Source organism: Vigna umbellata, chromosome 1 (assembly GCF_029865625.1).
Source record: "Vigna umbellata cultivar VRB3 chromosome 1, Vumbellata_1.0, whole genome shotgun sequence".
NCBI classification, from domain to species: domain Eukaryota; kingdom Viridiplantae; phylum Streptophyta; class Magnoliopsida; order Fabales; family Fabaceae; genus Vigna; species Vigna umbellata.
Window position 1 is genome coordinate 18,071,944 of NC_142165.1, and position 60,948 is coordinate 18,132,891.

Genomic DNA, 60,948 nt, shown 5'->3' on the forward strand with positions numbered 1-60,948 from the left:
TCGGTAATGAGCATACGATGGTATTTACCGAAGGGCGATAGCCTTCGGTAATGGCCATACGAGGGCATTTACCGAAGGGCAAAAGCCTTCGGTAAAATGCAGGGCAGGTTTCAGCAAAATTGTTTTTCTTGTGCAACCCAGACCTGTATAACAAATTTCAATTACAAACAGACCTGCATAACAGTTTTCAAACATATACAAACATGCATAATGTGCATCTCAAAGATCCAATCAATGATCAATATCCAATGCACATCAAATAATCTACAAGACATCCATCAATGTATAAATAATGTATGGGGTAGTTCAAATATAAAACAATGTAAGACAAGGATGTTGTAACATCCAAAGTTTGTAAGTACATCTAACATTGAAATGATATCAACTGAAAATATTCTAATATCCAAATGTTTGTCTAACAAGTAATAACAAAATGAAACCTAATAATGTACATAACTATCATCAGAATGATTTTCATCATCCTGCTCCTCTATTGATGGCTGGACTGGTGTGGGTTGGACTGATGAGGGTTGGACTGAAGTGGGCTGCTGAGTGGCAGCAGGTGATGAGGAGGCTCGTGGCTGGGTCAGAGGGAGATTTTGTACTTCCTGTGAGGTTTCAGGCAAGACTCTCATGATCAGGGCCTTGAAGTTCGTAAACTCTGTTCTGAGATCAGTGATCTCCTGGTCACGTTGATGGAGTTCCTGCCTCAGGCGAACAACCTCCTCAGGAGTAGTGGTGGAAGAAGAAGGCTGGTGCTTCAGAGTACCTCCTCTGGATGCCGTATAGTTTGCAGCAAGCTGTCCCGCACCATATACTCGTCCCTTTTTCTTCCCACCAACGATGTCGATCCAGCACTGTGTCCTACGGATGTCATCATCTGCATTACTGGCATCATCCGGTGTAGGAGCTGACTCATGTTCAGATCTAACCTGTGAAAGTCTCGTAGAAAAGTCTTCCTGTTGAAACATTAAAAGCAATGTCAGATAACGATAGTATAACAGAAATAAAAAATTAGTAATTATTTGCTTACATGAGTCTTCCGAGATCTTTCATCAACAAATTCATTAGTTCCCTTCCGAACATGAGTCTGTGCAAAGACCTCATCAACATGGACCGCCCGTCCTAGAGCCTGTGCCTGTAACATAATTAAGAATTACAAGCGTACATATGAAATACAATATACATAACTTGTGTATGAAGGAAAAAGTTATGTAATGAGATTATACCATACGAATGGCATGCTCATGAATGGTGATCGACCCACCAGTATGCAGGGTGCCACCCCTTTCAGACGCTCTGTTCCGCTGGGCTTTAGCACACTTATTGCGGAACTCTACTGTATTCCAATGGGCCAGTAAAGAGTTCCAAATGTGCTCACCCAGCCAGTTAGGGCGCTGTGCTGCATTCCGGGCATCCCTAAACATCTCTGACAGCCGATGAGATGCTTTCATGTGGAAATTTCTGTGTATCTGAGTTTCATGTTCAGGTTTCCACTGCACCTTCATCTGTAACATTAAAGAGAACAAACATTGATTAGGCAACATACTAAAATAAGAGCGACAATTAGTTTAGTGGATTGTTGACCTGAAAACGCTCCCAGAATGCCTTTCTGTCGTCGTCAGGTATTGCTCCCCAAGTAGGCCATGGACTTAAAAACTGTTGCTTTATTGAACGTGTGATGGCCTGGGAAGCAACCCTAGATGGAATAAACCTGCATAACAAAACTCATTTCAATTACAATATGGTTTAAACATGAAATGATATCAACAGATTATAAACTTACCCTTTACCATAGGGCTCAATCCATGGTCGATCATGGAGGGGCGGATCAAGATCTTCAGCATCACCACTTGAATCTGGATGACTAAGTGGTGTGACAGTCTCAGAAGGAGGTACAGAAGATGAGGAAGGTATAGAAGTAGGGTCAGAGAGAGGAGTGGGGGTAATAACAATAGGGGGAGGAGTGGGGGTTGTAGAAGGGTGTGCTGCAGGAGGAGGAGAAGGGTCTACTGCAGTGGTAGTAGAAGGGTGTACTGCAGGAGGAGGAGTAGGGGCTACTGCAGGAGGAGGAGTAGGGGCTACTGCAGGTGTAGGAGTCTGTATACTAGGGGTAGGAGAAGGCCCCACAGATGATGTAGTACCGGGAGCAGGGGTAGGTAGTCTAGCAGGCACCCTAAGTACATACTTTGGTGCCTGCCGTTGCCTCTTTGTAGGCCTTGCTACCCCTTTTCCTTTATCAGGACGCTCTGAACCTTGTCCTGTCATTACTGCACTCAAATGGTTACAAATAAAGCGAAAAAAATATAAACAAATAAAGGATGAATTGTTTTCAAAGTCAATGTATACGTAATTGCAAACAAGTTAAAGATGGTATTTTAGATAATGGTAATGAAATGATAGTCCAATTTGCTACAATAGATGTTCAACATTCAATCATCGTCATCATCATCATCATCTTCATCTTCATCTTCAGCATCGTCTTCTTCTTCTTGTTCTTCTTCTTCATCGTCATCATCACCATCATCTTCTTCTTCTTGTTCTTCTTCATCTTCTTCTTCTTCTTCTTCTTCTTCCTCTTGTTCTTCATCACCTTGTATTGTTGCTTCTAATTCATCTCCATCACCATCAGGGTCGACCAATGCGGTTATACGTTCAACTTCGATAATTTCTTGTGATTGTGACATTTGGTCAAGTTAGTAGGCTACATCTTCCTCAACTTCATTTGAGTCTATGCGACCTCTAGGCTTCGTTTGTATTGCTACGGCCCAACCACGCTTGTCAATATTGCGAAATGGTGGATATGGCACATAATAAACCTGTCTGACATTAGATGGTAGAATGAAAGGATCAAAAGGCCCATATCTTAATCTCTGGTTCAGTTCGACAATATTAAAGCGTGGATCGACTCTAGTACCAGCTCTAGAAGGATCAAACCATTCACAATAAAACAGTACCACTCTGTTTGGAGAAGTAGTGCTGTTGTACTCTAACTCATATATTTTATGAATGATGCCGTAGAAATCATCATAAGACCCCTCTGTTAGGCCCTTGACATACACACCACAATTTGATGTTTTCTTTCCTTTAGACCATTCATGTGTATGGAATTTGTAACCATTGATGAAGTAAGTGTGCCATTCTTTGACACATCTCATTGGCCAATTGGAGAGATGTCTTAACTCTTGAACCGTGGGAGTTAATGCCTGATTAAAAACCTACAAAGGTACTAACAAAATTAGTACCTACAACAGTCAAATTAACCTTGCTCTAAACGAAGGACAAAACTACGGACCTGATTTCTAAACCAATGGGGAAACTCAGAGTGTATTCTAGCAGAAGTATTTCCTTCTGTGACTTGCTCAGCCACAACAAATGAGCTGGTAGAAATGAAATTAATTAGTGTATAACAATTAAACCTTTTGATAGATTAGAGATGGATGATGACATACTCAAGGTACGGCTTGACTTCACTGCAATTGATCAAGACATGGACATGAGCGGAGTTGAATTCAGCATCAGTTAACCAATGAGTGAATTCTTTCCCTGCGTGACGGCCTGATTGTCGGAAAACTGATAATGCACCTTCACGTGGTTGAACTTGCCATTGCATTTCATTTCTGACATGAGTGGGAGACAACATGAAGTTCTTGAAATAATGTGAACAAAAATAAGTTGTCTCTCTGTGCAAGTAAGCTGCACCAATTGAGCCTTCCACTCTAGCTTTATTTTTAACTGACCGTTTGGATTCTCCCATAAACCTTTCAAAGGGATACATCCACCTGTACTGCACGGGTCCCCCAAGCCAAGCTTCATATGCAAGATGAATTGGAATGTGCTCCATTGAATCAAAGAATGCAGGAGGGAATATTCTTTCCAATTTGCAGAGAATAATCGGGATATTTTCATCCATCTTTTTAAGGGAATCTTCCTTTAGTGTCGTGCAACACAAATCTTTAAAGAAGTTACTGATTTCTATCAGTGGATGTAACACGTGTGTTGGCAAACAACTGAACGCAAGAGGGATGAAAGTCTCCATGAATACATGACAATCATGACTCTTCAACCCTTGAATAGTACCGTTCTGAACATTGGCACATCTGGACAAGTTAGAAGCATATCCATCTGGCATTCTAAGCTCCTTGATCCATGCACACACTATTCTTGTCTCGTCTTTTGACATGGTGTAATTTGCTTTTGGTTTAAATAATCGGCCGTTACCTTGTGCCTTCAACTCTAAGTCTTTTCGTCCACAATACAAAGGTAAATCTTTTCTTGCTTTCTCATTATCTTTTGTCTTACCTTTAACATCCATGACTGTGTTGAAGACATTGTCAAAGAAATTTTTTTCTGTGTGCATCACATCGATGTTGTGTCTTAGCAAGTTGTCCTTCCAATACGGAAGTTCCCAGAATATGCTTCTTTTAGTCCAATTATGCCATTCCCCAAACCCTTCTAGCCTATTCTGACCAGATTCAGTGACTTTTGGATAGTCTTTCACTCTTCTCCACACGTGTGATCCAGTCAACTTTGGCGGGGGCATATCCGTTTCAACTTTTCCTTTTCGAAATGCCTTTTTGTTTCTTCTAAAGGGGTGGTCAATGGGCAAGAACCGTCGATGGCAGTCAAACCAACTACTTTTCCGGCCATGACTCAATTGGAATGACTTTGTATGTTCCATGCAATGTGGACAAGCTAATCGACCATGTGTGCTCCAACCAGATAACATGCCGTACGCTGGGAAGTCGTTAATAGTCCACATCAAGGCTGCCCTCATAAGGAAATTTTGCCTCCTTGAAACGTCATACGTCCAAACACCATTCCATAACTTCTTCAAATCATCAATCAAAGGCTCCAAGTAAACATCAATCAATGATTTGGGATTAGATGGACCTGGTATTATACACGATAAAAACATGTAAGGCTTTGTCATGCACATCTCAGGTGGTAGATTGTATGGTGTAACTATCACGGGCCAACATGAATACGGTGATGCAGACGCCTGAATGTACGGGGTAAACCCATCAGAGCATAGACCAAGTCTGACGTTACGCGGTTCACTAGCAAAGGATGCATGTTTACGATTGAAGTGCTTCCAAGCTTCACCATCAGAAGGATGACGCAAAAGTCCCGGAGTTTTGTTACCATCATGCCATGTCATGTGTTCTGCTGTTTGCATTGAAGTAAACAATCTTTGTAATCTTGGAATTATAGGTAAGTAGAACATGGACTTTAATGGAATTGGTTTTTTTTTGCCTCCGTCCAGCATGCATTGTCTGATATCGAGGTGAGCCACAAAACTTGCATTCCACCAATGTGGCATCATTTTTGCCACTGTCATTGTCATAGAATAACATACATCCATTAACACAACAATCAATCTTCTTCACATCCAATCCCAACTTTGAAACACATTGTTTGGCTTGGTAATAATTCTTTGGCATCAAATTGTTTTGTGGTGTCAAATCTAACATCAGTTTTGTATAGAAGTCCACTGCTTGAATGGGAACGTTCCAATTAGATTTGCCAGCCATGAGTCTAATGCACACTGACAATTTTGACTCAGATGAACCTTCAAATACAGGTAGATTTGCCTCTGTCAGTAAATTGTAAAACCTCTGCGTCGTTTCATTGGGAGGCTCTTCATCATGACTATCGTCTGCTTCTGCAGCATGGTGACGAAGAGCATGGTCGACCATCTCTTGCATGTAGGCAAATTGATCTATCTCACATGTATGTACAACAGTATTCGAACCTGATGCAAGCCGTTTTTCAGCTGCAGTGGAGGTCGAAGGAATTTCTTCACCATGAAATGTCCAGACCGTGTAATTAGGCATGAACCCTTTTTGGTAAAGGTGAACTTTGACGACTTCATCTTTCAGAATGCTTGTACATTCGCACTTGATGCATGGACATCGAATCCCTCCATCAAGGGCATAATATTGATATCGTCGTGCCGTCTCCACGAACTCTTCAACTCCCATGACAAAAGATTCTTTCAAACCTCTCCTTCCACTATAACAACGGTCGTACATCCATCCATGATGGTTGGGAAAATGGGCCATGTTCTGTGACAAGCCAAACAAATATAAACTTAGCCAAAACAGCAACACTCCATGTGACATAAGTAATAAACCTATTACTACTGAAGTCGAACATGGAAGGCAATTTCAACACTATGGTCATAGGCATTCAATAAGGGCATGCAAAGACAAGTCCTCAGTATTGAAATGCATTAAACATCCTAAGGGGTTGTGTATTAAAGTTGGAGGAGACAACTTATTACACCTGAAGTTCTCTTGTCTAGAGTACTTCCACATATTTTGTACGTTCTAAGTGTTTATATTATTTTTACCCTTCTCATTTCATTGAGAAAGTTGGTAGTACCATAGGATTTTAAATGACTACTTAACTTAATCAAGTTGTAGCCTAATGAATGAAAGACAATATACATGAACATACAATATAAAGATGAACATAATTTAGGCAATCAAATATCTATAGAAGCATGGATATATAATACATATAAACATAATTGAGGCAATGAAATAGCTATTAAAAGTATGTACTGACAATCACATTAGTTAAAATACCCAAAGTATTTATGTTCTAAAAACTCAAAGTTTGAGTTTAAGGTAATTCTTTGCTTTTGACATGTTTCCTAGCTTCATTCCACTACTACTTTACACATGGTAGGATGTTCACATTACTTCAAATAAGTGTACATTAGGTGTGGTTGCAAATTCTCACCTTTTAAGCACACTTTTATACCTTCCAACTACTCAAAATTTTAGTTATACCTAATTCTTTGCTTTTAAATAGTTTCCTAGGTTTATTTCACTACTTTAGACATGTTAGGATGTTCACATTACTTAAATTTAGTCTACGTTAGTTGTATTTCCAATTGTTCACCCTTTGAACACACTTATTAGGTGCTAAATACTAAAACTTTTAGTTTTAGGTTATTATTTGTTTTTCAGTACTTTCCTACCTTGATTTCACTAAGTTATACTTGTTAGGATGTTTACATACCTTAGAATGAGTCTACATTAGGTGAAATGACAATTTCTCACCTTATAAGTACACTTTTATAGGTACTAAAAAATGAAACTTCTAGTGCTAATTTTGGTTTAAAAATGCTGCATAATTGGCTATAGCAGCAGTGACTTGAAGCATCTGCTCCTTTGTGTGCATTGTGAATGTTTGAAAAAGTTTATTTGACCATTTTAAACTTGTGTGCACTGTTCATTTGGTCACATTTTAGCCATCAAGGGCAAAATCAATTCCAAATCCGTTAATTTTGCTTAAATTTGGAAGTGAATTAGTGATTTTCGAGTTTACTATGATTCCTTGTTGTTTCAATGTTTAAACACCTTTAAATTGATGATATAAAGTTGCTATCATCATCACTTAAGCTTTACAAACACTGCCAATCATTTTTGGGTTTGAAAGCACACTTTTAAAGTCCATTTTCTGGTGCAGCATACATTCTTAGTGCTGTTTGATTTTGTATACTTTACCCCTTTCGAATTGTGCCCTCATATCTATCTTTCTTTTATGTTTTAAAACTTGTGTATATAGTTGTTTTACTGTTTTGGTTAATGCTTTAATATTATGACCACTTTTAGTGTATTCTACTAACTAGTTTTAGGTTCTAGGGTGTCATATTTTGAGTTCTAAGTTGTTTTTGTAGTGTGACTTTCTCATTACCATTGATTTACCATCCTAAACTTGTTAGGACAGTTTGTTTCAAGTTTCGTAGGCTAGTTTAGTGCAGGCATCAAAATTTGACCATTGTAGTGCATTTGTAGTAGCCTTTTTGAGGTTTTACTGGTGATTTCAAGATACTGTAATAGGAATCAGTTCTTCAGTCCATTCTTAGTCATTTCTAGGAGGTAACAACTTGTGTACAGACTTTTAGGCCTGTTTAACAGATTGCTCATCATCATTCTTACCAAATTTACCATGGTGTAGTGTAATTTTAGGTCACTAAATAGTCAAATCTTCTATTTCTTTGTGTTTTCGAATTGTCCACTCATTTCTATCTTTCTTTTATGTTTTAAAACTTGTGTACATAGTTCTTTTACTGTTTTGGTTACTACTTTAATACAGTTTGCATTATGACCACTTTTAGTGTATTCTACTAACTAGTTTTAGGTTCTAGGGTGTCATATTTTGAGTTCTAAGTTGTTTTTGTAGTGTGACTTTGTAATTAGCATTGATTTACCATCTTAAACTTGTTAGGACAGTTTGTGTGAAGTTTCTTAGGCTAGTATAGTGCAGAATAAACAATTCAAACAAGTTCAGCAAGGTGAAAAGGTACAATGAAATTCTGAAACAGTCAAATGGAAAGGATTTTGAGCAACCACAGTATGCAGATTGCATACTGTGCTTATTATGGTTGGCTACACCTTAAGCAACCTTCAACAACACTATAAAATGTTGTACAAAGGTTCAGAATCAGAGGACAATAACTGAAACAAATTTAACAATATGAAACCAGAATACAATTCAATTGTATTCACTTTCTTTGTCTTTTATATCCTTCACAGATCAAACATGATACAAAAAGGCCTCTATAATGTGCAGTCCAGTTTTATAAACATCCTCCAACTACGGTGGTGTTAGAATTATTGTTAGAATGATTAGTGTGAGTTGTGTGTGTGCTGTCAGTATGGGCTGTGTGTGTGAGTTGTGTTCCAGCCAAACTGAGTTGGAAAGGAAATGGGTAGTTACTTTATTTCCCTTATAAATGTAATGCTAATGTAAGAGGAGAAGCAAGCCTTCTCATTCAATAATATGTGTTCATGATTTCTGTGTTCATTCAATAGGTGGCATCTTAGGAAGTGGAGAAGGAGCACAAATTGTCAATTCATGGTGCAGCTTAATTAGGAACAAAAAACCACTTCAAGATTCCAGGAACAGATTCAAATTGGATGGGCTCTAGTATTCAATTTGTTTCTGTTTAGTTACTCTCATCAATAGGAATACTTTTGTGTACTGTTGTATGTGTCTCTGTTCTTGGGGACTAAAATAATGGCAATTCATGTACTTTTCCATCTTAGATAACATGAATTTGGATAAAATAAATGTATCATCTACTTTCTCCTTTATTGGTATCTCATATCTGATCTAAACAATTTCTCTGTTATCTCTTTTTTATTTTGGTAAATTACCAAGACAAATGAAACAGGCGACATTAGAATGGAAAAGTAGAAACTCTACTCTTCTTTTGTTGATAAAAGTAATTTGTATAACTAAACAAGGCATAATAGGAGGCTTATGTTCCATAATAGAACTCTTTTTTCTTTACTGACTTCTTTAATCTATATAGTTTATAACTATATCATGATTTTATACATAAATTAGGTATGTCTTATGATTTGGATTATGTAAACGTATATGGTCTTACTCAATTCATAGGGGCTGTCCAGCAACCAAGATTGTCAAAATTGACAACTCCTATAGTCAATTTTTGGGTTCTAGGTTCTAAGTCTAAATACTCTTACATATTGACAATCAAATTCAACAATACAAAACAAAGTTTCACAAAACTCAATGTATACAACATCGTAACCTCCATTCAACATAACTTAACATATCACATATAATCATGCAATTTCAGTTTAGGTGAGCATACCTTGGCCTTTGTTATCCTTTCCTGATCAAGTCTTCTTTCTACACTGTCTTCCTCCCCTTCTGCCCCCAAATCCTTTAAAAACTGACCTAAGACATCAAATAGAAGTGTACTTAAGGTTATCATACTTCACCATAATTCAACAAACCAAATTCTTTGATATTTGACAACTCAATATCCAAAGAAGTTAATCAAACAGTAGCATCAATTAATCTCTGCCAAAGCAATGAAACCAGACAAGTTGTTATCACTTCTCTTCCTCTGGTTGCATACATTTTTACTTATGAATACATATGTCTAGTTTCACTAAATCCAAATAAGAAAACAAAGTCCTTGACTGTGACAAGTTACAGTGTCTAGTGTTTAACTTAGATGTATATATAATGATATTTTGTAATTGAATTATCCTTACACTAACACAAAAAATTGTCTTTTACATCAAATGATCAAATTGGTACTATATATCTAACAATGGAATTCACACGGTACTCTTCTCTTAGAAATCAATCTCAACATTATAGCACCATAAAGAACATACAATTATTTTCATAACCAATTCACAAAAACACATACATATGAACTTAACTCAAATCAATAACCAATCCGAACATGTAAAGTTACTTCCACCATGAGGCATGGCGTTAAAATTTCATGATGACTTCACGAGCTTTGGAATCAGGCAGCAAAAGGTTATGAGTTAGAGCACTGAGTTTGGGAATTAAAATACCCCACACTGTTTAGACACTACTCCAGAAATCCAAAATTGGTCAGTGTCTCAGTACTACACCCACGGTAAACATTTACTGGTCCCCAACACAGCCCTTTGTTTTTTTTTATGCAGAAAAACCCATTAATGTTTAAATTTATTATGTTTTTTATGCAGAAACAACCATTAATATAGACAGTAACTGTTGTAAAAGATGAGATGTATCAAATGAGATAAAACATGTTATGAAGAAGGGATGCTAACTATTTATATCAGTAAAAAAAGTCAGATGTTAAACCAGAACAAGTTAATGGAAATTAGTAATATGTTAATCAAATGACATTAAATAATTCACTTTTGAACAAATTTTGAGCATATTATATGTATCCAACAACAGAACAAGGTGATTAATGTTGATGATTGTTAAATCCAGCATGCTGAATAATCCTTAAGGAAGAAAGATACATGGAGATAAAAATGCAAGCCAAGAACTCATATGTACGAAAACCTAAAGAAACAATAGCATTCAGGGTTTAAAATGAAACCAAAATATTTTGCAGTTTGATAGGAAAATAATGTCAGCAGAACCTGACATCATAATTTAAGAGGGCAGAGTGTCCATATCCAAGCAGGAATAGTGGGTTCATTTTTTGAATCCCAAGAAAACAAACTCTCATTATCCTTCCTGTCTCACCCTAGCTAGAAAGGGACACATCAACACAGTTGAACAAAAATGTCAAAAAAATGAATCAAACTTTTTTATGTTATTTTCTTCTGGGGTAAATTCTCCTCACTCTGTTCCTTCTTAGTCATTGTTGTACAGGCTATTCGGATATGGAATTGGAATTCACTTGCTTCAAGTAGAGGACCCCAGCAACATTCAAAGAAAGAAAGAAATTAATCCGAAAGATAATCACATACCATTCCAGGCAAGGTTTCAGTGTGAAATGAAATTTGTTTCATAGCATTACTTGAAATTAATTAGTGTTTGACAAAATGACTGAACAAAAGGAAACTGACATGGTTTGTTTGGTTTTTGTGATGAATGAAAACAGTGTGAAAGAATGGGAGCAGTGGAGAAGAAGCTTCAGGAAATGGAGATAACAGTTTCATAATCAACATACATTAGCAATCAAAATGACTACTTTGAACAATATTTTCTATAAAAATTCGTATTGCACACACTAATTCTGAGCATACATTGAACAAAGTCAGAACACATTCTTCTTAGCTTTCATAGTTCATCAATGAAAATGACAACTTACCTCGACAGTAGCCCCTTCAATAGCCTCTGAAGCGGTAGTGGAAGACCTTCTCACAGAGCGACACTCCCCTGGTTGCGCCGCCTCGTCTACGCCGCCTCCTCCAATATCTTCCCTCCACAATGGTAGCCTTCAACTGAACCACCCACCACCTTCCTCAGCTCAGAACACTGCAAAACGCTACAAGAAGAAAGGTTCCACCACTGACGCCTTCTCGAAAACAGTAACAGGGAAAGAAAATGAGATGGGAGAATGGGAGACTTCACCTATAATGGAGGACTGGGGAAGAATCGTATCCCAATGATGGTTAGGGTGGGAATCAGTCTGCACACGCGACACACTCAGTTCGTCGAGGGAGGAAGGGCACACAATCTCAATATTGGGGAAGAAGGGGTTTTCGCGAAATGAGGGGAGGGAAATATTTCACTTTCTAATTTCATATACATCATTCACTTACCGGCGGTCATTTACCTTCGGTAATCACTCCTGTGCATTACAGACGGCCATTACCCTTTGGAAAAGTGATACTACACAAGCCTTCGGAAAAGCCTTCGGTAAAATACATTTACCGAAGGCCACAAGGCCTTCGGTAATTACCCCTCGGAAATAATTATTTTTCCAGTAGTGGCCGAGCGTCCACTTTTGGTGCAAGGCGGAAGAGACGCTCGTCCAGGCAGAAGCGGACGCTCGTCCAGGCAGAATAGGACGCTCGTCCAGCCAGGCAGAAGAGGACGCTCGTCCAGCCAGGCAGAGAGAACGCTCGTCCAGAAAGCTAAGAGGACGTTCGTCCATCTAGCTAAGAGGACGCTCGTCGAGATGCGCTCACTGGACGCTCGGCAGGAGAAGTGGACGCTCGTCCATTTTCAGTGAACGCTCGTCCACATACAGATCGTCCGCGCCCGGGCGCGCGATTCTTTCAGAAAGTTTCAACACTCTGTAATCGATTACCAAATCAATGTAATCGATTACAGGATCCAGAAGTCGTTTTTGGGATGCACGACTTCAACACTGTACCTATGAACAGTGTGAAGTCGTGCAGGGGGGGCACGACTTCTTCTTTTGAAGTCGTTTTGGCCCCCCACGACTTCACTTTCGGTCAAATTTTGCCTATTTTGGTAATAAAGAAGGCATATTTGCCTACTTTGGTGCAAAAGCCAACAAACTTTTATGTGTAAATACTAAAGGACATGTTTGCTTTCGTGTTTACTCGGGGAGACATGTGTAAAAGGCAGTCTTTGGATGCGTGTTATGTTTTCTTTTTCAGTTATAAATTGTCATATTATCGGTTTTATTAATAATGGCAAGTTGAATTTATTATCATGATGTCAACAAAATGGTAAGTGAAAGTGGATTTGGAAGTAAAGTTTGTGAGAAATTGAGAATTAGTGTAGAATTTGATTGATGTGATAGATTAAAAAAATTTACTTCCAAATCTACTTTTACCTATCTTCAAAATACGTCAAATAAACAACAAAAAATTTACCTTCAAATTCTCTTAAATCCATTTAATCACTCTCCTCCAAATTTATTCAAGTGAACAAGGGTTAAGTGATTTATCTTGTTTCACTTGGTTGGTTTGATTTGGTGTCGTAAGAAATGATAGGTTAGGGTTTTCAATACTGTGATTTGTGTAAAAGCAGTATCTTTTAAATGTTTTACGTAAACAATGAATCTATGTTTTACACGGAATGAAAATATAAAAAATATATATAAAAATAAAGATTCATTAATTTATTATTTTAAAATTTTAATAAAAAATATTGTTAATATCTTATACGAGTGTGCTCAAGTCTCGTTAATATTCTTTTCTCCAATAAATATTCTCCCTGTAGTGAAAGTCATAAAAATGGTATTTGTTTTTCCAATATCCAAATCTTAGTGTTGTGTATGGGGACTTCAACCAAAATAATTTTCATTGAAATTGTAGTAGGGTAGGATAACTTCTGTTAAAATAATATAAGTAGAGAAATCGTATTTAAGTATAACGACTTTAGTTAAGAGTTCAAATAATTAATAAATAAGAAATCGTATTTACTTACGACAAAAAGCAAAATCATATTTCAAATTCATCTTTTATTATTATTAAAGTCCTGTAATTTTTTTTCCTTGAGGTTTTCTTTTTAGTTTATTTTTCAGAAGTCGTGATATTACTACACGACCCTTTTTTTTTTTACTTTTGAAATGAGCATGATTGCATTCTGTTTTATGTTTTCATTTATTTATTTTAATTTTTAGACTTTTTCTATTTTTCTTTCATCTATACGACTTTGTCTGTTTTTTTTTTTCAAATATTGTCCTTACCTTTTTTTTAATATTTACATCACCTTAATTAATAGAATTGAGAATCTATATTAACTAATTTAAAAATCTAACACAATAATTAAATGAAAAATAATCCTTATATAAATGATGAAAAATTCTACTTTAGAAAATAATGAAATCAACTTACTTTTATTATTATTTTTTTCTAATTGTAATTTTTTGATTTTTTTAATTAATTATTTATTTATTCTTTTATTAATTTTGTTTATTTTTATCTTCTTATTTTTATTGTAGTTGACTAAACGTATAGATTTTATTAGACTTAATTTGTTAAAAACTAATTTTGTGTGATTAGAAAATGATTTAAAATCAATTCTTACTTGACTATTACTTTAAATATATTAAAATTGTTATAAGTTAATACTTTTAATTTTATCACGTGAATGATAACGTTACCATATACTTCATAGATTGTTATTTATGGATTCTTTCTTGAATTGGATAAATATAAATGACATGATCTAATTATTTTGTTAATTTTGGATTAATCTTTTTTTCTTAAGTTTGATTATGATTTGCTAATTCAACTCTCTCATCGACATGAATTTATAAATTTGGATAAAAAACATGTCCGATTTAGATGATCGAGATTGATTTAGATGATGGATATGCATTTGAATAGATATAATGTGTATACTGACATGACCGACATGTATTCAATCGGTACAATCTACATATAACACAACATTGCTAACAAATATAAACACACCTTAAATCTTGTAACCATTGCACGAGGGAGTTAGATTCACCCTTGAATTCCCAACAGATATGACCAAATTATGGGACAAAAACACCCAAAATTCAACCGTTTCATATTCCTAGTACATGGATGAAAGAAGTGATGCACTTACAAAAACCCTTATATACTATTATCATAGTCACTGTTCGTCAGAGAGTGGTAGCAATTCTGTTTTCTGGCCGAGTACCTGAATCTTAGCTACACTTGCAGCACTGTTTATGATGTCGATGGGAATACAATAAAGCAAAACAATATTCTTATTTAGTACTTTTCTATCACTTTCCCTCTCTTTCAATCATTCAATCTTTTCACTCTTCTTCTTTTCTGCACATATATAATTTTGACAACTATACTACAGATGTTGGTTACCCTCTGCTATGTAAAAATACACTTCATTTAAAACTAAGGGTTTGTGTAATACGAGTGAATTGATTCTGCATGATTTATATTTTGAAAGATGCACTCAACCTGTAACATTGAAAAGTTGGAAAAGGTTTTGTCTTTATTATCAGTATCGATGAAAAGGCCAACATTTTTTTTAAAAATGTATGGTATTTTCATCAAAACGAAATAAGTGAAAGAAACAAAACGCGTTGGCTAGCAGTACTCAGTATCTCACGCTAGGAACCCCCGACACCACTCAGACAAGTATTTTCCATCATTTCATGGTGTCAAGTTAGAAGAGAAATTGGGCATCGATGCTTTAAAGAAAAAGAAAAAGAAAAAAGGAGAGACAAAACCGAAAAAGAACAAAAGAAAAAAGACACTGTGAAAATTACTGTATGTCCAAAAAATTTACATCTCCTGTATAGATTGCAATACAACATATGAGAAAACAAAGTACCGACTCAAGAAGAACAAGCTAAGATTGGCTTCGTTTTCAAGAGACAAAAACATTCCTTACCTAGCTTTCCATAAGAACTCCATCATATATATATATAGTTGACACAAGGCCTGCAAAAATTTGAATCTGCTTACAATACTTGTACACATTGAAACCAACCCGAAACCTGAATTTCAATGTGCTCGTTTTGCAACCTCGACTCTCTCAAGAAACATAAGCAAACAAGAGACGGTGACTCAGCGGTTGTGGAGAGGATCCGAAGCATTGGGAACCTTTCTCTTCTGTGGGAAGTAAACGCCAAAGGGGTATCGTGGACGGTGGTGTTGGTCGAGGTTTTGTTGGTTCTGAGGCATGGTGTGAGAGTGATGGAAGCGGTGATCAACGAGAAGTGAAGGGTGTTGGTTTTGAGCGGAGACTTGGAGGGTGAGGAGGAGGAAAACCATGAAGCTCTTGAACCCTCCAAGAAGAGAGCAGTGGTGAAAGAGCATGGTTTGGTGTGGTGGGTGGAGAAAAGATGCATAGATTACTGCATATATTGGGTGAAGCTGGAAAAAGGTTGGAGGAATGGAAGGAAGGTAAAGGACAGCCGATGATGATGATGATGAATGGTCTGAGATGAGAGAAAAAGGTAATAGGCTTTGTTTGAAGGGAAAAAGGTGGTGCAGTGTTTTCAGGAGAACATTATTTTCTTCACAACAGTTAATTCTTATTATAATGATTTTTCTTTGTTTATTAATAAACGTGGTAGAATGAGGTTGAGTTGAGACAGCCCTGTCCTGATAAAGACATGTAGGACTCAGAAGGAAAAACACAGCAAGACAAAAGTAACATAATTTTTATTTGTTTTCAAAAGGGTGTTTTATTAACGATGATACAGCGATGAAATTTGTAAGTAACAGAAACCCATATTTACAGTTGTGAGATTATTGTCTGGACACTGGGAGATGTGACATCTGAAGTGTAAATTATTGTTGAAGTTTGTTAGATTAAAAATAGATTACTGCATAGGTTTTGATAATGGTGAGAGTGGAAAGAAGGAGGCACATGTTACGAGGGACTTTTGCTTTAAGATATTCTGTGTGCTTCACGAGGAGTCTTTTTCTCTAACGTTGCTTTGCTGCTTCTGATTTTCTTTCTGGCTTTGAGTCCCCAAAATAAGGTCAGTTCTCCAAAGTGCAATTTCTATGGCCCATGCATCTCATGGATTGAAATTTTGGCTCTTGTGCTTTTCTTTACTTCCTTGTCACTTCTGCTATGGGCAGGACCCAGTAATCCACTCTTTCCAACCTAATACACCTACTTCTTCTCTTCAACTTTCGGGTCCCTTTTGCCCTACCTTTTTCATCTTCCAAAAAACCTTACACTTTGAAATTTCATTTCTTTTTTTTCAGTATAGTACATATATAGTACCGACATCATTCCGGCTTACTGCATAGGAATCATACTGAATTAAGCCAACCATTATCATGACCTGTATTTAAGAATACTAATATCTCAATGTAATATGTTATGATGCAAACTTTATTATAGTGAATAGAGATATATTTCTAAAATAGACACATCAGTTAACGTGATAGTCCAAGTAATTAGATATATAAAAGGATGAGTAATAAAAGGATGAGTAATGGTAACATAGTACCACAACACACTTTTCATTTGATATATAATATAAAGATAAAATAATTGTAAAAATGTAATTTTTTGTATTTTGAAAAAAAATAAAAGAATAATATTAAATGAATATATAAGTTTTATGTGTATCAAAATATTATTTTTCTAAAAAAATTGCTTATTAACTCAGTTGGGCGTGTTTAAAATAAATTATTTAAAATATAGTAAAAATATTGAAATAATTTAAAAAGTTTTACCGTGTTATTTTTTAATTTAATGTTTGGTTTCTTTTATATGAATAATAATAGCTGATTATTGTCTAAATTTATTATATTTATTACGAGAGATACTTCTTTGATATTGTGATTTGTATATCTTCATAATAACAATGATTTAAATGTTTTAGTAACAGAATTAATCATTTAAATAGACGCAAACGTTCTATAAATTTAGTTCAATTCGATTTATTACGTGAAAATAACATTGACCAACTCGAATTTCTAGTAAGTTATAACACTAGAAAATATTTTTTAAGATTTTTTGTTATGGTTAATTTTGTCACTGAACCACGATCATTGCTACGATACAAAACATCGGTGATGAGGTTATTTATTATTCTTTAAGAACAGTAATATATTTATAAAGTATAATAATGTATAATTTAATAATACAACTTTTTAAGGACTAACAGTACAACTTTATTTAACGTAAAAGCTACACTGTGTGGCATATGGGGAAGGGGTTCTGGTCTGGTCTCTGAAGATGGCTCAAAAACCAACATAATCGTTTTTATATTCAAAATTACTTTCTCCACCTGATGCTTTTGGTCTATCCATCTACTGATTATGTCTTTCTGTGTTAGAGAAAAAGAAAGAAAAAAAATACAAAAAGAATTGTTTTAATTGAAATCGTATTCACCCAACTTACTATAGTTCTATTTTAATTGAATCCCGTAAAGTAGATAAGGTGAAGGGTGAAAAAAAAAAGGAAAAAACATCTTTAATTTTTTATCAGGTTTAAATTTTATTTTAATTAAAATCCCATTAGTTGATAATGATAGGTGGTGGTGTCTAAATTATCTGGATTTTAATGGCTCTAGTTTTTAATTAGATTGTATTCACAGTACATGTAATAAGGTAGAATTTTAATTATATTAAATTTTAATTAGGTTAGAAATTAAAAGGTGAATTTTAATTAAATTAATTTTTAATTAGGTAGTATTGGACTGAGTTAAATTTTTCATTACATTAATTTTAAATAGATTTAGATTGAATCATTCACTTTTTCATTTACTCTATTTTATGATTTTGTTTGATTATCTTAGTAATTTCACTATATCACAATTATAGATTAAATTTGAATCAAAATAGAATATAAAATTTAATTTAAATAATAAATTTAACTGTGATTATGAGTATCGATCTTATCATTAATCAAATTGATTGGAATACTAATCCTACCGTTGAATCATTCATTATTCGGTTTATATTAAAAAATAAAAATATAGCATATAAGTTAAACACAAACATAAAAATGTACCAGTTGTGCCCGATTTATTCTATGGATAGTCGTGTGTGTGCTTTCAGTTTGTGGAATTAATCTATCTTCTTGAGATTGTTGGAGGTCATGATATATGGAAAACAACCAAAAAATTTAACAAGTGAACACTATACGGATATTATAACGTTCAAGATATCGTGATTTTGGAGTCTAAAATTCATAGTTGAATCTCAATAACGTTCTAAGATATCGTGATTTTGGAGTCTAAAATTCGAAACGGTATTGTAATAAAAGAATTAATACATAAAATAAAAGTCTCATTGAGCAGAAAAAGATACATAAAAAAAGTTAACATCATCGAGTAACATATGGTGAAATGTAAAAAATAAAATTTAGACTGGGTTAAGTTTGAATATAAAATAAGTTTTCATTGCATGGGTTATTGGCAATGACATGCAAAGGCAATTACTGGAAGTTGCAGAGTATTTTGAAAGTAAGGATTTGTTTAGAATGAAAAGAATTAATGAATGTAAGTGATGTTTGGTAAAAAGTTGTAGAGGTTTTGAGTGGTCATGTCATGCGCGAAAGACCAATGAAGAAAGAGGGTTCAGCAAAATGCCTGAATGAGTGGCTTGATTTTGGATATTAAAACCCAAAGGATATTCCTGTGTTAGACACTTTGATTTTCTGTTTTTGTTTTCTCTTCCCAAAGCAATGTTTCTCGGCTAAACAATTATTGTGCAAATAAATTCACAGCAACCTTACAAAGTTACCACTCTTTTGCTTCTCTGTCTCCCTCTCTTCTGTCTTAATCGCAGGTTTTGGATCTATTCTCATCCTGTGTCTACCCTATTACCACTCACTATGTTTTTTTTTATTCTACGCTGTTGGGCGGACCCACCATTTAAGAAAATTGGTATATGAATTAGTCACTTGGTTGCTTCTAATTGTAGCATTTTTTAAGTATTGGTGTTATATTGGGACAGGTACTCTTGTTGTGATCAATTCTGTCACATATGTTGTTCTTTTAAATCATGCATTTGTTTTCATTTGTATCATGTAATCCTGTTGGATCTTGGTTAAGTTTGGTTTGTTGCAATTTTTATTTTATTTTGCCTGTGAATAAGTTTTAATTCTTTAAATCATGCATTTCTTTCGTTTCTGAATTTTCATTCCTTTTAAATTAAATGGCACTAAGAAATATTAGGTTTATCCCTTCCTAAAATTAAAATCTTGCTTGCACATTTTGTTAGAGTCTTGATTGAGAAATTAAAAATACTATAGAAATGATTATAGGATCCATTAACATAAATATATAATAGTGTTATTTAATGCATCTTCAACTTTTGATTTGTTGTTACAAGTGTCTGGAATTTAGGTTTGTGCTCTATTAACAATATTTACATGTCATTAACCTGTAACATAATTGAATTTGTTCATCTGTTCAATCATTTTAATCATGAAATAAAATATTGAAAAACTGACCGGTCAACTTGTCAGTCACCTAATGACGAAAATCGAAACTTCTCATATAATTGATGTTTTTCAAGAGAAAATCATCGTAAAAATGCAACACCATTAAAATAAGTCTAACTTACACGTAAGAAATTGATATAATCTGACTTAAAATCTTGTTGAAAAGTCATTACTCGAAAGATATTAATGAGGTGCAAAAAGAAATATTATTGAAAAGTCGGATAAAAGCCATTTTTGACATACACTATTTTACAAGATATTATGGAAAACAATGCTTGATAAATTACACATTTTTTTTATCTACTATAATAATTAACCTAAGAAGTCAAAGTAATCAGAATCCACATGTGGGCCAACAAAATATTTAGTCTCAATAGGGTGAATTGCATTTTTCTCTTTCGCCTTTTTAATTTACTTAAAGACTTTTCTCACTCCTGTTAGGGAGCAAGTTCAATAATTTTTAGTACACACAAATATCTGAATCAAACTCTTGTTACATTTTTTTTCCTTTGTTTCATGTGTTTCTGTGTAAGGACATCAGAATTTAATTTGTCAAGGCTGCATGGTAAACAAATTAGAATAAAATATATCTTAGTTGATTTTACTCCCCACGTTTTAAGAATGTTAATTTTGATCATTATATTTTGTTTGTGTGAATGATTTCATTCATGCTCAATTCATAATGAAAAGCAAGAAAGTAAGAATTGATAATCAGAGAGGCCAAGACTTAAATTTCAAGAAAGTAAGAATGTGGCTCTGAAATGTAAGAAATAATAACTTATTTCTATTAAACTGTCGCAAAATTATAAGATAAATAAACAACATTTTAAGAAAAATATAAGGTATACCAAATAGTCAAATGTACTAAGACTTGGAAAGTCACTTACTAATACCATTAGTGCAAGTCGTGTTCAGACACGTTATCGCAAGAGTAATGAAAACAATGATGCTCCAATGCAAATCAATGGTTTTCGCATTGGCACAATTTGCAGCAGATCCTCTTCCAAAATACCCGCTCCAGATATTTTATGATGACACACTACACTGCACAACCTTTGTTATAATGGAATCTTTTCTGGTTGTGCAATCGAGGCAATCAACTAGTAGAGGTAACACAATTGCGGCCACCATGGCCACACTTATCTACTACACAACCACCTCCAAAAAGAGGGAGCCTCGGTTTCACTAACCACGATGCTAGAGAAAAAAATTAAGATAGAATAAAAGAGAAAAGGTTAAGCACAAACCACCAGTTATATTCTATCACAGATGTTTGATTCAGACAGCACAGACAATCAGAAAAAATGGCTCATGTGAGTACGGATGAAAAATTGATTTCTGAACATCATAGATTGCACATCTGATAGTGGAACTACAATGAAAACGTATAGAAATTTCCTATACATAGAATCTGCAAATCATTCAATGACCTCTTACAAAGAATTTCAATTGGCAAAAATAGAACCTAATTCTGAACTAATGGGGTTATCACATTTCATACAAGCTCGATCAGAGTCAGTGAGGCCAGCATAGATACATTGTCAATGCATTTACGAAAAGCACCTTCCTAAGCATATCAGCAAGTGCCACAGAAAGGGTGAACACCTTCCTGCCAACAGTTGAAAAGAAAGTCGGAGCAAGAATAGCCAAGTCTCAAATGCCTAACAATCTGATCCTGAAAATTCAAAAAAAGAAAGGGGTATCTCGGGAGGAGATGGTGTTGTTGCCACACATTTGAACTGTACAAAAACACCAAATGCAACGGGAATCAGCGTATTTATCCAACATGACAGGTAGACTGAAATTGACATTTAAGGTAAAAAATAGCTACTGAAAAATAGTGTAAAATAGTACCTTATGCTGTTTGTATTTCTCTCTCACAGCTTGCAAAGAAGGCCCCCTCCTACTGAGGTATAAATCATGTATGTTTAGAACACATTCCTTGAAGTCAGCGGGTTTATATCTAGTGAGCTGATGGAGTGCCGAATTCTGTTAAAAAAACAATTCAGTAACATCCCCTACAATCAACATTGGATTTGAAATACACATTTAAAAAGGATTACCCAAGGATGTGTCTTTGATCTTAACATAAATCTTGCTAAGAATACAACAGATGCTGCCACCAAAGATGGCACAAACTTTACACAATTATAATCCAATAAACTGAGCTCAGCAAGGTAGCAGCTAAGGAAATCAAACTGGAGATCAGAAGTCTGCACAATGGAACAAGCTTATTAGCCAAATGATGAAAGCAATGTTATTAGAGCAAACTAGTCATAGAGTTAGTCAAGGAACTAGGTCAATGCTGATCTGGAAAGTCATGGATTGACTGCATAAAAAAAAAATATTAAATTTAAAAAAATTATATTTATATTAAAGATATACATTATATAATATTAAGTACTAAATTTCCGAGAGCTGTATTAGTTGAGAAAATTTTGAACTTCTAATGTGGAATAACAGTTGTTATGACGATACAGAGACAACAGTGTTCATTTTTATGCAAGCCTAAGTGAGTAGGTTGTTTAGTACACCAAAAATGGAACTCAATAGTCAAGACAACACAGGTGCCTGGAAGGAGATGTTCCACAATGGAATCAATGCAGAAAAGGTCTGTTGCTGAGTAAAACACAAGCGGACCAGCCAAGTGAAATAACCAATTGTACTGGTTTAAGACAGGTCAGTTTGGTTTTAATAACACTAAATGAAAGTCCACATTTTTCACTCAAGGAATTAGAATGTGTCAGTGTTATGTTATCAATCGCACATTGCAGCAAATGGTTGATAGAAATATTTGCAATATTATACAGGAGAGAGCATCACTGGCATACATGAGAAGTCACGTATAGCAGTTTAAAATCAAGTTACCAAATAGAGATCAAAAACCATGTATTGTAAAGCTAATTCTTGAACCCTAAATAATAATTCATGTTCAATCACAAAATTCAAAAAAGCAATGAAAAATAAAATAACAAAATAAAAAAATTAAGTAAAGATATGATCACAAGTGTTTTTTCAAATCTTTTCCATTTTACAATTTAAGTTAATAATTCCATGAGAATTGATGAAACAAATGTAGAAAAAGTCAAAATAAATTTTTCAAATTGATTAATTCACATATTGCAAGATACAGAGTCATTTGATATTCTTCGTATATGAATCCTTATACGTGGTTAAATTATATATACAAGCAATATTTAAATCACAAATATATTAAATAACAATTATCAAGTGTAAAAAAATTAAAATGTATGCAAATAAAAAGAAAATCCATAAAATAGACATAAAATTAACTAAAATGTTTAACTGGCCAAAGACTCCCTAAAAATGTGAAGAGAACGAACTTGTTCTACAATCACAACAAGCATTGAGGCTGCAATTGCGGACAGAGTCATAATCACAAATCTACAAATTTACCAAAACAAATAGCACTTATGGCCTACTGAACTGAGTAACTGAGTCTTTTCTTGGCAATTCACCAAATAGAGTTAATTGATTCTTATAAAACTACTTCCATGTTCATGAATAAGCTTTAACAAACGGCTCAAAATAAGAGTTAACTTACATCAATGCCCTCTTGACCAACTCTACAGAACCTCCTGCAACCACGACAAAGAGTAAAGAGTGAACCAAAAAGCCAAGATAAAACAACTAAAACAAGATAAACCAATGCAACAACATCATATAACCAGCAAAGAAAAACACACCTCAAGAATGTCTTCACTGTTGGACCACCCAATTCAAACCTCAAAGCTTTCAATATTTCGGCTTCCATATTCACAACCTTCACCAAAAAATTGCAAAAATCAGTGCAATCCAAACCTAAAACATGCAGTAATACAAGCAACAAACGAAACACAATAACCACCTCTTCCTTAGAGTATGTATTATCCGTAATGTAACAAAAGTCCTCCACCTCAGGTGGTTTAATCTCTTCATATTTCCTATTTTCAAAAACAATAAAAAAAACAAAAATTAACTGACAAATAACACAAAACAGTGAACAAAGTACATGTATAAGAATGGGGGGAAACTCACGATGCGATAAGCATTGCAGCAACCCCAAGTAACTGCAATCTCTGTCTGGACAATACATTCAATGATAAAAACCTATCTATATAAGCCACGCAAAAATATAACGTGTCTGAAACCAATTTATACTCTTCCGCAACCTCAACCAACCAATCCACCAGAACCCCACGCATGTTAGCATTCACGTCCTTCTGAACTTTCTGAATATAATCCGGCAACGGTCTCTTACTAGGAAGAACCTGAGCCAGAGTCACAAAAAATAAAAATAAAACCCTCACTCACACCATTCCCAAAACGACACAGTTTCAACAACCAGAAAAGGGAAAACAATAAAACCCTAGTACCTCCATTCCACAAAGGTACTCGTATATATCCGAAACATACGGCCCACAAAGTTGCGGGTCACTCCTCTCCTCGACTTTCTCCGGTGTGGCAACCGTCGGCACCGGTTTCTGGAGTTTGATTTTTTTCCGTGGTTGAGTATCTGAAACAGCAACTGCGGCGGCGTCTGAGACATTAGTGAGGTCTCCCAAAACGACGCGCTTCTTCTTGGCGTTTCCCTGCATTTGGCATATGGCAGCTGCGGCTCTCTTCTTGGCCTCGCGCTGAGGGCGCGTGGTGCTGGTGTTGTTCTCTGAGGCTGTTGCCATTGGAGATTAGAAGAAGAAGAGAACAAAGAAGGAGAGGAATGAAAAGGGCTTTTTAAGAAGTGAAATTAGCAGTGTTGTTGGAATTGGCGTTGGGTTAGTTTGAAATTTTTGCTGTAGGTTTTGTTCCCGCTGTTCATTTTGGGATTTTTTTCAGAAACCGTGCCCAATTGCTACATTTCGCACTCTCTCATTGCGGGATTCTGCTTCTTGGATTCTTTCTTTCTTCATTCTCCTTTTAAATTATTAATTATTTTTTCTCTTTCTCTTTTTCTTTAATTTTTCTTTTCCCTCTCTTTTTTATCTTTATTTTTCACACTTTTTCAACTTTGAACACCCGGGCTGTTCCTGTGCGGTTAAATATTTAACCAAATTTCAAACTTATTACCACTGTAAAAGGAAAATATTAAAAAAATAAAGAAATGACAATAAATTAAAAAAAATCAACAATTTAATGTCTCTTTATGATTTAGGTAAAACTTAAATGTTAGCGCCATTGAAGATGAATGTGACTCTTAAATTCAATATAAATAAAATAAAAATTAACAATAATAATTTAATATTTCCTTATTTGTGTTATAGGAATAAATATTTTGATGTTGTTCAAGATTTATTAAAATTATCAATTGATGATGATAGATAAAATAAAATAAGACACAAAATCAACCATTGAATATTTTTTTAACTTCAAATATTTTAAAGTTGTAAAAGATTTAGTTAAAATTCATTATTTTGTTTCTTATTTTAAAAAACTGTGGAGAGAAACTGTAAATTATAAACTGTTGTTAAGCTTTTTACTATTGCGTACTTGTCTAATATAGGAATTCCTGACATTTTATGAAACAAAGTTATATTAATTAGATTTTTTTTATTTAATTTTTGAAACAAAAACATTGGGAACAATCAAATTTTAATTATAAAGAGATGATTCCAACAAGAAATATTTTTCTACTTCTTTAGTGTGTAGAAACATTAATAAATATGAGAACTAAATCAAGTGTTTAACTTTTTCTATTTAATAAATATCTCAATTCTTATCTTTCCTAGTGTCATTGAAAGTTCTAAAATGTAATTTGTTTTTAAGAAACAAATAATATAAGAATTCAAAGGTTCAACTTATTTTTAGCTATTAAGATATATTCATCCATTCTTCTATAATGTATATTCTACGATGTACATTTTGTTTCTTTTTCCGAGAAACATGAATAAATATAAAATTGAATGATGAGTTAATTTTTTTTTTCACTTACAACGGATCTTTGTTTACTCGGTTGTTTTTTGTTTGATTTTTTTTATATTTGTATTAAAAAATTAATATCATTATTATTATTTTAAAATAAATAATTTATATAAATAATTATAATTAAAGGTTATAATTAAGTATAGTTAAAAATATTATATTTGAATAAAAAATGTAATAACTTGAAAAGATTAAATAACTAATCAGGGATATTTTTTATAAAAACATTAATAAAATAAATAATATTATTTTAATATTAATTTTTTATGTTAAAATAATAGATTATAGAAAATAAAACTAATAATAATAATAAATTATACTAATATAATATAATATCAATACTAATAATAGAAACAATAACACAAATAACCATAATAACCTTATATATTTGTTTATATTATATTGTAATGTAAGATAAAAAGATAAATTAATAATAAAAAAAATAGAAAATAATTGCAAGTAATTGTATAATGATCTTATAGAAAATAAAAGAAAAATGTATGTATAAAATAAAAGTAAAAAGTATGTCTATTGTGAAATATGAATAATCCGTAAAAAAAACGTGAAAAAATATATTAGATGACATCCTCTACCTTTTTTATATGGGAAAACTTCTTTTTATAAATCTTTTTAGTAAACTATTATAGCCTGTGTATTTTATAAAATGTTGGATTGTAGTTTCATCAAAAGTTCATGATTTAATGTTGGCATATTTTTGTTGTTGTAGTATGAAGGGATGTGTAAGTCAGTATTTATCTCTTTCTTGTATTTTTTTTTCTTACTCAAAATATTATATTGAGAATATATATATATATATATATATATATATATATATATATATATATATATATATATATATATATATATATATTATATATATATATATATATATATATGTGTGTGTAATATTATATATATATATATATATATATATATATATATATATAATACATTGATAAATAGTACATGAGTATATTCTTTGTGAATATTATATTTGTAAAATGATATTGCATTTATATATTTTTACTAACTTTCAGAATTTGATCTTTGTTTTTTTATCAAAAAAAATAATTATAATAAAATAAAAAGACAAAAAAAAATGTATATGCTTTTACAAAGGAAAAAACATAAGAGTGATAATGTTTTTTTACATACTGTGATATAAATATTAAATAATTTATAAGATTTGTCTCTTGTAAATCTTACAAAATTTCGTGTAGGTACTCTCTCACTCGTTCAAAATGGTTGATTGATTGTTCCAAGAATGTCTCAAGACAACTTCTTAATTTGTTTTTGTGTTCTTGTTTCACTTTTTGTCAGAAAGATGCAAAGTACTTTGTAATGGAAACAAGTTAGATCATTCAAAATCTTGATGTTCTTAATCGATTAGGTTATTTCTTTAATCGATTAGACCTAACTCTCTGACTTAATCGATTAGGTTATTTCCTTAATCAATTAGGTTATTTCCTTAATCGATTAAAATAAACAGTGCAGCCCTGTTATGCTTTTATCATGCTTTAATTGATTATAAGCATTACTTAATCGATTAATACAACTAGATTTATGCACATTTGATCTTCTAGCAATGAAGACTATTCCATACATGAATTATACATCTAAGACTCTATGCTATATGATTTTAATTTTATTCTAACAATTTTATCACTTAAGAAAAAACATTTTACATAGTTTATCATCAAAAATACTTTTACCATACACAAGAAAGCTCATCCTCTCAACAATTTAAATACTTTATTTCAGTTTAGTTTGGTTTAGGGCGGTTCTAAAGTGCTAAACTTATTGATAAGTATGAAAAATACATGTTTTCAGACTTATTAATTAACTCAAAATTTGTATTTATTCATGAAATAAATACAAAGTGGAGTGCTATCAAAGTGGAGTGAATTCCTCGTTGAAAAGTTGTAATTAGAAGTAGGAAAGTGTGTAGTAAATTGTACAGGAATTTATACATCAAAGTGGAGTGCTATCAGATGTTTCACGCTAAGCCAGCATTAAATCGCTCAGCTAAATAGAGTTTTATTCGCTCAGCGCACCAGCACATCTCGCTGAGCGAATAAAGGACAATTAAAGATATGCTGTAGTTGAATATTCGCTTGGCGCATAAAGAGTTGCGCTTAGCGAATTAGTTATTTTTTCAATTGGCTTTTAAAGTGGGAAATAGAAAGAAAGGAGAGAAGTTTCGGACAGAGGAAAGAAACGAAAATATCTTAGGAACTTCAGGAGACTACTTCAAGGCATCAAAACACCATTATTGCAAGGGATTGCTTCGAATGTGTACGTTCTAGATGACTAGGAGTAGTTAAAATTTTCTTTCGTTGGAATTGGATGTAATGAACTCACTCTTATGTAATTGTCCTATTCAATATATAGTTGTTCTTTCATATGTTCTCTCTTGAATTTACTATCTTTGTATGGAAATATAATGTTATTTGAATGTTTCTGATTACTCGAAAGTAACTTTGAACATGGACATAGATAGAGTACCTAAGTGATTTGGGATCTAGGGATAGACTCAATAACTTGTCATTCTTAGCATCAGACTTAATGCAAATTGTATGTTAAATTGACTAAGGAGTTAACAGTTTGATATATTAATTTAGAACTAGTTGCTAAAGGATTAGGACTAGTATGCCTTGATGTGAATGTTTGAATGAAATAATGACATATTGTACAGAGTTTTATCTTCATATGATTCATGAACCCAATTCCAACAAAGTTTCTTTTAAATATAATTCCTTACACACCAACTGTTTGATAAAATACCAAAAAGAGTTTCTTGTGTTGTTTTGTGCATTTTGATGTCTAATTGAGCTATAAAAGGAAGAATTGTCATGTGTTGCACAAGTCCTTTCGGAGAAAGATACTTTTACTTATTCACTGTATTACTTGGAACGATTTGGTATACTTGTAAAAAAGTTATCACTTATACCTTTTATGCTAGTTATTGAGGGCTTAGACACACCTTTCGTTTAGATATAAAAGCGACGTGTTTCTTTTTTTTTATCTCATGACCTTGTTCTCTTTTTGTGTATATAGGTCTATGAAATAATTTGATAGCATTTGTGAATAGCACTTTACTAAGCATTTTATCATATAAGATTACATCATCTAACATTTGAAAATGATTATCTTAATAAGACTCTGTAGTCAAAAGTTTTTATTCTAAAAACAAGAGAAATGATTTATTTATCTTACTTTTAGATATTTCAATTGATGGTTTTAAATTTATCTATCAAGCTATTAAGCTTGATGTTTAGTTGCTTATTTTGTACATGATTTTTTTAATGAATCCACAAATTCAAGTTTTTTTTTTAATTTGCTAAAGAAAATGTTGTTTTCTCTTTGACTTTGGATAACCTTTCAAAGAATATAGAATTGGTTAAACATAATTTTTATGTTTTCATTTTCTTCTGCAATGGACAATTCATATTGGTAAGTAAGTTGAGTTTTATCTTTTCATCTCAGAGAAACCTTTATAGATAATGATGAAAGTATTTGGTGTTTACGTGATTCATTTAAAAGCACAGACTTTCAAATATTCTTCTTCTAAAAGGAAACATAAGAGAATATTATGAACTCTAAAGTTTAGTGAGTAATTTTGCTATTGGTATATAATTAGTTTTTTCATGATGTTCATCATGTTCATATAACAGGACTCAAAAAGGGCATCATATGTTGATTCCAATTTGAATTTCTTTTTTCTATGCAAAGGAGGTATGTTCATGACTTGTCTTTCATTTTTCATTGTGCTCAATATTTACCATCTTAGTTTTGCAATGAACTAACCATAAGAAGTTAGGTACGATACTAACTAAAAGAACATGTAGTTTTAGAAAGGGAATATTTGAATAAACTTATAAAAAACAATTGAAAAACTTTTAGTAAGATAGCCTGTTAGACACTATATCTGACTTGTCTAATGATTTTTCGAAAAGATATTCACAAATTTGTATAAAAGTTTTTTTAAAATGAGAAAGTCAAAAAGTAAATCAAACATATGATAAAAGATAATAACGAAAATCAATTTTTATATTGGTACAACCCAAACTTAGGCTACATTTGATATTCCCTTGGAAACGTTAAAAGGTTACACTAATAAACAATATTACAAGTATTATCACAATCACTTTAACTTACACAAATACATAAAAATCATGACTATCTAAGTATACAACATCTCTATAGGCTAAGTACACTAAGTATTTTCAAACTATATGCTCATATATCCTTAAGACCAAATATATAATGTCTCTTCAAGTCAAATACACAATCTATTTATACAATATAAGTTGTTTTGAAAACAATATTCACTTTCAACATATAACTTGTTATAGAGACTTAAATTTATTTAAGTGAAAGATATACAAAGATAAAGGATATCTCTTTATATGTTGCTTAAGAGATTAATTAGATCCAAGCACTTGAAGTCTTTTTGTTGTTCATGTAAATGTCACTCGTTGTATACATAATCCTTAGTCTTTTTCTACACATGAAAACTTTATTGATAGATATTCAAACAATATTTAACTCGCATGCTTTATAAGATCTTATGTCATTTTTATCAAGAGCCCATAGTTTATTGTAGAACAAAGAGATCCATAAATCACTCTCTTTATCTTTGTCATGTTTATGTTTTTGTTAAAAAACCCTATCGAGAAAACTATTGATAAATGGTACTTTAGTCAGAATCTTCTATGAGAAGCATTCTTGGTCAATTTTATAATCATTAAATGACATTACATCTTAAAGGTATGTCTTGTGTTGAGTACTTGAAAATTATGTCTAATCTACATGTCTCACATTTAAATTTTCATCCATGTGTAGTACTTAGTCTTCATCTTAGAGACTATTATTATATGACACTTAAACTTCCTTTAACAATTTTAAATTCTTTTAGTTTCATAACATTTTGTCCAATGTTACTTGTATATTTTCGATGCTGGTATATTTTGCTTTTGAGACTCATTTGATCTTTGTAGCACTAACATTTTGTGATTTATTTTCATTTGATACTTTGTCAGATGTGTCTTCATCAAATTCATAAATGAATTTGGTGACTTGGGCTTTTTGTCAAAACAAATGAGTTTATGTATAGTTTAATGTGTGATGTGTCTATGTACATGTAGGTGAGTTTGTCTAATTAATTGCATCTGGATGTGGTGTTCTAAGCAAGTTTTGTATCACATAAGCATGTCTTTTAAGCTTTTTGTTCATTGTTTGCAATACATATTTCACGTTAAATAGTTTTGTTTATTATGATCAAAATAAAAGCATCATTAATATGAATATTAGACTAAAAATTTATATTTACCATCGTTAAACTTGTTTATTCCTAAAAAATGTGGACAAAGTTTAGTAATCTTAAAAGAGATAATATTAGCTCTAATTATAATTTTCCTGAATTTATATAATTTGTTTAATGAACATTTTAGTGGTTAAAATAATAAAAAAAACATAAAAATATAAAAAATCAAGCATAAATTTTAAAAAATAAGAGAAGGAAGGAAAAAATAAGAAGATTTATCTCATAGAAAAATCATAATAAGTAAAACTAAAAACAAAAAAAATTAATTAAAAACGTTTAAGTAAATGTGTAACAGAATAAAAATAAAAAATATTTAAAATATCCATAATATACTAATATGTAGTTGAATAATCAACACCAAACTTATTCAAAATATAATTGTTAATAACCCAACCCATCAAAGAGATATCACTAATAATAGCAATTTTTTATGTTATTTCTTCACATAATTAAGAAAGTTGTTCTTTTGGTAAATAGAAATTTATCATTTCAGAAAGAGGATTGCTCTTTTTATTTAATTTTATTCTCGGATTGATTTCTTCAATTGAATACTGAAATAAACTTGTTATGAGGAAGACTTTAACCTACAAATTAAGAAGCATGTATTATTATTACTTTCTTTCTGATTTCATTAAATTGAAGAATCACATAATATTGTTGGTGAGGAATGTTTTAAACTTATCCAAAGCATTGATCCAATGATGAAGTTGGACTTCATTGATAAATTCCATTACAGAGACTTCTCCCTGCACCTCCAAAATGTTTCTCCATACACCTCCAAACTTTCTTTTAATGTCAAAACTACCCTTCGGACAAGGGTAAAATTTTTAATTACGTAGTAACACCCTTCCATTACGTGGTAACAACCTTCACTCCACAACTACAATTTTTTGCATTACTTTGTACACCCAACAAGTAATTTATCGTAGCTTCAAAATTTCAACATGGAATATTCAAAAGAATAAAGAAAGCATTGATCCAAAGTACACATTCCGAAAAGTAATAAAACCGTCTCCAAAGCTTGCAATTTGAATTTTTTTTTTATCACTCCAAAGTTAATGTTTTAAATTCTTTTATTTTTGTTGTTTTGAAGTAGACAATCAGGAAGTACTTTTTTTTAATTATTTTAAATTGAGTATTCTTACATTCTTGTAATAATATTTACCAATTTTGGATAACGCGTTCAAGAATAGGAGAATGCATTTTAAAATCTTTCTTCCATAATATCCCTTTTCTTATAATGCCAAAAGATTTTGTGAAGAGATGCATAAACAAATTATACACTTTCAAAAATCGATTGCCCAAATTATGATCTCAATCTCCAATTATCCACCGATTTCTTCTGTATTAGAAGAAATAAGTTATTATGGTTTTATTTTTCTATAATGATTAGGAGAAATCAGGACTTATTGTGCCCTCATTTTTGTACAGAATATTATGGAGAAATCAAAAATTCCTTTGCTTTAACTTTTTAATTTCTATAATAATTTGACTAGGTTACATGATACACAAAATTAGAATAAAATGCTGAAACCAAGTTCAAAACATAAAACCAAGTTTAATTACCCTGTTCCAACCTGTAATATATTCTAAAAGAAAACTTCCTGTCAAAGCCACAGATTTTTCATGATCACTGTACTTGCACAACTGAGTGTCACAACATCTCTCTACTGCGGTGATGTCTGTAATTCCACCATGGCATTCAAGACATGACTAATTCAGCAAACACTCTTTTAATATACAAACATTTGTTATAATGGAATCTTTAATGGTTGTGCAATTGAGGGAACCAACTAGTACGAGTAACAAATTTGTGGACACCATGGCCAAACCTTTATCTAGAGCACAGCCACCTCCGAACAGTGGCAGCCTCAGTTTCACCACCCCACTGCCATAGCGTGCTATTAACATAGACAGAAGGTTAAGCACAAATGACCGGTTATATTCTATCACAGATCCTTGGTGCAGACAACACAGACAATCTCAGAAAATGACTGATAAAAGAGAAGTAGAAATCCATCACCTGTTTACTGATGAAAAATTGATTTCTGAATGTCAAGAATTGTACATCTTAGAATGGAACTACAGTGAGCACGCATAGAACTTCCCTATACTTAGAAATAGCAAATCCTTCAAGGAATCTTACAAAGAACTTCTAATAGCCGAAAACACTAATTCCCAACATATGGGGTTTATCACCTTTTTATACAAGGTTGATAACAAAAAGCACCTCCCTAAACATAAGCAAGTGCAACTGAAATTGTGAAACTCTTGTCGTTAGTGTTAGTGTTAGGAAATACGCTTCTGCCAAATCACAATTGTCTACGAATCTACCCTTGAAAACTCAAAAAAAGACAGGGGTATATCGGGAGGAGATGGTGCTGTTGCCACACATTTGAACTGTACCAAAACATCCAATGCAACTCGAATCAGCATATTTCTCCAATGTGACAAAGAGAATGAAAATTAAGAGTTAAAAAAAATGACTTCAAAAATATTACATCCTTTAAATAATGTGGTAGCGGGAAAAGTGTAAAACATTACCTTATGTTGTTTGTATTTCTCTCTCACACCTTGCAAAGAAGGCCCCCTCCTTCTGAGGTACAAGTCATGTAACTTTAGAATACATTCCTTCAAGTCAGCGGGTTTATATGTAGTCAGTTGGTGGAGGGCCGAATTCTGTAAAGAAATAATTTAGCAACAGCCTCCACAATCCATAGGGATTTCAAATACACATTTTAAAAAAAAAAATACTCAGCAAAAAATTACCCAGGGATGTGTCTTTGTGCTTAGCATAAATCTTGCTAAGAATACAACAGATGCTGCCACCAAAGATGGTAAAAACTTTACACAGTAATAATCCAACAAACTGAGTTCTGCAAGGTAGCAGCTAAGGAACTCAAACTGGAGAGCAGAAGTCTGCACAGCGACATAAGCTTAATAACTAAATGATGAATGTAGCTGATCTGTTAAGTCATTGGTTGGAAAATATTAACCACTAAATGTTAAATTCATAAATTTTTTATTAATTTGAAACATACACGTATATAATATGTTATGTACTTATGTTCAAAAAGTTGCATTAGTTGAGCAATTTTCAACCTCCGAGACAGCAGTGCAGGTTTAATGTTTTAACAAAATAAAATTAAAACGAAAAGTTACAGTTTTAACAAAATCAAATTATATAAATTAATAGAATAGCAGCAGCTGTCAGGTTGTCAGGAGGCTGTTGATCACAGTAAAATACGAGCAGATCAGCCAGGTGAAATAACCAATTCTAATGGTTGATCGATTTTTTACTGTACCAACTACATAACCAATACAACTGGTCAACCAGGCCGGCTATAGTTCCCGTTTCGGGTTAGACACGGCCCGGTTTAAATGGAACATTTTTCACAGACAATAAATCAAAATGTTTCTGTGCCAGTCTTATCAATAGCAGCAAGTGGTAGAAAGCAATAATTTGCTCCACCGAAGAGCAGAGTGGGTCACAGGCAAATAACATAAGTCATATGCATAGCAGTATATGAAATCAGGTTCCGAAATCAAGATTCAATCAGTGAATTGTAAAGCTAATTTTTCAATCATCAATCATAATTTGTATTCATTTAGATTGTATATAGCATTAAATGCAATAAATTTCAAATAGAAGTAAATAAAGCAACTTAACAAACAATCACTTTTATTAAAGAAAATTATTATTTATACCAAAGTGGGGAAGCTGCTTTTTTCCAGAAGAATAGAAGTGAAGCAATAAAATATCCAAATAGAATGAATGCATGAATGAGTTGGTAACAAAATAAATTAGCAGAGTAATCAACTCAAATAGTATATGTTCAAAAGAGTTTTTTCAAATCTTTTTTCGTTTAACAATTTAAAGTTTATACAACTTTTCAAACTTCTACAAGAGAATTGATGAAACAAAAAAAAAATGATTTAAGAAATTACAATTTGTTTAGTAGTGTATAATATCAATAATACTCCATTCACACATTGCAAGATACAAAAGTGATTTAATATTCTTATTATCATATGAATCTTGATTGACACTTAAATTATACATGCGTAAAAGCAAAAATTTAAATCATGAATATAAAACAATTATATTTGTAAAAAATAAAAATATCATAAAATAGGCATAATACTAACTAATTTAATTGGTCAAAGACTAGCTGTGGAATACAAGAGAATGAAGAACTCGTTCTGCAACCACAACACCATTGCGTACATTACAGATAAAATCTAAGAAAATGATTTCCAAAATTCTATTGAATTGAGCAACTGAGAAAAATTCTTTTCTTGGCAATTCACCTAATATAGAGTCAGTTGCTGCTAATAAAATCACTTTTAAGCCTGTGAGTAAGCTTTAACAAATGGGTAGAAACAAGAGCTAACTTACATCAACACCCTCTTGACCAACTCCACAGAATCTCCTGCAACAACCGCAAAGCATACAGACTGAACCAAAAAGCCAGGAAAAAACAACAAAAACAACACCATTGAATGCAACGAAGCCATAGGATCATCAAAGAAACACACCTCAAGAATGTCCCCACGGTAGGAGCACCCAATTCAAATTTCAACGCCGTCAATATATCGGCTTCCATATTCAAAACCTTCATCACCAAAAAATAGAAAAAATCAGCAAAACCCAGAGTCAAAGAGAGCAGTAACACCAACAACAAATGAAACACAAGAACCACCTCTTCCTTAGAGTATGTATTATCCGTAATGTAACAAAAGTCCTCCACCTCGGGTGGCTTAACCTCTTCATATTTCCTATTTGCAAAAGTAACAAAAACAAAATGACTGAAAAACTCATCAACCACAACACAAAACTCACATCCAGATTTCATGTACTGGAGAAACTCACGAAGCAACGAGCATTGCAGCAACCCCAAGCAACTGCAATCTCTGTCTGGACAGTACCTTCAACGATAAAAACCTATCTATATAAGCCACACAAAAGTATAACGTATCCGAAACCAGCCCATACTCTTCTGCCACCTCAATCAACCAATCCACCAGAACACCGCGCATGTTACCATCCACGTCGTTCTGAACCTTCTGAACATAATCCGGGATCGGTCTCAAACGAGGAGCAACCTGAGCCAGAAAAAGAAACCCTCACGTCATTCCCAAAACGACACAGTTTCAAATATCAGAAAAACTAAATACGAATAGCCCTAGTAGTACCTCCAATGCGCAAAGGTACTGGTATATGTCAGAACTGTATGGGCCACAGAGTTGAGGGTCGCTTCTTTCATCGACATTCTTGAGTTTAACCTTTTTCCGTTTCGGAGATTCCGAAACGACAACGGCGCTTGAGACATTCGTGAGGTCTCCCAAAACGACGCGCTTATTCTTGGCATTACCGAGCAACTGGCATATGGCAGCTGCGGCTCTCTTCTTCGCCTTGCTCTGGGGACGCGTGGTGTTGGTGTTGGTGTTCTTCTCTGTGGGCGATGCCATTCTGAGACAGAGACAAAGAAAACGTTTTTCTTTTTCAACCTTTTTCTTTAATTTTTGAGGAATAATTCAAGATTTCACCAAAATTATGAATTAATATCACTGGTGATTTTTTTTTAAATCTATATCCTTGTTATAAAATGATAATTTTTTTAGTAATTAATTTGATGGTATTTCATAACTAAACATTTGAAGAAAAATAAAGAACTAAAAGCATGTACTCGTTTAAATAAATTTCATTTTCCTAAATAGTAATGAATAAATTAATATAAAATTTAATTCTAAGTTATAACATCAATGTTGCTTGAAATCATCGTAAACAGAGGAGATTTTTACTTTCAATCTTTCTTTCTGGTGTAAATAGTACACAAAACCTAAAATCATATACCATAATTTGAAAACTTCAAATATCCTACTTGACAGAGTATTGAAATTTGAGCATGTTCTGGATTTTCTGTTATGGTTGAAAAAATTATGGATTTGTAAATAATCTCCTGATTTCTTTAATTATGTTTTTTAATCATGATTGAGATTATGTCTTTCACAATGACATAATCTCAATCTTGTTTCGTACGCTATTACTTTTTTAATGATAATTAACTCGATAGATCATGAACAATTTTTCCTGATAATTGATTTACAAGTTATTGTTGTTAATTTCAAAATTAGTTATTATTTGAATCAAGTTAATGAATTTATTTACAAATATTGAAATTAGTAAGTATTAAATATAAACCTATTAGATATGTACTTAGTAGGGAATTTTTGTGTGTTACCTACAAATTTTAACTATATGCAATTCTTCATTTTGTTGTGAAATAATTTTTTTAAACGAAATATTTTGAAATGTCTATCACTATTTATGTATTCAAATTCCTTGTTAACAAAATAAAATTATAAATCCTGCTCTATAGTTTATTAATTATATCCTTTAATAATTTTGTGTTTAGACATCAATCTTCTTTTTCATATGATAATTATGAATTACAATTTTTTATTTCCATATTACGGATGATGTTTAATAAAATTAGTTATACACTAAACTTTGTAAATTAATAAAAAAAACATATTTCAATTATTACAAGAAAATCACGTATTATTAACAGTCAATTATTTGTTGGTAATAACAAAAATCTATTGATAAATTATGTTTATTGATGACTTATTGACAAGTAGAAATCTTATTATAGGAGATTATTCTTTATCTCCGTTACGCCATCCCAAGAGACAATGACAATCGAGACATGCATTTTGGCCAACATGCCCAAGCAGATAATAAACTTTTTTGCATATGGGCAGGTGTATCTCACGGAGGATCAATCTCCATCACCAATCTCTTCATTACAATCCGACAATATGTGACATCAAGCAACTGAGTCACAGATCTACCATGTCCACTATTTCTTTATCTGAAGCTCGTCATACCTGAAAACACAATATTAGTAAATTATATATGATGAAAAAAAGCAAATTATTTTTATAAAGATAGAATAAACAAAATGAAGAAATTGTAAAAGTGGAAAAAATAATAAAAAAACACTTATTAAGAAATTGTTTTATCTCATATGTCTTCGTTGTGATAACTTTGACTTGCATGAATTTCATCGGCTACATCACTGACCTTATTTTTAGTGGTTCTTGATGAGAAAGATGTCTTAAGTATATCTAGAGAGTTTTCATCATCATTTACATGCACGGTTCTTTCTTCCAATACCACTGATCATTTATGATGCGTTGGATCAATGACATGGAGTATTTGTCTTGCTTGACTAACCACATAATAAATGGTTCATCCGTATAACTCATCTTGTTAAAATCCACCAAAGTGAACCCGAGGTCGTTTGTCACCACACCAAAATTGCTATCAACCTATTTACACTTGAAAACTGGAACTCTAAAATTAACATAGTCAACTTCCCAAATCTCTTGTATTATTTTGAAATAACTCATAGATCTTATAATAACTAGCAAGGTATACTTATAATTGGATTTTTATTCTTAGAACTAGCTAGTCTCAATAAACTTTTAGCAGTATTTCGAGTCGCGTAAACCTTTTTCTTAAGTCAACTTAAGAAAGTTTTGTTGTGTTCATGAAGTGACCATTTTTCACTCATTCGTGGGTGTCATACTTTATTTCATCAATGTCTTACAAAATGTAAGGAATAACATTGTCTGTGTTGTTTAAGAGGTACAAATGAACTTGATTAACTTATTTTCTACTAACACTTTCAATCTTCAATCCTCGAACACCCTTACATTCACATTTACTTATATATTCGCCTTTGGAAGCTCACTAGTTTAAAACTTGACAGATAATTTAACCAGATTTCAATGATTTCTTCTATAATATAGCGCTTAAAAATTGGTTATTGTTAGAGAATAACCAATTTTTATAAAAGAATAATAAGTTATTCAAATATTTAACTAGTTAGGAATGTCAATATTATCAAAAATTACTCATTTGAGTTAGTAAGGAGTAGGGATGGCAACGGGTCGGGTCGGGCACGGATAGTGCCTACCCGCAACCCGACCCGACAAAAAAAATTCACCCGCTACCCGCACGGATACCCGTTTAAAAATATCTGCGGGTATTTTAAAACCTGCGATACCCGCAAATATTTAAAAAATATATATTTTAATAAATTATTAAAATAAAATTTAAATAGAATTACAAAAAATATATATAATATAATATAAATTAAATTAAATATAAATATAAATTCAATTTTAATTAAATTTAATCTTGTAAAATATAAATTAATGTTAATTTTAATTAAATTTAACTTAATAAAATATAAATTAATTTTTTTTTTGCGGGTAGCGGGTATCCGCGGGTACGGATAGTATAATATCCGTACCCGACCCGTTTATAAGCGGGTATTAAAATATCCGCTACCCGCGGGTTGCGGGTAGTAAATATTCGCGGGTATCAACTATCCGTCACGGATTTTATCCGCGGATATCCGTGGGCGCGGATTTTTTTGTCATCCCTAGTCAGGAGTGACTATATATGATTTAAAAGAATAAAACAACGATAATTTGCATAATAAAACTTAATGTATTAATTAACAACTAAACTTAATTTGTGTGTTGTTAAACAAATCAATATAAAAACATCTTTATCTCCTTTCTGATCTTGTTACATGGTATATAATTGTTACATTAATTTAAGAAAGAAAAGTTTTTGAACTATTTAAAAAAAAATTATCTATACTCACTAAAATCTATCATGCACATGTTAGAACGATACTAATTTTTTCACACTATCTCTATTAGAGTAGCTTATCCTAAGTTTAGTAACATTGATATAATGTTGTATTTCTGGTAAAATAAAGTTTAACGATATTTAATGTTTTATCCAAACCAAAATATTAATTCAAAATTACTTTTCTTTTTCAGGAGTGAATTTGACTGGTATATCATTAGTTGATATGAAAGTATTCTTGAATAGACTCGAATTGCTATTTTTGTTTTATCCATTAATTAAAAAAAACATCTCTATATAATATAAATGGAGGTTATTAAAAAAAATAACAATTTATATAAAAAACGAATTTATGTTTCTCACAATTAATTAAACCAAAGAATTAAAAAGTCAAAATCTATATAAAAACACATAAAAAAGTTAAAGATACTCTGTGCATTTTCCTTGAAATTGAATTAAAATATTTTTGATACGGTAGAGTGTAAAAGACGAAGTTTTAACTAAAGTAGAGTATAATTAATTCAGTAATGAAAACATCACTTCTCACTGATTAGAAGGTGAATTTTCAAAATTTACAAACAAATAAAATAACAATAATTCATTTTTATTGAGACAGACAAAACTGACTTAGGACAAAGTGGACCGACCCTTTTATTCAGACTCTCATCATGCACACACTCCCATACAACTCTGTCTGTATATATTACACAAACACACAAAGAACCAAAACCTAATCAACCGAGAAAAGCAGGGTCCGAGGTGTACTCATATCTCATAAGATGGAGTTACATGCACGAGGTAAAAGGTTTGAAGGTTGATGCATGGTAAATACATAAATTAAGGGCACTTTCCCTTGCCCTTGGAGTTCTTAAGGTCCCTGTAACAAGGGCACTCATGTTTGTGGCCATAAGTCCCAGAGGGCACACACTTACACTTGCTGCAGCAGATTCCGCAGAACTTCATGCACCTGTCCTTCATCCCTGCCTTTGCGCACCTCTTCGCGCACTTTGGGTAGCAGAAACCTGATTTCATGGTTAAGTAGAGGGACATTTCAACATAGAATTAGGTTTAAATATAGGCTAATCTAGTTATAACTGTTATGTCATAATCTTGCAGGGAAAAATATTGTTACTTTTTATATTAAAGATGTTTTAATTAATTGATAAGGAACAAATTATATTACTAAACCAACTTTAAATTTGGATTTAATCGAGAGTAGAAGTACAGAGTTTTAAATTTATGTTTTTTGAAGATAAATTTTTCTCTTTAATTTATCAATAAAAATAACACATTATAATACTCTCTTTTTTTGTACTCATTCAAACATGAAAACTACAATAACATACTTCTTTTTCACCATTTTTTTTTCAAAAAATTACAAATTTTAATGAGTTTGCTTAGTCTTAATTTGTATCAAAAGTGCATTATTCTAAACTCAGATATCTTGTGAAGTTATAAAAGATTGGCTTGCCAGTAACAGTGGAAGGAGAGTATTAGTCAGTTTTAGTCTTTTGTTAAAAGAATCTAAAATAATAATAGTAATTAACACGGTAAAAAAACTAAAAAAATCTAGAATTTAGTTTTAGAATATAATAACCTAGGTTTAAATTGTAGAGATTCGTACGAAGTTCCAAAAGAAATTCAAGGATTTATTTTTTCAGCTTCAAAATATAATAAAAAGATATATTTTAAGGAAATAAACTCATCATTTCTAAATTTTAATTGATGATGAAAACTTAAAAGATAATTAGATGCACTAATTAATTGAGATTAAGGCGGCATACCAGAACCGGCAGATGAGAGTTCGAAGAAGGAGAAGCTTAGGAGAAGGCACAGAAGCAGCATAGCAGCAAATGATACCTTCATCTTGGTTTCACAGTGTGGAAGAATGAGAGGGAGAAGAAGAAGAATGTGTAATAATTGATGAAAATGGCACACACTACAGAGTGAGGTACTGAGTGGGGCTATTTATAGTAAGAAAAGTTAAGGGTAGGTGAAAAGTATTACAACAAGAATTTATTAGTTATTACTACCCTGATCCAGCTGAATCACTAGGCTTCAAAATACACAGCTGGCTAGGTTTTGGTGCATATTGTATGGAATCTGCGTACCCTTTGGCTTTATTAACCTCAAACATTAAAATGGTTACTTGTCTCCTATATATGTGTGATGGACATGGACATGGACATGGACGTAGCATTGCATGTTGATATTGGCAATTTGCCACATTCATTGCATTCTATGAGCTGTTCTTTCTTCAAGGAAACAGCACTGTGCCTTTGTTTACGTGGCTACACTTTGGTCCTCCACTCTCTGTCTTCTCTTGAGCAATGATAATATGACATACTTTTACATTCATTTATATAAGTTATAAGGATAAAATAGTTAAAAAAGTGTAAATATTTGTATTATTTCAAGAAAAAAAATAAAAAATAAGTAAAAATAGTATCAAATGAGTGTAAAATATTTAGGCATGTGAAATAATTTTTATTCTTTTCTTGTTCTAAAAATCTTTAAGCTCGTAGCATTAGGTGGGGCTTGTCCTATTTCACCGTCAGATTTTCACTGTCAGATTGTGGCAGTAAATGCTTCCAGAACTTTATTCAAACAGTTCATCTACAAAATTTCTCAAACTATCAAATTTGAAAACCGCTGATTTCAGTTAATCATCACTAGTCAATGGATAAATAAAGCACATGGTAATGATAATGCTATACCAGTTACTGCTTTTTGTTAAATAGTTTTGGGAATTGGTTCTCACACTTTTGACTTTTGACTTTGAGGAAGAAGATAAAATATGGAAAAATAAACAGATGTGATATTTGATTACAGAAAAAGATGAGGAAAAATGTAATTAAACGTAACATGGATATAAAAAAAGTAGGGTAAACTGAATAGAATGTGCATCATCATGTATTCTCTTTCCCAAGATGAAAGAGATGATGCAAACAAAGTATCATCTTTTAAGAGGATGACTTGTTGTATAAGAAATATTATTTACATTGGATAATTTATATGAAAATGTATGAAAAGTTTGTGGATTTCAGTTCTCAAAGTTTTTACACTTAAACTCTTATATCTGATTGGAAAGACACCTCAATTGGTAAATTTTTATGTTGTATTTCTTACTAATAGGTGATTTACGTGTTAATATTATTCTTTGAGACCATGATTCTTCTTAATTATGGTTAAAAAGGCGTGAATCCGTTTTAGCAAGGATCTTAATCTTTAGTTTTTTTTTTCCTTTTATTAAAGTTTCTGTTTTGTAATAATTGTTCCTTGGAGCAACCATTTATGTTTTAGGGTTTTCTGTTTTAGTGTTTACAGTTTTCTGTTGGGGATAATTAATTATCCCTGTATTTTCTTGTTCTCACCGGAACTTATTTAAGTAGGATTCCAATATTTTCTAGTGTAAGAAAACTGAGAAGTTGCAGTAACAATACATTCAGAAATAACAAAAAGATTACAACTTTCTCTTACCTTTGGTGTTGTGTTCTTCTCTCTCTAGCCTCTGCCATCTCTTTTTCGTCCAACCACCGTCGTTGAGTTGCTCACCGGACCAACACCTTGGAGATATCCTCTTCGCTTTTCTCTTTCTCGCGTTTTCTCATGAAGTATGATCTGAAAGGGCTTCTCAGTGAGGAAGCTTCTAGCGAGACCTATTGTCTCTGCTTCTTGGGCTAAAAGGCTTTAAGGCCTCAAACTATTGCTGTGGGCCAGCAATTTAATATGGTACCAGAGCAGGTCTTGGACCTGTTCTACCTCTGCTTCCGCTTAAATTTCTTGCTTTCTTGGTGCTAATCTTTTCTTTCAATCTTTCTTGGTATTATGAAAAACATGGATCAACTCAACAATCCTTCCAGCCCCTTTTACCTTCATCCAGGAGAAAACCCAGACATCTCCCTTATTTCTCAGATTCTTAACGAGTCCAATTACACCTCTTGGAGCAAGAATATGAGGAGAGCCCTTCTCTCCAAGAACAAACTGAAGTTTATAGACGGAGGGATCAAGAAACCTCAAAGAGATGATCCCCTTTTTGATTCTTGGGAGAAGAGCAATATGATGGTGCTATCTTGGATCATAAAGACTCTTTCATCCCAGATAGCAAAAAACGTCATATACGTTGAAGATACTCAAGAACTATGGGAAGAATTGAGAGAAAGGTTTTCCAAGGGAGATTATTTTAAATAATCTGACTTGCTTCAAGAAATACACTCTATTAAACAGGGAAAAAGGAGTGTAAGTCAGTATTTCACTGATATGAAAATTCTATGGGAAGAATTGGAATTTCTCAAACCTTGCAGCTGTGATCTGTCCAAGGTTTCGCATAAATACAGGGAGATAGAACATGTTATCTGCTTCCTAAAAGGCCTAAATGAGTGTTATAATATTGTGAGAACACATATATTATTAATGGAACCTTTGCCTAACATTAATCGTGTGTTTTCACTGATTATACAACAAGAAAGACAAGAAAAACATGATTCTGGACTCACAAATCAGAATGATATCAAAATTCTTGCCAGCACCAATGAAAGACAGGGGCAGTGGAGAAATGACCATAATTGGAAGACCCATGGACGCGGATCTGCCCCCTAGAGTCAAGGTAGAGGAAGGGGAAGAAATCCCAACCATGGGAAACAATGTTCTCACTGCCATAAAATGAATCACACTGTTGATGAATGTTATTCTAAGCATGGATATCCACCATGGTACAAAAAGAATGACAGTAACAACACAAAATAATTTGGGACAGAATGAATGGGGATCCGCAAATGCTTGTTCTACCACCACTATAGCACAAACCAGTCAACAAAGTAGTTTAGTCCTATCCAGAGTTCTTTCACTCCTGAACATATGCAAAAAATTCTGCAAATGCTTGAAAAAGCTGACAGCTCTTCACATAGCATCAGCCAAATACACAAAAATATTACAGAAGACAGAAAATGTATGTTCTCTTGGATTATAGATACATGGGCCACTTACCATGTGACCCATGATAAAAACCAATTCATGACATTCAATAAGATTAAACCTATAACTGTCAAACTACCAAATAATTCCATTGTACCAGCCCATTATGTAGGAACTGTGCAATTTTCTAAAGAATTCATAATTTTTAATGTTTTGTACATACCTGATTTTTCCTTCAACCTTATATCTGTCCAAAGCCTAACTAAAGATATAGACTGCATATTAACTTTTATTCAGGACAGATCTACATTGAAGATGATTGGATGTGCTAATGCGTACAAAGGATTTTATTACCTGCAACCTTTTGAAAGGAATCTAGCACCTAGTTTTGCTTTCTCCTATGAACATGTAAATGTAAATCTGTGGCACTATAGGCTAGGCCATCGTCGCTGAGTTGCTCACCGGAGCAACACCTTGGAGATCTCCTCTTCGCTTTTCTCTCTCTCGCGTTTTCTCATGAAGTTTGATATGAAAGGGCTTCTCACGTGAGGAAGCTTCTAGCGAGACCTATTGTCTCTGCTTCTTAGGCTAAAAGGCTTTAAGGCCTCAAACTGTTGTTGTGGGCCAGCAATTTAATATCTTTCTTAAAATTGTTTTAAAAGAGAGTATAATCTTTAAGTGTTATTTCTTTCTTTCTTAATCTTATGAAACACTGTTGTAAACTTATCAATTCAGTTTTAAAAAAAGAAAAGTATCACTAGAATGTAACAAATGTTTGAGAGAAAACTATAACATGATAACCTTTTATAGTGAATCTTGAACACCTATTTTATAAACAAAACACGATTTATAACCTAAGAAAACTATTTATTTGAAGTTCAATTAGTTTTTTCTTATTACAAGAAATTTGTGTATTATCGATACACATAATTACTCAGTAATTTGAGTTTAATGAGGGATTATCAACAACAATATATTTGTCAACAAATTTTATCGATGAATTCAAAAATTTGTTAGTATTCACTAATGTTTATCAATCTATTAGTAAATTCATATTAGTAACGAATTCTAGTTATCAGTAAAATTAGTCAGGAAAATTCACAATTGGGTTCTCCTTTTTCTCTTTTTTTTTCCTTTTCTTTCTTTTTCATCTTCTCCTTATTATGTACCGTTGTCGTGTTCATTGTCATATTGTTGTCTTTTACTCATCCCTCTTTTATTTTTCTTCCTCCTCCACTAACACTAGTTGTCACCCCAATCGTGTCTCTGCGTCACTTCCATATTGTTGTTATGTCTCCACATAATTATCACACTTTCATTGTTGCCACCGTCACTTATTTCAACTTTTCCTTCTTTTCTTCTTCCTCTTCCTCATTATTTCTTTTTCTTCTCACTCATATTTTCTTAATATATTAAAAATATCATAAAAAATAATACGAAATTTGTTGTTTAATTTATTGAAGAAAAAATTTCTTAATAAGAATTACAAATGATTGACAAAGTTAAACATCAAATAAATTATTAATAAAAATATTTATCAATAATATATATGGTAAATTATCAATAGATTTTGTTTTCGAATTTCATTAACAGATTCATTGATAATATCTATTGATAATTTAAATTTTAAAATTGGTTAATAAATTTAAATTTATCGATTTGTCAATAAAAATCCATAAGTAAAAATAAAAATTCTTGTAATGTTTTAAGAAATATTGAATGATATTCTTATGAAGAAATTTAAAAGTTTTTGTTTTTAAAAGTAAATTGAAGGAGTTGTCATATATTATATTTAAATATAATTAATTATTATTTTGAATCTAATATAATAGATTATTATTAATTATAATTGATTATTTCTAAAATTTTAGTTTTTCATATTATTTAACATAATTGATTATTTTAAAATTGTGAAAATCCTTTTTTTTACTAGGGTAATCACTTATGAACTTATGATAATTAACCATTATATTTAGAAAAATACAAATAAATTCATTTTTTAATGTAAGTTTGTTCAAGATTAATTGATTCATGCTTTATATTCTGGTCATATTAAGATAATAAATAATTTAGAGAGAAACCACCAACGAACATCATCAAAATTATACCCTCTAGTTGTTTTGCTAACAGTTATTGTAGACAAATATTTAACTAAAATTTTTCTTCTCATTCAAATAAGATATCTTTGACTTTATTTGTGTTTCATTTTCTTTCTCTACTCATTTACTTCCACCCTTTGATGGAAACAAATAATAAGTATTTGATTTTGGGAGTTTTAATATTTTTATTACTTTCGTTTTCTTTAACACTTTATCTTTTTACAACATAATAATCATATTCAAATCAATAATAGATCATATTATAAGTCATAAAAGTATAAAAAAAAAATAGATTATTAGATTGATCCAACTTGAATGTAAATCACATATTACCACATTCTAAGCGAGATTGAGTCATTTTTATTTCACATAAATTTATACACATTTCATTAAAAAAAAGGTAGGTAGCATAAGATGAGTAGTAGCTTTTAAGCTTGCATTACACTAGCTTGTCTAGTTCATTGAACAAGACCAGATTATTATACTTCTTTTTAGACACCAAATTAAAGACTTCAATCTGTATTTCAATCATTGAGTGATATCGATTTTGCTAATTTTAACAAACATAGAACATAGACATTTCTTCCAAATATTAATACAATTTTCATGTATAAAAGTTTGAATTCAATTAATAACTACTAATTAAACAAAAATAACCCAACAACAAATTATTTTTATTATTTCAATCGATCGTAAATATTTAAAATTATGCATTGATCAATACATTTTTGGACGATAAAAAAATCGTTCACAGATATTTGCTAGTAAAATAATATCCTTAATGAATTCATGTGAATAACGAATATTTAATTACTTTTTTCTTAATAGAATAAATATAAGTATTATGGTATCTGACATGCGGATGTTCACTAACAATTAAAATTAATAGTAAATTTTATTTGAGTATTTGTCTTTTAAATTTAAGTAATCAAAATAAAATTATTAATAACAAAATATGTTATTTAAAATTTGACTTTAAATATTTCTAGACTTTTTTTATATAACCTATAAAATTAAAATTATTTTATAAAAATTAATTTTTTAAAACTTATATCTTAGTTCAATTCATGTAAATTTGTGTTTTCAAAAATATCTACGAGCATCCACAGATATCAAATAAATATGCAAATAATATCTAATAAATAACAAGTACTGATAACGAAAGAGATAATTAATAAACATAACCATATTTTCTGAGTGTATGTAGTTAAAATTTACAGTAGATGTCTATTCATCTTTTGTTCTTATTCTCTTAGCAATTAATATCCCCTTCTGGGCCCACCCTAAAACCTACTTTCTCAATTTATGCCACACATTTAAGTTTTTGGCCTCATGTTACATGCACAAATTATTCTTATTCAACATTACTTTAATTTCTTCTAAAAATACATCACTAAATATTCAAAAGGGTAGCTTACTAACATTAACATTAGAGAAAAAAATAACTAAATTACTTTTCTAAATGCAAATATCATATTTTGTATACTATATAAGTAAAAAAAAAATCGTATTAAATTGTGCTATGAACCACCGAATATCTTAATTGGCCCACAAAATTAACCCGCACCCGTATTATATAGATGGTCAACCTATACAATTTTATGTCTCAAACCAACCTAACATGTTATCTACTCATTAAGCGTTCGTTGGCCAAAAAAGAGTAAAATAAAATAAAATAAATCTTAAATTCAAAACATAATTTAAAATTTAAATCATGAGACAGGACCGGACCATTTAAGTGGAGAAATTTTTATCTAAATTCATTGACATTTAGGGCAAGAAACACACCAAAAACATTTTTTTTTTAATGAAGTAAGGGTCAATGATAAAAGACAATTTGACATTACTTTAACCTAAACTCTTAAAATAATATTATTTAATTTATCCATTTTTAGATAATATGAAACTCTGATACTCCTAAAAAATCTTATTAATATAATTATAATGCAAAGTGTTATACTTTAGAATTGGAGTTTAAGTATCGGTAAGATAAACAGGTCTAAATAAAAATAAATCTATAAACATATTAAGATTTTAAGTGGAAAATAATATCAACATCTTTTTTTATGTTATTGGTCTCCGTTTTGGATATAGGAGTTTTAGGTCGAATTCGATATTAGAGATGGTTGAAGGACACTATAACAGATCGAATAAGATGTGTTGGAGATTGACTGAACATTGTAGTAGATCAGGCAGAACATGTAGAAGACCGATTGAGCATAGTAACAGACTGAGTAGGACGTGCAGAAGCCTGATCGAGCACTGTAACAGGCCGAATAGGCTATTGAGAAGATTGACCGAATTGTTGGAAAGCTCGACTAGATTTTGTTCCACTCATAGTAAGAGGATATCTTCAAAAGATACTCTGATGTTTAAGTTAGTAGGTAATAATTCAGATGACTAAAAAAGTATATTGTGTACATGATGTGTAAAGTCATACCTGAAACTTTTATTTATAGTTGTGATGGACTTTTACATTTTGTTGGTCTAATAACAGTCTAATCACACCTTAATCTGTCTTAAAGTTTAATGAGTTGTTACCCTAATCAGATTGATCTGTTTAGTCGGATTACTTGACGTGATTGACCTAGTGATACGAGATCTCCTTCCAAATTACAGTCTCTAACTTATCATTAAATATCTTTCTAATATTTTTGTTTTAAGAATTTATATTCTTTAACTTAATTATATATCATTAATTTTCATAAAGTTAGGCAGTAGTAATTGTAACTTGTGTTTGGAAGTGTCTAGATCTGCATAGAAAAGAGAGATGGATCCACAAAGGATACTATGGTTTCTTTGCTTCAATAGCGTGTTGGGTATTAAATAAGTTGTGTTCACGTGATGTGTCGGTGCCAATGGCACAATTCATTTTATCTTCTCTACATATAATTCCATCACCAAATTTACCACTTTCATTATATAATATTTTCTACAAAATTTGTCACTTAACTTAACTGTTTCTCTTCTTCTGTAGTTTCAGTTCACCACCGCTTATGAATTGGATTCTTCCTTTATGTTCTCTTCAACAAACATGTGTAACAGAAAATAAAGCAACTATAGTGTGTTTTCCTTCATTTAATATTTGGTGGTTCCCAAGTCCAATCTCTTCCTTCAAATACTCAATCTTTGACATGCATAAGATTATTTTTTGTTAGATATTTTCCTAATTATTTTGGTAAAACATAATTATGGTTATTGTAAAATAAACGCATAAATTAGCCAAATATTTATTTATACAAAAGTCTCTTAAAACATTTTTTTCTTTGAAATTTTAATTATGTTGACTTTAACATCCCAAAAATACAGTGTAAAACCATATACAAGAATAATCACATATTAATAATACTACAAATCAGTTCAACACTTAGCAAGATACGATTACGGTCGAACGACCTTAAATAACAGCAGGGAATTTAAAACAGTACGCTAGCTACCTCTAGACCGGACGGTGTACAAAATAACTTATACCGAACAGTCTTACAAAAGATAAAGCTAACAACAGACTGAACGTTCCTAAGGTTCGGCCTTCACTTTCGCCTCTTCCAGTACTTCTTCCAGCAGCTCTTCTCCTTCTGCTCACATCCACACGGATGATCATTGCAACAGGACAACAACAGGACGCACAACACAAATAAAATGATACACAGGGTAAGCTTACGTAATTTAATTAAATCAATAACAACATAAAACGTTCATAATTAAATCAACCACACCAAATCATAATTCATACGTAAGGCATATAAAGAACGACCACTTGACTCTGACTGTCCGGACTGTATGAATCCTGTGTAGCTACGACGTTTATGCACCCGGGTGATGTAGTAACTGGGATGCCCTCAACAGCTTCCACCCAAGGTTAATCCGTTCCGTCCAAGTTAACCTTATGGACTAGGATCTCCTGCCATTCCCACACATGACTTACTCCTTTCTACTTGAGAATAAGTAATCATGGAATATCAGGATAAACGCCCGTTAAGCTTTGCCCACATTCATACTTTACAATTCAATAACCACTATCTGAGATATTCCTCCCTGGAATACTCGTTCATCACCCAACTATTTCATTCTCATCACATTTCAAATTCTCTCATACTTTATCATTCATATATTCAAATGAAATAAGATCATACGTTCTCATCATAGCACAAGTACGACTAGAATAACACTTCTTAGAAACTAACATGACCGAGCGCTATTTACGAATTTATCCACCTCAATAAACAGACCCCTAAGAGTTCAAACTGGACGACACAAAGCCTAGGCCGAGTACTAAGACTCCAGGCCGAACACCTTTTAAAAACTAACACTGTTTGACACCCAATACTAATACTTATGAGAAACTATGAAGTAACAAACTCTATCGAGTTTGGCTGAAGATTCTTATTCTAAAAACGGTAATAATAGATTACTTAAATGAGACCCAACGCTTTGTTTAAACCGAGCCCTATAGAAACCGTACACTATTGAACGAGCGCTGGTCCAAGACCAAACAATTATCAAAAACGAGCGCTACTGAGACCGAACGCTTGGTCCAAGACCGAGCACTAATAAACTCACATATCAGGAATGAATATATATATATATATATATATATATATATATATATATATATATATATATATATATATATATATATATATATATATATAATTGAGCCACACTTATTTTTAATGAAAAATAACGATAACGTCTACGACTTTAAATATTATAAAATACGTTAACTAAACGATTTAGGAAACCTAAAAAAAGACTACACTTAGGCCGAACACTCATTTACATATATCTAATATTATAAAACGATCTTTATTAACGAAATCCTTTCTAGAAGAAGAACTTAGTATAGACGGACGCTCAAAGGAAAAACTGAACGGTTAATACTAACTCTCGGTCACAGTTTACCTAATCCTATATAGTATTACAGAAATACTCTTAGACAATATCTCTAAAGCATGAGAAATCAGTTACGACCATGCACTTCCAAGAATAACTGAATGCTCGCTAATGACGCTTGACCATACTATCACATTTACTCAGAATACTACAGTTTGAAGATCAAGCCCTATCTCAACTCAGTTCACAACATGTATCAGTCATCCATCCACACATCCAAACAAGCCGTACATGCATATTTCATACTCCTCAATTAATCAAACAACATATCATACAAACATACAAACGTTCAACACAACAATCTTAATCAAATTATATAAGCTTCCCTTACCTCTAGACGTAACCGCACGCTCAACGATGCATAATTAGAGCTCCCCACTACCAAATACTTAACGTTCGACAGTCACATTTTAGGAATACTGAACCAAACAAAAAACCAGAAACACTCAGAATTATACGATTCACTCAGGCGACCAAAAATAAAGGTTTGCATGCGAGACTAAACGAACGTGCTAAAGAGAAAGGAACTCACCGGCTTAGAACCACAAATCGATCGGTTTAAACGAAAACTCTTGACGTCGGGAGTGTTCAAACGGTGCCTGGGAGGTGATCGCAAGAAGAAAAGGTGAGATTTTCTTAGAGAGAATGTGGAGATTTTAGAGAAAAGGAGGAGAAAACGTTTTCAGCATTTTGGAGAAGAAGGAGAGCATGCAGAGAAGTGGCACGACATTTGAAATTTGACATTAAGTACTGTCGTCACCCAAAACCGAACGGCCACTCTCCTGCAGCCACCTGTTTTCCACTAACGGAAACGCTCCCTCCCTTCTTGGCACATGGATCCCACTACTTGGGATTTTTCAGTGGATTTTTAAGGGGTCTGACATTGACACTCTAAAATATATTTATCATTTATCATTATATGAAAAATATTATTAAAAATGATAAAAATACTACAAAAGTTATGAGACCACACTGATACTTATGATAGAATTATAAATATATAAGAGAAACTTCTTATGAGTTAAATGTCCCTAAACATAAAAACTGGTATCGATTATAAAAGAAATTCATATTAATATTAGAAAACATATCAAAATATAAGATTAAATTAGCCAATTTATTAACACAGTAATATTTTTTCGAAAGAAAAATAAGAAACTCTGAACTTTATATCCTTCACTACTTAAAGAATTTCCTCATAAACTCTTTAATCATCCAAGACACAATCACATTAGACTCTTTTAATATTTAAATTAGCAAATGTTTTAGAATAATAATAGTGGACAAAAATTATTCAAGGAGTATTCTCTTTACCTAATGAATAAATCTAAACAACACAAAAATATATTCATTGTATTTTAGATTTATGTCCAGTACACAAACGAGGTTTTGAGTGTTTAATTTAATAAGAATAAAATTTTATTTGTAAGTCTTATATCTTACCATTATCATTGTGTCTCTTTTACCCGTGAATAAATTTAACCAATTGTGGTATGTGGACGCCAATTATGTGATTATAGTGTTGATGGTAGCGTAAGATTGATTTCCTTTTCCTTTTATATATATATATATATATATAGGTATACTATAATCAATAAAAGATCATACTTTGCATACAATTTGACATGGTATCAGAGTCAAATTTATGATATCTCACTCTCCCATAATGTAGCTACATAACTCAAATGACAAAAGAATAAGAGAATATTGAAATCGAGGTGGTGAAGAAAACATCATCGTCCTACTATCTGAGTGCAATTATAATCCTAGAAATGTGATTACACAGGTGCAACTAAAAGGAAACATAGGAGACACACTGGTAATGGTAAGATATAGGACCTACAAATAAGATTTTATTCTTATCGAGAAATTATGTGTTGCTTCTTGGTTTTCCACGAGATTAGGGATTGCCCAAAGAAAATAAGTCAACCTGTGAGAGAGCAATGCATGTAAGGATAAGTAGCCCAATCCGAGTCACACCAATCATAAAGATGAAGGTCACTTTCCCTTTTTAAGAGCAAACCTTGAGTTGGTGGACCCTTAACACACAACACGTAGTGCAGGACGCCAATGCTCCTCTCGTGATTGTTGCATAAACTAAGATACGACTCGAATCTTTATTATGACAACTAAGTTGTCTTTCACATTGCCAAGCATCATGTTTTTCATGAAGGGACAAAGCATATTAAAGTGGACTGTCATCTTATTCGCAATGAAATACAACAAAATGGTATTCAACCTACCTATGTGTCCACTCACTCTCAACTTGCTGACCTCTTCACCAAACCTCTTGGTAGCACTCAATTTTGGATGAGTTGGGCATTCATAACCTCCATGCTCTACCTTGAGGGAGTAATAAGAATAAAATATTATTTGTAGGTCTTATATCTTATGGTTATTATTGTGTATCCTTTGTTGGTGGACAAATTTAACAAAGTGTGGTTTGTGAATGTCAATTATGTGATTGTAGTTTTGATGAATGAGATTGTAGTTTTGATGTGAGAGATTGATTTCCTTTTCCTTATATATACATATTGGCATATTGCGTTTTAATCAATCAAAGATCATATTATACAATTTGACAGAGTTACTAGATTTAGCTTCAACATTTAAAACAATGGAAATATACTCTGGGTATGAGTATCAAGATTTTTGTGTGTTTTACTTCATATTCTATCTATTATAAATATATATATATATATATATATATATATATATATATATATATATATATATATATATATATTGATAAAGTTATTTATATGAGTCCAACAAAAATTAAAAGTAATATTACGTATTTTCGTTCACACACAAAAAAAAAAATCAGAATAATTAAAAGAAAACAATGAATTACTGATGAATACATATACATCACACCTTCTCATCACTTTCTTTCTCTCACTCGTGTTTCTTTTTTGTTTAAATTTTCCACTTCTCATCAATTTGATGTGAAATGTATGAGTGCATTTTTTTGTTTTTGCTGAGTAGAAAATGTATGAATACATAGCTAAAACTTTTGTTCTGTCTATACATATTTAACTCAACGAAAACAAGTAAGTTAAACAAAAAATAACAACTTAAATAATTATTTTAGTTTAATGAAATTTTTCACTGAAGAAAATAACAAGAACCTTATTATAAGTTTATAAAATGAAATGGAAAGAGAAAAAACAAAGGAATGACAATAACATGGACCAATCTTTCAGATTGACAAATAATGATCATATAGAGTGGGCTTGGGCTGCTTTTTCGATCATACAATCTTAATAAAATTTAGAATATTTCTTTCTGCACCCCTTATTTTTTTCTTATACCTTCACGTGTTCAAACAAATTAAAACTTTCTTTTTACATAGTTGTTCACGGTGCAAAACAAGACTTTAACGTTAGAAAACAGAAAAAATTAATGTTAAAAATATCAGTGACATTTTAGTAAACAGAGCTTCAATTAAGACTTGAGAATTTAGATTCTTTCAACGTCAATTGGTTTTTAGAAGTCGGAAAGAATTTCAATGTTATATTAGGTAAATTTTGGGAAAATCTTTGACGTAAAAGTACGAAAGACGTCGAATACTCTGGTTTCAAATGTCAAAAGACTATAAAACGTTGGAAGATCACTTTTCAGACGTTATATGTTAGTGAATTTATTAAAAATTTGGGCGGGAAGTTATAAATTCATTAACTTTATCTTTGTACGAGACTCCGCTCTTCTTTCTCAAACATTTCTCGGAAGAAGCTTTCGACAACCAACACATATAATTTTTCTTTCATTTTATACAAATGCATGTTGATTAACTACTGTCGATATGATTTTCGTTCGTTTTGACCGATGATTTAATGCATAGGTACTCTTTTGAACATAAGGGCATTATCCTTTCTCCCTCACTATTTCAACGAACCCACCTTTAAGATTGTTAATTTTTGTTTTCATTCTCAAAAAAGGTTGAACTTGTTGATACTGATATTGTTGAACTTTTTTGTTGTATTGTTGATATTGATATTGTTAAACTTGTTTGTTGTTCATACATGTTATACATCCAAATTTAGGGTAAAACTGAAAGTATATTCAAAACCATTCCAAATGACTTAACACCAAAATATCATGAGAAGTCCCCACAACAAAATTTAGATCAAAATTCAAAGTCTAACTATGTGAAATAATTTCCCAAAGTTTGAAACAAAATTTGACATAAAATAGAAAGTGGCCTTTTTTTGAAAATCTAGAAGAAATAACCCACCTTGCAGGCTGCCACATGATTGAAGTTTTTATTCTACCCCAAATCGATATATAATATTGTCAAATCGGTCAACTAGAGCAAATGTTATAATAGTTTAAAGATCTATCATAATTGACTTTCTAAATATTTTTTATAATTCACAAAGATCCAAAATAAGAGCTCGTGGTGTTTTTTTTTTCTAAAACAGGGGTTATAAGGAGTGGTAAAAAAGATTATAATCAAAATAAAAAATTATAGTTATTAAAATAAAAAATCACAAGTTAATAACACTCTTCTTTTGTGATAAATTTTGTTTATAATTCATATTTCACTGGATATATAAAATGTCAAAACTGAATTATATTTACTAATTTTATGCTTTTCGAATCTTATAAAATTGTAAAAATAAATAATTATTTATTAAAAAAAATAAAAGAATTGATTGACGTTGGAAAATAAAATAAAAAAAATATTAATTAACATCGAAAAATAAAATTTTTTAAATTAATCAACATTAATTTAACATTTTTTAATATGACGTCAGTATTTTTTTTAATGTTAAAAGCAAAAGAAAAATTACATCAAAATCTTTTTTACACTCGTGCAATGTTATAATAGTAAGTGAAGATTGATAATTGATTTTAATTATAAGATTAGTTTAGTGCTAAAATTAGAAGAGAAAGTGACAAAAGTTATGGATTCAACTTTTTCCATTAACAATTTAGATATAAATCATAGTTTAACACATTAATAAAACGTAATTATTTATTTTTAAAATTTACACTAAAATTTAAAATTAAAAAAAAGTATATTTAACTTTAAAATCAAATATACGTTGCTGCAACATGTTTGATGAGAATCCAAACACACCATCACAAGTCTCTCTAATTTTATATCTTAATTAAAAGTTTTGTTTTTCCCTTTTGTGATTTGGCATGTTCTGGAGTAGATTTTGTTTTATTCTTTTTTTAAGAGGTGAGTTTACTTCCATAAGAAGCATGTCCATATGCAATGGGTTGGAATAGAAAGAGGTACTCAATGCAAAAAGAAGAAAGATGGAAGAGTATATCTTTGTCAGACTGCCAAATCAATCAAGCCATCTACATGAAAACATCACTCACTTTGCAAATTTCATTATTCTTTATCATGCAACGAACCCAATTCAATCATTTTCTTTTCGGCATATGGAATCGACCACTCAACTTTTCATCTTAAGTTATTGCTAGGTATACCTCATTCTTCAACCCAACATTTTAGGTGAGAATTTCCCAAAATATTCTTTTACCATACCAATAATAAATGTTATTTGAAGGTTTGTTAACATTGTTAACTGTGTACGTACTATTTTGAAAAAAGTGTGTTGAGAAGTTTAAAGGAAGGTGATATATGTGCAGTGGAAAAACGTATCTGTAAATTGTTTTTAACCTCAATTTATTAAGTAATATAGTTATGTCCAATGTGTATCAAAACATGTGTGAAAATTTTTAATCGTAACAAGTGAAAAAATGTTTTATTGGTGCATGTTCTCGTGGATATCTTAAATGTGAATTTGCAAACAAGAGGTAAAGTTCTAGGAAAACTTGAGAGTTATTGTTTGTCGAAATGGAATTTTTAATTGTTCATAGGAAAAGATCTAAGGATAAAAATATTCTACAACGTTTAAGTCAATAAGAGAATTTAAAATCTTTATAGATACAATGAACATGAATAACTAAGAAATGAATATTGAAAATAAGAGTTGTATTTATAGAATCAACATAGATAACGAGTCTATTTATCTTGAAATAATAATTAGCTAAAAAATATATTAATAGTATAGTTAATAATAACAAAATAATACATCATAAATAATATTCATCATACCAAATTATAAAAATTAGTTATAGTATCTGAATATTGTCCTAATAAACTTAAGATTAAACAGTTACATATACTTAATATGTCTTATTAGACTAAACCACGTATTAAGATATTTTTTTATATTATTATTAAAAATCCAAAAACAATGAAAAAAAAAATTAAGATGATTGGATTAACAAAGGTGACGATGACCAAAAGGGTCCACCGTTGGCGTGCGTGCTAATGATGAAAATGGAAAGTATAGTTATCAAATTTTCAAATCTCAGCCTATTGTGTAATCAATCATATTGTCAAAGGTCTCAACTCAAAGCATTTGTATTAGTTTCTCCACTCCGTTCCTTTCATAAGAATGAAAAAAAAAACAAAATTATGTGTTATTAGGTCCACTGGAATATGTTTGTAGAATTATGGAAACAAGAATAAGTTTGATACATTATAAGATTATATAAGGGTAGGTATGCTATTTGTATTAGAGAGTTTATTCAAATAATTTATGAATATATAATAGACCACTTTCATAAATTTTCCTCACCATTTACTAAATGGGATCCACTGATTTGTTTGTTCTGATTAGTTAAGTGATGAAGAAAAGTTGGTCTAATTTAACAAGAACTCATCATTAGTCATGTTTATTTTTGTTTGTTAAACTACCGAATCCAGTCAAATGTTTCAATGCTGATGTTAATTTTGAAAGAGAAATGATAAATAATTTCACAAGAAGCCAATTTAGTTAGCCAGTTTTGAAATAGAAATTTATACAACAAAGTAGAGTTAATTTTGATAGTCAAAGACACTTATAAATGGAAAATGTTTTTTTTAAGAGCACTTGAGCGGTTGACAACTTATTACAATTATTTTAATTAATATAAATAGTTAACTTTTGTATTTTTAAAGAAAGAGAGAAATTTAAAAGTAAAATAATATACGTAAAGTGTATAAAATTTATTGATGTTAAAATAATAATATCTTTTATGAATACTTTGTTTATAGCACACGCAAACCGGATTAATACCTTATGTTTTAGGCTTTAAACCAGCAACTAAAGATACCAGTGTTACAAAATCACACCAAAATTTGAGATAGATTAGAACTAAAGAATGTTAGAGACAATTTAATGGTTAATTCTCTCGTTAGTATGACACAACTTTTTCTGATATTATAAAAATGTATTTTAATTAAAAATACATTATCAAATCCTCCCTCTTATATAGTACAAATATAAAGAAATATTTGATAATATAAAAGTACATATAATGTAATCATTATCTAAAAAAACATAAGGATATACAAATTTTATACATATTAAATACCAAAAACTAAGATAAGTAGAAAACTTTACGCAATAGAAAAACATAACGGTGTGAAAAAGAGAAACGAAGAAGGATAGTAAATTATAATGGTAACAGTTTTACTTGGATTGATGAAGGAGGAAGTTTATTTAGAAGATATAATATTAATGATATTTAACATTTTTTATCCAAAATTTTAAAATAATAAATAAATTTATATAATATTTTATTTTCTTACTTTTTACTTAATATGAGAGTTAAATTTATACTTAAAATTTTAAACCTTAAAAACAAAAATAACCGTAAAAATGTCCGTGATGAGCGAGGTGACGAAGATAAGTGCTTACTTGGAGAAAAGCAAAAGCTTGGTAGTAGTGGGTGGTATGAAGTGCATGTCGTTTTGCAAAAATGCAAATTTGGTTGGTCAAAAGAAAAGTCTCTCTCCATCTAGAATTAGGGTTGATGAATGGGCCCACTCCACCTTACACCCCAACCATATTTAATTTTTTAGTACTGAAATTAACCATCGATATTCTATTATAATAGACTCATGCATCAAATAAACTTTAGCTCTTTTTCATAAAAATGGAATTGACCTTACACCGAGATGTTGTCGTATAAGAATTGGGTAGCTAGCTAGGGTACGTGCTTCATTACTTAATTTCCATTTTGCAGTGATTGCAACTTGCTAATTATAAACAGTGAAATGGTCCAACGTTTTCAATGACCAGTTACTATTATTGAAAGGCAAGAAAGAAAAAAAGGGTTAGATGAGGAAATTTAACTTCCATTTTGGTTTTCTTTCCACAGTTCAGCGACCTACCTATACCTATCAACTATAAAATTCCCAAGTAGTTGGTCACTGATTGTTACTTCACTTCGATGCACCTTTCATGGAGAAAATTGGAGCATCTTTGTATGGCAGAAAATATCACTTTTTTTTGGGATGTCGTGATTTTCAAATCAACACCACCATTGTCTTTAAATTATTCTCTTTTATACAGTACTGGACATTAGATAAAACCCCAATTATCAAATTATTTTAATTCAAAAGATAAACTATATAAATTTTGTACCCAAGTATCAACAGACGAGCACTCACACAAGCTGAATACTAGATTGACTAAGAGATTGACTATCCAAATCGATTACCACATCGACCCACATGATTAAATTAAATTATTAATGATAATAATTCATTAAAATTTTAATGTAAATTAAAGTTGTAATTAGATTATCATTAAGTCAGTGAAACATAAAAGCTCATTAAAACTATTATATAAAGGTTTCATGTATGATTTTATATCATCAAGCAAATAATATGCATATTTAGTTATCCGAACGATCATCTACTGACTTAGACTTTGTTCACTTGAATAGATTTGGAAGAGAGTGATTGAGTAGATTTGAGAGAATTTAAAGATAATTTTTATTGTTGTTTATTTGAGTGAATTTTGAAGTAAGTGAATTAGAATTTTAAAGTAAATTCTTTTAATCTTGTCACATCAATCAAATCTTACACTAATTTTTACAAACGTTGATTCCAAATTCACTCTCAGTTACCTCCAAATTCACTCAAATAAACAATAACAGAATTTATTTTCAAATTCTCTCAAATCCACTCAATTATTCTCCTTAAAATCTATTCAAGTGAACAAATG

The 60,948-nt window shown here is 31.6% G+C and overlaps 4 protein-coding genes and 1 long non-coding RNA gene across 8 annotated transcripts; all 5 read right to left on the bottom strand.

Moving 5' to 3' along the window:
* Positions 1–266: 266 nt before the first annotated feature.
* On the bottom strand, positions 267–4,315 carry LOC148204841 (uncharacterized). Its single transcript, XM_088092199.1, has 6 exons — positions 4,303–4,315; positions 3,296–3,302; positions 1,588–1,714; positions 1,230–1,508; positions 1,034–1,138; positions 267–959 (listed from the first exon to the last, which is right to left on the bottom strand). Exons 1-6 carry the CDS (start codon positions 4,313–4,315, stop codon positions 441–443), a joined length of 1,050 nt encoding a protein of 349 aa, XP_087948325.1. The 3' UTR covers positions 267–440.
* Positions 4,316–9,640: 5,325 nt separating this feature from the next.
* On the bottom strand, positions 9,641–12,202 carry LOC148204842 (uncharacterized). The gene is made up of 3 exons (XR_015786892.1): positions 11,872–12,202; positions 11,609–11,775; positions 9,641–9,726 (listed from the first exon to the last, which is right to left on the bottom strand). It is a non-coding gene; the product is annotated as an uncharacterized LOC148204842 (long non-coding RNA).
* A 9,200-nt stretch (positions 12,203–21,402) lies between these two features.
* On the bottom strand, positions 21,403–25,000 carry LOC124831255 (putative cyclin-A3-1). Of its 3 annotated transcripts, none has more exons than XM_088098997.1 (8): positions 24,474–25,000; positions 24,136–24,368; positions 23,966–24,041; positions 23,805–23,881; positions 23,663–23,696; positions 22,161–22,310; positions 21,952–22,086; positions 21,403–21,876 (listed from the first exon to the last, which is right to left on the bottom strand). In XM_088098997.1, the coding sequence occupies exons 1-8, from the start codon at positions 24,777–24,779 to the stop codon at positions 21,781–21,783; spliced, it is 1,107 nt and encodes a 368-aa protein (XP_087955123.1). In that variant the 5' UTR covers positions 24,780–25,000; the 3' UTR covers positions 21,403–21,780. The 3 variants fall into 3 exon arrangements, with proteins under 3 accessions (XP_087955123.1, XP_047161140.1, XP_047161139.1); XM_047305184.2 differs by having other exon boundaries at positions 21,403–21,836; positions 24,474–24,997; XM_047305183.2 differs by having other exon boundaries at positions 21,403–21,836; positions 23,663–23,881; positions 24,474–24,999.
* Positions 25,001–33,347: 8,347 nt separating this feature from the next.
* On the bottom strand, positions 33,348–36,870 carry LOC124831256 (putative cyclin-A3-1). Of its 2 annotated transcripts, none has more exons than XM_047305185.2 (8): positions 36,539–36,870; positions 36,216–36,448; positions 36,046–36,121; positions 35,882–35,958; positions 35,742–35,775; positions 34,112–34,261; positions 33,887–34,021; positions 33,348–33,782 (listed from the first exon to the last, which is right to left on the bottom strand). In XM_047305185.2, exons 1-8 carry the CDS (start codon positions 36,812–36,814, stop codon positions 33,687–33,689), a joined length of 1,077 nt encoding a protein of 358 aa, XP_047161141.1. In that variant the 5' UTR covers positions 36,815–36,870; the 3' UTR covers positions 33,348–33,686. The 2 variants fall into 2 exon arrangements, with proteins under 2 accessions (XP_047161141.1, XP_047161142.1); XM_047305186.2 differs by having other exon boundaries at positions 33,348–33,742; positions 36,539–36,867.
* A 3,729-nt stretch (positions 36,871–40,599) lies between these two features.
* Positions 40,600–41,967, bottom strand: LOC124831258 (peamaclein-like). Its single transcript, XM_047305188.2, has 2 exons — positions 41,801–41,967; positions 40,600–41,038 (listed from the first exon to the last, which is right to left on the bottom strand). Exons 1-2 carry the CDS (start codon positions 41,880–41,882, stop codon positions 40,854–40,856), a joined length of 267 nt encoding a protein of 88 aa, XP_047161144.1. The 5' UTR covers positions 41,883–41,967; the 3' UTR covers positions 40,600–40,853.
* Positions 41,968–60,948: the final 18,981 nt, after the last annotated feature.

Coding starts and splice junctions, on each gene's coding strand:
- LOC124831255 (XM_047305183.2), bottom strand. CDS start 24,779: ATGGCAACAGCCTCAGAGAACAACACCAGCACCACGCGCCCTCAGCGC. Junction 24,369..24,473: donor AGTACCTTTGTGGAATGGAG/GTACTAGGGTTT, acceptor ACTCTGGCTCAG/GTTCTTCCTAGTAAGAGACC. Junction 23,882..23,965: donor ATACATACTCTAAGGAAGAG/GTGGTTATTGTG, acceptor TTTTTGGTGAAG/GTTGTGAATATGGAAGCCGA.
- LOC124831256 (XM_047305185.2), bottom strand. CDS start 36,814: ATGGCATCGCCCACAGAGAAGAACACCAACACCAACACCACGCGTCCC. Junction 34,022..34,111: donor GCACAAAGACACATCCCTGG/GTAATTTTTTGC, acceptor ATTTCTTTACAG/AATTCGGCCCTCCACCAACT. Junction 33,783..33,886: donor AGAAATACAAACAACATAAG/GTAATGTTTTAC, acceptor GTCACATTGGAG/AAATATGCTGATTCGAGTTG.
- LOC148204841 (XM_088092199.1), bottom strand. Junction 1,139..1,229: donor ATGAGCATGCCATTCGTATG/GTATAATCTCAT, acceptor ATTATGTTACAG/GCACAGGCTCTAGGACGGGC. Junction 960..1,033: donor AAAGATCTCGGAAGACTCAT/GTAAGCAAATAA, acceptor ATGTTTCAACAG/GAAGACTTTTCTACGAGACT.
- LOC124831258 (XM_047305188.2), bottom strand. CDS start 41,882: ATGAAGGTATCATTTGCTGCTATGCTGCTTCTGTGCCTTCTCCTAAGC. Junction 41,039..41,800: donor ACTCTCATCTGCCGGTTCTG/GTATGCCGCCTT, acceptor CCATGAAATCAG/GTTTCTGCTACCCAAAGTGC.